Source organism: Lygodium microphyllum, chromosome 19 (assembly GCF_053477565.2).
Source record: "Lygodium microphyllum isolate KBCC chromosome 19, Lygodium_microphyllum_v1.1.10, whole genome shotgun sequence".
Classification (NCBI taxonomy): Eukaryota; Viridiplantae; Streptophyta; class Polypodiopsida; order Schizaeales; family Lygodiaceae; genus Lygodium; species Lygodium microphyllum.
In genome coordinates, this window is record NC_141153.1 from 32,245,095 (window position 1) to 32,317,183 (window position 72,089).

The 72,089-nt window shown below is 41.2% G+C and overlaps 1 protein-coding gene across 1 annotated transcript; it reads right to left on the bottom strand.

Moving 5' to 3' along the window:
• Nucleotides 1–32,565: 32,565 nt before the first annotated feature.
• On the bottom strand, nt 32,566–36,899 carry LOC148019714 (uncharacterized). The gene is made up of 6 exons (XM_087699860.1): nt 36,532–36,899; nt 36,116–36,291; nt 35,504–35,944; nt 34,861–35,148; nt 34,636–34,764; nt 32,566–34,347 (listed from the first exon to the last, which is right to left on the bottom strand). The coding sequence occupies exons 2-6, from the start codon at nt 36,272–36,274 to the stop codon at nt 32,821–32,823; spliced, it is 2,544 nt and encodes an 847-aa protein (XP_087555986.1). The 5' UTR covers nt 36,275–36,291; nt 36,532–36,899; the 3' UTR covers nt 32,566–32,820.
• Nucleotides 36,900–72,089: the final 35,190 nt, after the last annotated feature.

The window sequence follows — 72,089 nt, forward strand, 5'->3', positions numbered from 1 at the left end:
GGTGGCGCTCTACGACAGCAGGTAAGTCTTCGTTTTCTTTTCTTTCATTTTTTTCTTCAAACCTTTTTAATTTTGAAACCTTAATCTCTTCCTTTTGCCTTTCCTAGCCCCTTTTAATCTTTAGCCCCTAACCCTTGTTCTCATATGCAGGGTCAAGGTTGAAGAATTTTAAGATCCTCAGGTTCTCGTGTAGGACGAAGCTTCGGAATCCGTGCCTTTTGAGAGATGAAACTCCAAAGTAGTGCTTACCATGCGTACGGAAAAGGGAAAAATGACATTTTTGATTCGAGGCATTACACAAGCCGGTTGGTCCAAGCTCATTAGGTCCTTCTACCCACTATTTCAACACTTGTCATAGTGTTAGGTTCTACCTAAGCAACTCTCCTAGAGGTAGAGTCACAAGAGCTAATATCAATGTTGTGAGTAGATTGCTAACCACTTACTTTTCATCGGGCTCTATGCTCTTTTGCTAGTGATTTCGGAGGGTCTTGCCTGCCTATGACATCTAGGCTTTGTCTATGTGGTGCTACATGGGATGGGGATGTGTCTCTCGATATTTCCCTTGTAGACGGGACTGGTGTGCTCATGCTAGAGAGCTAATCAATCTCATCTTCAATGATGGGTTCAACATCCTTTAGGTTCTCTTAGGCTTCTCTTACCCACTTCTTGACCTTATCTACTACTCCCAATTAGTGCCTCAGATCAGGATACTCCCCAATCTTAACATTCCCCTTTTCTATCGTCTTAAGAGCAGATGTTTTGGCTTTTGCATTCGTGACTTGCTTCCCCTTGAAATATGGTGGTATTATCTGTCTTGAGTGTAACCTTTTCCTCAATCATTTTTCTCCTTCTCGTATACCTCTTCTTCCCTATTGAAGTTGCGTCAAGGTTTCCAGGTTTGGGTAGTGAGATATTGGCATGCTTAGTTTGTCGGGTCATGAAATTCAACACAATTAATGTGACCTCACCATCAAGTATCTCAACTCCGAATAGCCCCAATGGTATAGATGACATGTTTACCAAACTACTTGAGGTTTTCTACCTAGAATACTTGACATACAAGTGTGTAATCCTATACTCTAGATATCTCAGGTTGGCTCTGTCTCTATTGGCTTGCTCCCTTTCAAGGCAGCAAGATGAGATATGCCCTTGGGTGACTAGCATGTGATGGGTCCTTGGTTCTATCCTTCTAGACCTATACCTCTTCTCTTGACTAGCGTCATCATTGGCATTGGTTTGAAATCTATCAAGATGGGGTTACCCTCCTTATCATATGAGACGTATGGGTTTATGTATAGTTCGTCCTCATTCAGTTTCTCTACATAATGTATTGGAGTATCTCTTAGTGGATGGGTCATAATGGGTCTAGGTGGTCTGGGTATCCCTATAAGGTTGGTGTCCATCCTAGGGGTGGCTGGCTTTGAGTAGTTGGATGTTGGGATAGCTAATGGAGCTTCCCTTCCAAAGTTCAATGGCCTATTCCCTAGGTAATATGATTGATTATATGGTTGCGGGTATGGGAATCGTCTCAAGAATCTGGAATGGGTCCCTACCATAGTTTAGCATATGGTCTCGATCTAGGATCCAAGCACTCGCTTGGAAGGTGATTTCCTCTGTAATGCACGTGAGGCCACATGGGCCTTATCATCATCTCTTGAAGCTTAGCCAACTTCAGCTTCATATCTGCCAACTCCTAGTTGTCGCCGATACTCTTTCCCTTGTCTTGTGTACTTTGGTTGGATCTTTTGCCAATGGCTGTAGCTCTCTCTAAGGATCTAGAGGTAGTGCTATCTCGAGTTGTGGCTCTCGAGCTTCTCGAATCTCTCCTAAGTAGGTCATCCACACATATGGCTTCTTCAAAGACTTTAGCTAACACATCCCTTTGCAAGTTTGAGTTGCCCACTAAGGCCTTGTAAAGCTCTTCACTTTGGATTCCATTTATGAATACAATGGAGACCGCTCACTTGTTAGGTCATTCTACCATTGGGATTCTCTCAAAGAGGCTCTGCACATGAGTAACATAGTCTTGGATATCCTCTTTGTCCCTTTGGGGTTGACATTCATCAACCTGATAATGAAGTTGTTGGAATACCTTGCCTCAAAGAATCTCTTGATGAATAGATCCTTAAGGTTATATAAAGCTATTATGTTCGGCATTATCTAGGCTAGTATACCACATTTGTCCTTTGTCTGTTAGGTAAAGTCTGAAAGCTTGTGCACATTGAGCAAGGTTCATGAGGCTATTCACCTTGCATACTTGCTCAAACTGCTCTATGAAGCTATATGGGTCATTGTTAGGCTGTGAGTTGCTTAGCATTTACATATATCTTAGTTTGGCTCTTAGAGTTCGGGGTGATTCCTAGCCTCGAGAGCAACATAGTTGCTAGGGTTGCTCTACAAATGTATTACCTAAGAGTTGCTTCGTAAAAAGCTTGCTCTGCATAAGATTTGCCTCTAGTGCTCTCCCCCTCTCTCAAAATTTGGTTTTGCCCTAGTTCTATTGGTGAGGGCCAAGGTGCATTGGACCTCACGTATTTGGTCTTGCCCTAGTTTTGTTGGTGAGGGACAAGGTGCATTGGACCTCACGCATTTCTATAGCTTATCTCGGCTTTTGAGCTCACTACTCTTGGTTGTAGGTAGCTGTGCTTTTCTTGCCAACTTTCTCTCTTCCTCGAGATCGGTTATAATCTCCTTGGCTGGTCTACCATGGTGCACCATTTTGGTTCACAGGTCATACTAGTTTACAAGCTGTTGTATATCAGTTGGGAGTTCTTCCATAAGCCAAGTTCATCATCTCCTAGGTTGGTGCTAGCTCTTGATATATCAATGGTTTCCTAAGCAACTAGGGTATTAATCAGGTTGATCAGATTGGATAAAGTTGCATCCCTAATTGTGTCAGTTTTCCCTAAGCGGCTCGATTACTCAAGCCTCTCAACCTTCAATGATTGGTCTTCTTGGTCACTCTTTTGGCATTTGGGGGTCTCCTCCTACTAGTGGCTTTGTTGACTTATGTTATCTTGTGTGAGTTTCTTGTTATTGAAAGAAATCCTCAACATTACATGCACTCAGACACTTGAGTGGTGCTTATCAATGTGCATGATACAATATCAAGCTTTCTACTTTTCTGGTGCACTCCAAGTGTTTTAAGTGGTGCGGTGTGTGAGTTCAATAGAAGCAATGCAGATCACACTCTTTTCAATCAGTTTTAGCTAATTACAACTTCTTCGTACAAGTGATGGCCACTCTTGATGGTCTATTCTGGTCTCTAGTACATTCTAGATGCGTGGTCTGAGAGATAGTAGGTTCCATTAGCTAATTTGGGTCTCTAGAATGATAAGAAACTAATGGTCAATGATCACAATTGTTTTTAGACCATTAGGTCGTGATTCTTGAGTTTGTCAGCTCTATAAGCCATTTTATGCATCTGGAGGCCTATGGCGATGTTTCCTAGCTTGGACTCAAGCTCTGTTAGCACTACAACATATAGACCCAATAGCGACATTTAAAGCGACGAAATTATTCATGGAAAAAATTACCCCTGTCATCACTATTTGCGTCGCTATTAGTGATGCGATCGATTCATCACTATTAGCATCGCTATAAGCGTCGCTATTAGCGTCTCTATTTGTGTTGCTATTAGCATCGCTTATTTCCGACACAAATAACGACGGTTACAGAGGGGAAAAAAATTAGGTGGCAGGGCATGCAGGCCTACTATCCTTCTAGCTATATGCACTAAATATTCTTGCATAATTCATTTGCCAATGTCACCTACACCTAATGTCTAAAAATTATGTATCAGATTTTTTAAAAAAAACTGAATCCTTTGATTGCAAAAGCTAGATATACTTAATTCGAAAATGTATTTTGCAAGGAGCTTTTTCATCACTTGCTTAGGCCCGAGAAGAAAAAGAGCTTGTGATTGCAAAAGCTAGATATAATCAATTTAAAAATGTATTGCTCAATGAGCTTTTTTATCACTTGTTAGGCCCAAGAAGAAGAGCTTCACTTCAAGCTTTCATTATAGTCAGGACCCTGAGATATGAATAAGTCCCATTGATCATCTACTCACTCCAGCTTATTCCAAACTTGTTCAAGTCTTTTTGGGGGAGCATTTGGACATCTATAAGAGTTATACCATGGTGTTGGAGCCAGAAACACTTATATAGGGAGTGGTAGTATCTTTAAGCTCTACTTCTTCCTTTTTGTTTTTACCTATGTCTAAGTCATCTTCTTTCTTGTCTTCACCCTCAATGTCAATGGATGGAGGTGTTTTAAGATCAAAAGAATCAAGCTCATCCTCCCCCTTCTCAAACTCCATTTCTTGAGCTTAGACTAGTTGTTGTACTCCAAGTAGATCCCTGAAACAAACGAATCAAGCTCATCCTCCCCCTTCTCAAACTCCATTTCTTGAGCTCAGACTAGTTGCTGTACTCTAGGTAGATCCCTGAAACAAACGGATTTATCTTTACCAAGTGATTTGGTAAAGATATCGGCTACCTGGTCTTCTGTCTTCACATGAAGTAGATCAATCTATCCTGCAAGTACCATTTCTCTGATGAAATTGTAATGAATCTATATGTGTTTGGATCTAGCATGATAGATGGGGTTGCTAGCTAGCATCGATATACACCTTAGGTTGTGTACATAACCCTCACGCCACTCCATATATACCTCTTCAAGCAAGTCACCATTCAGGAATGCATTTTTGACATCCATTTTTCATAATTTTCAGTCCTTAGAAGCCGCTAATGCAATGACTATTCTCACCATTTCCATCTTGGCAACCGAGCTAAAAGTCCCCTCATAATCTAGGCTGTATTGATGTGCATATCCCTTTGCAACGAGCTGGGCTTTATACCTTTCCAACTAACCATCTGACTTGCATTTCTCTTTAAATCCATTTTCTTAAAGACATCGAGTTCCTCATCCTTGTACTTCCGAATGTACAGCCATGTGTATCCGTTGAAATAATCTATCCAACCGACAATAGATTCTTGTAAATTTTGTTCTGCCACATCTGTCCAATCGACAATAGATTCTTGGTAATAGAAGGTACATGTAGTACATCATGTAGGCTCTTCTTTCTATTGTCATAGCTGTAGCAGTCTACCTTCCTACCGGTGGGTTGTCTAGAACTCGTACTCAAAATCTTTCCATCCCTTTTAGCTCCAAGTCTTGCATCAACAAAAAGAAAGAGAGAAGTAAAGAAAAGAGAAAAACAAAGAGAGAAGAGATAATGCACTTACCTTAAAGCTTGAAGAAGAATCCTTTCACATATCTCTCCTTCTTCTTCTCCTTCATGGGTTCCCTCCTTCTTCTTTGCAATTGTCCCCTCTCTTTTTGTGGTGGATTGGCGGTGGCAGTGACCTCTCTCTCTCTCTCTCTCAATCTCCCTTGCGCATGTTGATCTCTCTCACTTCTTCTCTCTATACACTCTTCATCAACAAAAAGAAAGAGAGAAGTAAAGAAAAGAGAAAAACAAAGAGAGAAGAGATCAAAGCTTGAAGAAGAATCCCTTCGCACTTCTCTCCTTCTTCTTCTTCTCTTTCAAGGGTTTCCTTCTTTTTCTTTGTAGTTGTCCCCTCTCTTTTTGTGGTGGATTGGCAGTTGCAGCGACCTCTCTCTCTCTCTCTCTCTCTCTCTCTCTCTCTCTCTCTCTCTCTCTCTCTCTCTCTCTTGTGCACGTTGATCTCTCTCACTTCTTCTCTCTATACGCTCTTCATCAACAAAAAGAAAGAGAGAAGTAAAGAAAAGAGAAAAACAAAGAGAGAAGAGATAATGCACTTACCTCAAAGCTTGAAAAATAATCCTTTCGTGTTTCTCTCCTTCTTCTTCTTCTCCTTCACGGGTTCCCTCCTTCTTCTTTGCAGTTCTCCTCTCTTTTTGTGGTGGATTGGCAATGGCAGTGACCTCTCTCTCTCTCTCTCTCTCTCTCTCTCTCTCTCTCTCTCTCTCTCTCTCTCTCTCTCTCTCTCTCTCTCTCTCTCTCTCTCTCTCTCTTAATTTCCCTTGTGCACGTTGATCTTTCTTACTTCTTCCCTCTATACACTCTTCATCAACAAAAAGAAAGAGATAAGTAAAGAAAAGGGAAAAAAAAGAGAGAAGAGATAATGCACTTACCTCAAAGCTTGAAGAAGAATCCCTTCGTACTTCTCTCATTTTTTTTCTCCTTCGGGAATTCCTTCCTTCTCCTTTACACTTGTCTTCTCCCTCTTTGTGGATGGCGGCAGTGGTGATGGCCTCTCTCTCTCTCTCTCTCTCTCTCGTTTACAAACCTGTAAAATGCCATGCTCGGGTTTTGACACTTTTTTATAAAGCCCCTCTCTCTCCCGTTTTTTATTTCTCTCCATCACTCTCTTCCTTCCCCTCCCTTCTTCTCTCTATTTCTCTCCCTCCTTCCCTCCCCACTCTCACTCTTCTCCCTCTTTGTGGATGGCGGCAGTGGTGGCGGCCTCTCTCTCTCTCTCTCTCTCTCTCTCTCTCTCTCTCTCTCTCTCTCTCTCTCTCGTTTACAAACCTGTAAAATGCCATGCTCAGGTTTTGACACTTTTTTATGAAGCCCCTTTCTCTCCATCTCTCTCTTCCTTTCCCTCCCTTCTTCTCTCTATTTCTCTCTCTCCTTCCCTCCCCACTCTCACTCAACTCATCTCATTGCAAGGACTATCAAAGATAAAAAATAAAAAGCTTAAGAAATAAAGATATTGAAAGAAATGTCACCCCACCTCTCTTTATCTCTCTCTCCCCCCTGTCCTTTTACTTTTCTTTATTAACCTTCTCTCACATTCTCTCATTGTTTTCCTATTTCTCTCTCCCTCTCTCTCACTCTCTATTTTTTCTCTCTATCTCTCTTTCTTCCTCTCTCTCTTCTTTTCACTCTCCTTCCTCTCTTTACCTCACCTTCTTTTCTACCTCCTCCTCCTCTCCTCCTTCCCTCTCCCTCTCTCTATTTCTCTCCCCCTCTCTTTCTCTCTCTATTTCCCTTTCTTTATTTCCTCTCTCTTTGTTTCTCCCCCCTCTCTCTCTCTCGTTGTTTCTCTCACTTATCCTCTCTCCCTCCCTTCATCTCTCATTTCTCTCTTCCTCTTTCCCTTTGTTTCCTTTCTCTCCCTCTTTCTCTCTTTCTCTCCCTTCATTCTTCTCCCTCCCTCTCTTTCCATGTATCTCTTTGCAAAGAAAAACAAAAAAAGAAAACAAGAGAACACAAAAATAAAGCAAGAAGAGGCAATGTACCTACCTGAAAGGCCTGAAGATAAAACCCTTTGTACCTTCTTTTTCCACCTTCTCTCCCTTCTCCCTTGCACACTTCCACCACAACAAAAACAAGTCATAGATGCGCATGTTAGACGTGCAAAGTCGGATGCCTCTATCATTGCATCTATATGTGCTTGTAAAAGAGCGTGTAAATAGACACGAATTTTGCGTCTATATATTTGCGCAGATAGACGCGAATATAGACGCGTAATTATTAAACCACCTGAAATTGGACTTAATATAATAAAAAACCAGAGTTAATAATTATTTTTGCATTGCTCTCTAATGAATGGCAATTCCTCCAATTGACAAGCCTATTATACTTAATTAGTGGCAAGTGACACAAACCTTATTATACAATTAGTAGCAAGCATTGCATGTACCTCGTAATTTCTCTACTTGAAGAAGATAAAAAATACTTCCTTTTTATTATGGAAAATTCAATTTAGCTTTAAACTTGACTATTGATGTAACGTGTCCACCTATTCACTTGTAGGATACGTCTTAGCAGCCCATCGGGAAGAGAGTCTAGAAAACACCGCCCGGCACTCCCATGGAATGTCACAGGGTTTGCGATCTAGGTCCTCCCGAGTCTGCCCGAAGTGGAAGCATTCCAACCATTCCCACTTAGGATCGACCTAAATCGGGGTTTTCTTAATGGTCAACTTCCTAGAACAGTAGCTAGCGTCGAACTCTAGGTGAACTACTTTACGCAGAAACGTTAGGGTCGAAGCAAATTCATGCTGCACTTGGTTCAAGGAGAATGGAAAACAAAAGGGATGCAAAGCTCGACTTCTCTACCCATAAGGCATAGTCCCATTCCGTTCCCCTAAAACAGCATAAGTCAGGATTCTAGTATCCTAGATTCTAGGTCAATGTTCCTTGCTCTTCAATTTCCTTCGAGAAAAGTTCCCTGCTGTCGATTTCGTTTGAGAAAAGTTTCCGGCCAACCGGGACCACCCATCCGTAGGACGGGTGGACCCATGACCACATCCACCACACTTTCCTCATGGTTGCTTTAGTTGTCTAATTACCTACCACATTTAGTTGGACACGCATAAAACAGCTTCCTTAATTAGCCAATTAGTCACTGGTTCCTTCACGTAATCTTAGCACTTGACATAGCAAATAGTGTCAAACAAGTTCCTTTTCAACAAGTTATCTTATTAATCAGTCTTTGGAATACATCATAATAATCCAACACATAGGCTAATCCATAATCCACCCGAAGGCAATCCAGCAATCCACAGGGATTACTAATCCAAGATTCTGCCCATAGACTAGTATCTGGGCCTCGAGATCCAATCCCGAGTCACCTCAGCCTCTTGTGTAGGGCACGGAAGGCAAGGGATTTATGGCCAGAGCCCCCCTGGCACCCAAGCGTCCTCCTACTCCAAGTAGCGCCTAACAGAGAGACCTCTCGTGGCAGTTCGGTCCAAGTTCCCGGCGCGGCTAACAACCCCCTTAGTTAGGGTCAGGCAGACAGTCGGGGGTAACTGATGATGCCTCTCCCTTTAGGCCTTCAACTTGAAGCATTAATTATCTTTCCATCCTTAGTTCATTGAGCAAAGCAATACAAACAGTGCTCTTAACTTATACAAACACAAACAATCCAGTGGTCGTTTTATTTGGCCAACTGCTAAGGAGTGAATCCTTTTTCTTCGAATGCGTCCAGCATCCGATCCGGGATCAATTGCGACTGGCAAGATCCCCAAGGTTTTGTTTGTTTACCCTTTTATCCTTAGGTTAGGGTCATACGCTGTCAACCCAAATTAACCAACACCTTAGGTTTCTTAAGTTAAGACAGTAAATCTTGGCGACCATGTCACTCTAACTTGATTGATCCTTTGCTTACTAAGCAATGCATAACTTCCCTTAACCTAGCAAATCAGCCCAAGAAGGGTGATGTAACAGGATGACTACTCATCCTCTTGCAAGTTAGACTTGCGCTAGAGCATACCAACCTTTTTCCAAGGAGTGGCAAATCTATCCTGTGATAAAACCACAAAGCCATGCAACGTTGCAACTTGTTGTGCAAGTGTCGCACCTAACTCATGGGGTCATTTCACCCATCAATGGCGTTTCTTGGTCAAGGAATTTGTTTAGTCAAGATGTAGGGTTTGGGAGGTCTTCTTACCCAACCCAACGTTGACCTTGCTTGGCCAATAATGTTTGGGCCTGGGGTTTCCAAACTCACTCGGATGTCGTTCGATCCTTAGGGTAAAATCCTAGATCATTATTGCATGGGCGTTCACTTAACCTAACCATTCCGTGAATGTGGGTAGGATCCTTTAGGTTTGAGGGTCTCGACTTGGCGTCCAAGTGCGATACTAGGCAGAATTTCTAACGTGCTAAACCCTAGCTAGCATTTTGAGGTGTTCATTGTACTAACTAGCTATGCTTATACAAATCCCTTGAGGGTTATATCCTTATAAGTGGTCTAATCAAATCGGTCTACTTGTCTTGCGACAAGAAACGATCTCATCTTAGAGATGCTAAACTTATTCTAAAGGTGTAAATAGTTGCAAGACATCACATTACGTGTAAATATGTGATTCGTTACCTCTATGTACTATAAGGTTTGCAATAACCCTTTTCTTTTCTTGCTAAAGTCATGGCAAATGACAATTCGGAGAATAACTTGCATAAAGCCTACAAGAATTTATATCAAGGAACTATGCCTACAACCTTTTGTTTAATGCAATTGAATTTCAGACTTTAATATGATATGCAACCTTCCCTAGATGCAACTCCGATAAATGAAGTTCATGCATCACAAATATGTGACATGCAACCTTTTCTAGATACAACTTCAATGAATGAAGTTCATGCATGACAAATATGTACCATGCAATCTTAATCCATTCTACAAGCGTCTTTGTATGCAACATGCAATGTCCATGGTTTCATTTTCATGCCGTGCAACGGATGATAATAATTTTCTCATGCGAGTCATAACAAGGAAGTTATTGCCTAAATGTAATATATGCTTATTCTTTCCACGGAAAATCAAAGATGCACTTAACAATTTCATCTTTTAACCCTAAGCAATATGTGTTTAGGCTTGTAACTTTCGAAATGCACAAAGAAGGCAACATGCAACTAAGCTCGTAAGACGGAAAAGTAATTTATGTTCACAACTTTGGAAATGCAAGCAACCCAATTGCATGACATGCACCAACCCTTGTCCATCATTCAAGGAGATAATTTCTCAAATGTACTTTTTATCTTTACTACATGAATTAACGACAAGCGTAAATACATTCTTCCTATGGAGTTAAGCGTGCTTAAAGCATTTCTTTTATGTGGAATTAAACTCGTGGAACTTGGGCTTGAGGGCTCGTGGGAATGTCCACGCGTATGCTCGGGGAAGAGACCTTCGTGCATGTGCCTTGCGACTTTGGCTTTGGAGCCATCGTAGACGTAGAGGATTTGGACTTCGTGGTTTGTCCTTGCCCTTTACACGATCTCTAAATTCCTTCCAAGCTTTGGCGAACAACCTCAACTTCCGTTTATTTCTCCCTTACACAGGAATACCCCTTTACAAGGTGTAGGTTTTTAAGACCCCAGGAAAGCTCGTGGAAACGGAGCATATGGGAGCCTTATCCTTAGAAGCTTCCAAGGAACCTTCTAAGAAGCTTCTGCTTTACAGCAGAATTGACGTGGAAGGGGGAGGTCAATGATTGGAGAGAGGAGATGACGATGAAAAAAGGGGGGGTTGATTATGATGAAATGGCGGTGGTATGGGCGGCAGCCTGGAGAACTAGGGCATGGTAGGGTGGCAATTTCTGTGGGCTGCAGTACGGCGTCAGCATGATGCTCTTCCTTCTCTCTCTTTGTACCTCCCTCTACCCACGCTTAAGGGTGGTTTTATAGTGCTAAGGGGGGGAGAGGTAGCCACATATGTGGCTGGTGCATGCCTCCCCCCTCATGCATCCTACACACCACACTTCCTCTCTCCACTTAACTCACACCCCACACACTCCTTCTCCCCCTGCTATGCATCGATTGAGGGGAGGGGTAATTATTTAAAAAAATTTACCTTAATCTTACCCATTATCCAAATTGCCCATTTTTCCAAGAGGGGTGTTCTCACGTGACTTTGCAGTTTTTAAAGCCCCGGCCTCATTTGCACAATGCAGATGGGCTCATTATTACACTGTGGGGTAAGGATTTAGCTGCCAATATTTACAATGTGGGAGATAACTTTGCATAGCTTTTGCACAGGCATGCGATGATCAAAGCTCTTTAATATTTCTAGTGGAAATATTACAATTGATTCTTGTGTATGCACATGTGCATATGATATTTCCCATAGAATTAAGAATACACATTGAATCATTAAGTGAATTAAGTATGTTACAGTGAATGATCCATCTCATCTTCAATGAGATCAGCCCTTGCTAAGCTATCTACTTCTAGGTCTATGTTGCCAAGAGGTAACGAAACAAATAAGTCTATCCTACTATCAGATGTATTGCTATATTGCTCAATAACTTCATCATCATCAACCACATTATTATCCTCTTCTGCGTTTCCTTGAACATCCTCGTGAGGATCATCTTGTACTATATCACACATATCATCCATTATGGTGTCATCATGTACATCATCATTAATTGTTGGATTGTTATCTGCTATCTCTATGTCGGTAATATTACCATATATTGGTATTGAATGATTAGATATAGGGATGACATACCACCATCGATTATTGCTTACCATTGGATGATACACAACCTGTATTTGAAAAACAAAAGCAAGAAACTTAAATACTTATTATATTGTGTATATGTATCACATGTATACATATAAAAAATTTAGCTTTTACATATATACTTGCTCGCATTGTTGAGATAGTATCGAACATATCAATTTATTATATAAAATATAACTAGAAACAAATTAATTGATAGTATGTCTCGCCTTTGATAAGCAACCTCATGCGTATTCCCACTCTTCTTGAGATATATTAATTTCCTCCTCTTTTTCCATTCTCTCCATTTCCTCATGTAACCAATCTATATCAATATGACGTGGGAGCGCATTTAGATGATCTGGAAATGAGACATTACATCCATATCTGGTGCGAAATGCTTGTCTTTTGCTTTTTCTTCTTGCCCTTGCTTCATTATATAGTGCCATCCATTTGCTCATTACATCACTATTGAGCACACAAAAACTATTTAACTTACGAAGTTCTTCTTTTGTTAGCAATTTACTCATTCCTTTTCCTTGATGTATTATAGAGGTCATCCTCAAGTCTTCATCGTCTTTCCATAGTCATGCTTGAGAGGGGTCCACTTCAGCAAGATATTCAGAGATATAAGCAAGGGATGATTGCACTAACCAACCCTCAGCCATGCTTCCCTCAGGCCGTGCTTTTTGCCTCACAAAATCTTTCAAGGTTTTCATAAAGTGCTCAAGAAAAAACATCCACCTTGCATGAACTGCCCCACAAAGTGCGATCTCATCAATCAAATGTACGAGTAAATGTAATTGAGTAGTCAAAATGGAGCAAGGAAAAATTTCCTCCACCAAACAAATCACCTCAACAGATAATACTTGAGCATCTTGCAATGTATTTGGATCAAATTCCTTCGTGCTTTCCAGGAATCAAAAGGGACAACATTACATGTCCCTTTTTAATTGCCATGGATGGAGGAATATTATAGTTCACCAATACCACTGGCCATACACTGTATGATGTGCTTTTGATGCCAAATGGATTGATTCCATGTATACCTAAACCAAAACTCAAATTTCTTGGCTCTTCTTTGAAAACGGGCCACAAATTGTCTATATGTTGCTATGCCGGTGTGTCTGCAGGGATCCTCCATTTTCCATCACTTGAACGATGACTAGCATGCCATGACATGAGCTTTTCAATAGACTTACACTTGAATATAAGTTGAATACGTGGAGTAATCAGAAAATATCGCAAAACCTTACGAGGCACATCCATTGACTTCATCTCCACTTCGTATCACCACAAACAGGACACTCTCGTGCGAACTCATTGACACAATCATTGACACATGCATGGATCTTGACATAATCGAGGCCTCCCAGAGATGTCAAGTAATGTCTTACTTGCTCTCTCTTAGTTGGTGATTTGTTTCCTTTTGGAAGCATTTGTGATAATAACCTACATATATTTTTAAAAGTGAGTTAAAAAACCACCAACATATATTTGTGTCTGATTTCAAAATAGAACAATTAATATTACGATTCATAAGCCAAACTGAATTGATACCTACTTCAATAACGCATTCAAATCGACATTACTCCATCCATAAATTGTTTGCAAGTTAAGTATCTCGAGGGACGCACGAAGAACGGAGTACATACAACCTTCATACAACGGAGTAGATGACGCTACGTATAGTGGGTCATCTGGCTTCGTAGAGTGACCTTCTCCCCAAACTGGTTGCAAAAATAGATCGTGTACCATGTTGTCCAAAATCTCGTCCTCTACAACTTGATGGGGCATTTCATGAGGGCTACTATCATGGTCGTCAGTCTCCACTCTTCTTGAAGACTCTGCCTCCTCATGTCGACATTTTGTGGCTTCTCGATACCCAAGAGGGAGCATCTGAGGATGTGGAACCGCATCCTGCTCAACCACAAAAGGGAGTTACATGTACATTGATATATATTTCAAACATAGACTAGCAATCTTAGTGTTAAAAACAATGAATACCGGTGATTTTTCTCAGTCCCATTCTCCATATATGCTAAGGTGTGATATTGCAACTCGACGTGCTCGAAAAATACACCCTCGATAACGATCACACATGCATTTAATTTTTCATCGTAGCCATGCATCTCGATTATGAAGACGTAATGTTTCATCCTCACTTGAGGATGTGCTTGTTGACTCATCAGCATGCACCATACTAGGTGATGACGACGACATGATAAACCTAATTCATGACAACATCAAATTTATTATTAATATGTTTACATAAAAACTTCAAGGCATATTAATTATTCTAAGATATTCAATTTTAAATACACAAAAATTATCATAAATACATAAAATATTATGATAAAAACTTACTATTAAAATATATCTTAAATACAAAAACTAATTATGATAAAAATCCAAGCGCGCTAAATGCGCGTCTATGCCTACGTCTATCTACGCGTCTACTAATGCGTTTACGTAAAATTAGACGCACATATACACGCAGAAATAGACGCAATCGTCAAAATTCAAAAGATATAAGCGATTTTTTTTCAAACTACGCCTTTCTTGCATTTTTTGTGCATTCTGGAGCTCGAGTTCAGTCGACATGCAGTCTATCTCCACTAGTCTCTTCATGACTCACCTCCTCATGAGTCGCCTCTTCTTTCACTTCAAAGAGACAAGAAAGAAAATAAGACAGCTAAAGAGAAGAAAGTCAAGGAGAGGAAGAAAGAGAGAACAAAAGAGAGGAGAACAAGAGGCAAACAGAGGAGACAACAAGCAACAAGCATCAAGGGAGAACAACTCACTAAGGAGAGGAAGAAAGGGAAGGAAGCAGCGCCACCACCCGTCCACACCAAAGACCCAAGGTGAGTCCTCTCTCTCTCTCTCTATCTCTCTCTCTCTCTCTCTCTCTCTCTCTCTCTCTCTCTCTCTCTCTCTCTCTCTCTCTCTCTCTTTCTGTATTAGGATCTTTCTTTCTATGAATTTGAAGCTTTTATATCACAAAAAAATCATGGCGCCTATCGACTTAGCGCATTTGACAACGCGTGTAGATTCTAGAGGAGACGCAGATATAGACGTGCAGCTGTGTTTACTGTTATCATGTTTGTAGTCGCGTCTCTAAGCGCGTTTATTCTGAATGATAGACACGGTTATACACATGCCATGCTAAGTTTTTTCCATGGTGGACCGCGTCTCTGAGCGCATCTATTTTGCATACTAGACACGAGAATACACACGCTCTGCTCAGAAAACAAAGGCTTTGACTTCAGGGAAGCGTCTGAGAGCGAGTTTATTCTGCATCTCAGACGTGAATATACATGTGCCAACTCTGATTTAAAAAACAAGCTTTTATTTTTGGAATTGTACAAACATGTTACACAATAGTACAGTTTACACAATATTGTAGTTTAGCAAATTTATCTTATTCATGTGTTTTGTTTGCAGATGTCGCATCCTGGTTCATCTACCAATGACCCAGATTTGGAGTGCATGAATGATACATTAGTCTTGTTTAGTAGAGGGGTCAATGCTTTTTTTGGAGGTTTTCCTAGTAAGAAAGACTTCATGGGAGAGATGACTAGACACCTTGGCCGCTCTCCCATAGCAGATGAGATATTCAACGTCATGTCTGGAACGCCTGTGATGTCTTTACCTGGCACTTCTTTCCAAACACCAAATGTCCAAACCCCATTGCAGGTACTCCACGTGTAGCGCCTGTACACGCATCGACTGAAGCACAAGCATCAACCGACGCACGTGCATTTGCAGAAGCACGTGCATCCAGCGACGCAAAGGGTAGTCAATAGAGAGGGAGGAGGGAGAGTCGAGGGGGAGGACGAGGCTTGTGTGGGGGTTGCCTAGGAGGTGGCGAGCAATCACCCTCACCAGAAGATCACGTGGAGGAGCCTATACGCTAGTACTATAGAGTTATAGATACTGGTGGCATCTTCCATGATGATGAAGGAAGGGATGTAATGGCGTACATGAGGAGCGTCATGCATGCAACGTATAAAGATTGTTTCATTTACTTCAAAAATCAGAAAAGCGGCTTGTGGCAGGAGGTGTTGAGGGCAGTCCATAGGAGGTACCCAAATCCTGAGGGTCAGCGATTCTTGAATGATTGGGGACGAACAAAAGTGAGGGATTTACTTCACAACAAAAGATCCCACCTCATGACACGCCCAGGGACTCACTGCGAAGACAGGAAGAGGGGTGTGGAGCCTATAGCGAACCACCTATGTGCCACCGCATAGAGTGGAAGAAAGCAGCAGAGAAAGTGAAGAGTCGCCAGCACGCAGAGGCGCGATGCATCTAAATGGAAACCATGGGATCGCATTACGGATCGAGCGGCAGAGTGTCGTGGGAGGCAGAGTTTGTAAGTATATTTTGATTTCTAGTTTTTTAAAATTTATATTTCTTTCAATTCTTTATATAATTTGTTTTAATATATTGTGTCTTATAATTGTTTGTATATATCATAATTTTTTTGCAAACTACTATCATTGGTAGGATACCTACTCCTAGAGAGGTAGGTTACCATCGAGGCTATAACCGCGTAGCCACATGGCTTCACTTCTATGAGGAGAGTCTCATCACTGAGGAGCAATACAACCGGGCTATGAGGATTCGACAGCCAGAGAAGCTATGTTTTTCTTACTTTCCTATTAAAAGTATAGCTAATTATAAATTTTTCTCCACCATGTATACGTAAGAAACCTTGATCTTTTGTGTGTGTAGGCAAACCCCAATGTGGAGCATAGCGAGGAGGGGGATAGCAATGGTAGTAGCCATGGTGGTGCTAGCGAAGATGTTTCTTCTTTAGATTCGTAGAGGAGCACCATACCTCCTCTATGGCCTTGTTTTCTTATATATCTATTATCCATCTTTGAGCCTATTGCTTGCGGCCACGCTTTAGGTCGCAAGCACTTAAACTCCCCATGTAAATGCTTTTTATCTATAATGAATACATGGACTTTTGTTTTCAATTCTCGTGCTTTCAAATCCATTGTGTTTTTTCCAAATGCACAATTTGATGTATGGGAGGGGGGGAAAAAAGCCAGAGAGCAACCACATGCTCTCTGGGTTTTTTTTTCCAATTTTGTTTTGCGCGTCTATCTGCGCATCTAAATTGCAGAAAACGCGCGTTTATAAGCACGTCTAAAATGCAGACTACATGTACTCATACACGCGCTACATAATTCAAATTTTAAAAATAAATTATATATATATATATTTTTAAAGATTTTTTGTTTTGCATTTGCATCTATGGGCGCTTGTAAAAGCGCGTCTATGGGCGTGTCTATATGCCTGTCTAATTTGCCATGTGAATGCCTTGGTAGATGCACAAAAGAAATTAAATAAATAACATTTTTGGTTTTTTTATGCGCTTTTATTCACGCGTGTATATGCGCATCTATTAAGCGTCTATTTCTGCGTGTAAATTTCTCCATACATGTGACTATAGACGCAAGTTTATAGATGCACAAATAGACGGGCGGGTAGACGCGCCCATAAGATTTTCTCTCAATTCAAAAATCGCGTCTAAAAGTGCGTCTAAGAGGCCTTTTTGTTGTAGTGATAGACGCGAAATGGTACACGCACATTTAGACAAGCTTATAGACATGCCCGTAAGATTTTCTCTCAATTCAAAAATCGCGTCTAAGAGCGCATCTAAGAGGCCTTTTTGTTGTAGTGCTCTCTTTCTTCTTCGTGTATAGCGGTAGCAACGGTGACAATGGTGATGAGCTCCCTCTCTCTCTCTCTCTCTCTCTCTCTCTCTCTCTCTCTCTCTCTCTCTCTCTCTATCTCTATCTCTCTCCCTCTCAAAGCTTTAATCTCTCCCACTCTCTCTTTCATTCTTTCTCGTAAATGTTACACTCAGGTTTTCAAAACTTTTTCCTCAGACCGGCATCGCTATATGGGTTGCTATTAGCGTCGCTATTTTCATCGCTATTTGCATCACTAAAAGCATCGCTATTAGCGTCGCTATTAGAATTAGCGACGCTAATAGCGATGCATATAGTGACGTTTTTAGCGACACCACTTTTTTGCGTCGCAAATGGTTATCGCTATTGCCCCATTCCCTTGTAGTGTAACCCTAGGATGGGTTTGATATGTCAGAATTGCTATTTTGTAAACTTGTCCAAGTGGCAGTATTCGAGTTGCAAACTCAAATGTTCGAGTCATCCCAGTTGTGTGCTCGTTTAGGTGTAATGTCTTGATTGTCCGAGGCCGCATGCATGGCTGTTTGAGGTCAAATCATCTGAGTCTACGTGGTCTGACGCTTGGTTGTTTGAGGCCAAATGAGGTCCAAGGTTTGAGTCCGAGTCTCGAACTCAGATGATTTTATTAGTCTGAGTGGACTATAACTTGGACTGTCTACTGAATCAAGTGAGGCCATTCGAGGCCATAGATAGCATCTGAGTGTAGCGAAGACGAAGGTCCCGAACAACGAAAAATATATTTAATGCTTCATTGCCTACTCTAACATTGCAACTTGAGTCCTGACTATAATCAACAAGTATTAAATGATACTCAGAGCACACCTTAGGGCTCGAGGATGCAAGAATATGATTCAATAAGGAAATCTCTGCTCCTGCCCCCTGTAGCGCTCTCTCTCTCTATCTCTCTCTCTCTCTCTCCCTCTCTCTCTCACAAGATCTCTCTAAACAGAATACACACAAATGAGCTCTCTATCTCTCTTCTTGGCCTCTTAAACCCCTTTTCTCTTGCTCACTCACTGCTCCCTTCTCTCTCTTTGTTCCCTTACACTACAAAAAAAAGGCCTCTTAGATGCACTTTTAGACGTGATTTTTGAATTGAGAGAAAATCTTACGGGCACGTCTACAAGCCCATCTATTTGTGCATCTACCATTTCGCGTCTATAGTTGCATGTATGAGGAAATCCACACTCACCAATAGGACGCACTTTAGACGCACATATACACGCGTGAATACAAGCGCATACGAAAACCAAAATCATTATTTATTTAATTTCTTTTGTGTGTCTACAAGCGTGTTTACATGGAAAATTAGACGTGCACATAGACACGTTCATAGGCGCGCTTTTACATGCGACAGTAGACGCGAACGCAAAACCAAAAAACTATTTTTCTTAAATATATTTAATTTCTTTTTATTAATTTGAATTATATAGCGCCTGTATGGGCGCGTGAATTCTGCATTTTAGACGCACAAATAGACGCAAAGCACAGAATTGAAAAAAAAAAGTAACCACATGCTCTCTGGTTTTTTTTTTCCCCTCCCATACATCAAATTGTGCATTTGGGAAAAACGCAATGGATCTGAAGGCACGAGAATTAAAAAGAAAAATCCATTTATTCATTATATATAAAACGCATTTACATGGGGAGTTTAAGTGCTTGCAACCTAAAGCGTGGTCGCAAGCAGTAGGCTCAAAGATGGATAATAGATAAACAAGGAAACAAGGCCATAGAGGAGGTATGGTGCTCCTCTACGAATCTGAAGAAGAAACATCTTCGCTAGCACCACCATGGCTTCTAGCATCATTATCCCCCTCCTCGCTATGCTCCACATTGGGGTTCGCCTACACACACAAAAGATCAAGGTTGCTTACATACAATTGCAAAGAAAAAGTTATAATTAGCTATACTTTTAATAGAAAAGTAAGAAAAACATACCTCCTCTGGCTGTCGAATCCTCATAGCCCACTTGTATTGCTTCTCAGTGATGAGACCCTCCTCATAGAAGTGAAGCCATGTGGTTGTGCTATTATGGCCTCGATGGTAACCTACCTCTCTAGGAGTAGGTATCCTACCAATGACAGTAGTCTGCAAAACAATTATGATATATACAAACAATTATGAGACACAATGTATTAGAACAACTTATATAAAGAATTGAAAGAAATATAATTTTTAAAAAACTAGAAATCAAAATATACTTACAAACTCTACCTCCCACGACTCTCTACCGCCCGATCTGTAATGCGACGATCCCATGGTTTCCATTTGGATGCGTCACGCCTCTGCGTGCTGGCGGCTCTTCACTTTCTCTGCTGCTTTCTTCTTGGCTTTCTTCCACTGTGGCACATAGGTGGTTCGTTATAGGCTCCACGCCCCTCCTCCTGTCTCCGCAGTGACTCCCTGGCACATGTCATGAGGTGGGATCTTTTGTTGTGAAGCAAATCCCTCACTTTTGTGCGTCCCCAATCATCCAAGAATTGCTGATCCTCAGGATTTGGGTACCTCCTATGGACTGCCCTCAACACCTCCTGCCACAAGCCACTTTTCTGATTCTTGAAGTAAACGAAGCAATCTTTATACATCGCATTCACGACGCTCCTCATGTACGCCATTACATCCCTTCCTTCATCATCATGGAAGATGCTACCAGTATCTGTAACTCTATAGTACTGGCATACAGGCTCCTCTACGTGATCTTCTGGTGAGGGTGATCGCTCGCTACCTCCTAGGCAATCCCCACACAAGCCTTGTCCTCCCCCTCGACTCTCCCTTCACCCTCTTTGTCGACTACCCTCTGCCTCACTAGATGCATATGCTTCTGCAAATGCATGTGCGTCGGCTGACGCTTGTTCTTCAACCAATGCATGTACAGGCACTGCACGTGGAGTACCTGCAATTGGAGTTTGGACATTTGGTGTTTGGGAAGCAGTGCCAGGAAAAGACGTCAGAGGCATTCCAGACATGACGCTGAACACTTTCCTTACTAGGAAAACCTCCAAAAAAAGCATTGACTCCTCTACTGAACAAGCTCAATGTATCATTCATGCGATCCAAATCTGGGTCATTGCTAGATAAACCAGGATGCGACATCTGCAAACAAAACACAAGAATAAGACAAATTTGCTAAACTGCAATATTGTGTAAACTGTACTATTGTGTAACATATTCATACAATTCTAGAAATAAAAAATTATTTTTTTATCGGAGCTGGCGCGTGTATCATCGTGTCTGAGATGTAGAATAGACACGCTCTTAGACGCTTCCCTAAAGTCAAACCTTCTGGTCAGAGTGCATGTATATTCGCGTCTGAGATGCAGAATAGATGCACTCTCAGACGCGTCCCAGAAGTCAAAGCTTCTGGGTGAGCGCGTGTATGTTCGCGTCTGAAATGCAGAATAGACGCGTCTCTGAAGTCAAAGCTTCTGGGCATAGCGCGTGTCTTCTTGCGTCTAAGATGCAGAATATACGCGCTTGGAGATGCGACTGCAGACACGATGACATCAAACATAGCTACGCGTCTATGTCTGCGTCTACACTGAAATCTATACGCGCTGTCAAATGCGCTAAGTCAGCTGCTCTCAATCCGACAACCGCCATCCATGATTTATTTGTGATATAAGAACTTCAATCATAGATCCTAATATATATATATAGAGAGAGAGAGAGAGAGAGAGAGGACTCACCTTGGGTCTTTGGTGTGGACGGGCTTCCTTCCCCTTCTTCCTCTCCTTGGTGAGTTGTTATCCCTTAATGCTTGTTGCTTGTTGTCTCCTCTCTTTGCTTCTTGTTCCTCTTGTTCTCCTCTCTTTTGTTCTCTCTTTCTTCCTCTCCTTGGCTTTCTTCTTTCCCCTCTTGTCTCTTTGAAGTGAAAGAAAAGGTGAGTCATGAGGAGGTGAGTCATGAAGAGACTAGTGGAGGTAGACTGCATGTCGGCTGAACTCGAGCTTCAAAACGCGCAAAAAACACAGGAAAGGCGTAGTTTGAAAAGAAATGATTCAAGTATCTTTTGAATTTTGACTTTTGCTTCTATTTTTGCGTGTATATGCGTGTCTACGTTTACATAAACGCGCTCATAGACGTGGATTTAGACACGCAGATAGACGCAGATTTAGACGCATCGTTAGATGCACATATATACTCGCATTTAGCATGCTTGCGTTTTTATCATGAGTTTTTGTATTTAAGATAAGTTTTGATAGCAAGTTCTTATCATAAGTTTTTATGTATTTATGATAATTTTTGTGTATTTAAAATTGAGATCTTGGAATAATTAATACACCTTGAAGTTTTTATGTAAACATATGAATAAAAAATTTGATGTTGTCATGAATTAGGTTTAATCATGTCGTCGTCGTCGTCGTCACCTAGTGCGATGCATGCTAATGAGTCAACGAGCCTCAAGTGAGGATGAAACATTACGTCTTCATAATCGAGATTCATGGCTACGACGAAAAATTAAATGCATGTGTGATCATTGTCAAGGGTGTATTTTTCGAGCATGTCGAGTTGTAATGTCACACCTCAGTATGTATGGAGAATGGGACCGAGAAAAATCACTGGTATTCATTGTTTTTAACACTAAGATTGTTAGTCTATGTTTGAAATATATATCAACGCACATGTAACTCCCTTTTGTGGTTGAGCAGGATGCGGTGCCACATCCTCAGATGCTTCCTCCCGGGCATCGAGAGGCTGCAAAACGTCGATGCGAGGAGGCAGAGTCTTTAAGAAGAGTAGAGACTAACGACCATGATAGTAGCCCTCATGAAATGCCCCATCAAGTTGTAGAGGATGAGATTTTGGACAACATGGTACACGATCTATTTTCGCAACCGGTTCGGGGAGAAGGTCACTCTATGAAGCCAGATGACCCACTATACGTAGCACCATCTACTCCGTTGTATGAAGATTATACGTACTCCGTTCTTCGTGCGTCCCTCGAGATACTTAACTTGCAAACAATTTATGAATGGAGTAATGTCAGTTTGAATGCATTATTGAAGTAGGTATCAATTTAGTTTGGCTTATGAATCATAATATTAATTGTTCTATTTTGAAATCAGACACAAATATATGTTGGTGGTTTTTTAACTCACTTTTAAAAATATATGTAGGTTATTATCACACATGCTTCCAAAACTAAGAGAGAGAAAGCAAACTAAGAGAGAGAAAGCAAGACATTACTTGATATCTCTGGGAGGCCTCAATTATGTCAAGATCCATGCATGTGTCAATGATTGTGTCTTATTTCGTGGGATTCATGAGTTCGCACGAGAGTGTCATGTTTATGACGAATCAAGATATGAAGTGGAGATGAAGTCAATGGATGTGCCTCATAAGGTTTTGCGATATTTTCTGATTGTTCCACGTATTCAACTTATGTTCAAGTATAAGTCTATTGGAAAGCTCATATCATGGCATGCTAGTCATCGTTCAAGTGATGGAAAATGGAGAATCCTTGCAGACACACCGGCATGGCAACATATAGACAATTTGTGGCCCGTTTTCAAAGAAGAGCCAAGAAATTTGAGATTTGGTTTAGGTATGGATGGAATCAATCCATTTGGCATCAAAAACACATCATACAGTGTATGGCCAATGGTATTGGTAAACTATAATATTCCTCCATCCATGGCAATTAAAAAGGGACATGTAATGTTGTCCCTTCTGATTCTTAGAAAGAACAAGGTAAAAAACATGGACATTTACTTAGAGCCTTTGATTGAAGAGTTAGAAATATTATGGGAAGGTATTGAGGTGCAAGATACAAGCGCATCTGCATCCTCTAGAGATTTCACGTTGAAGGCCATGTTGTTGTGGACCATACATGACTTTCCAAGATACGGAGAGTGTTCATGTACATGTATATAACTCTATATTTGAAATTCAAGACTTGAATCAACTGTATGTTATTAATTCACTTGTTTGTTCAAGTTTAACCACATCAAGATATCATGCATGTCCTATTTGCGGTCCCTCTCTAGTTTCCTCTAGGCCGGCACGTTTAAAGAAGGTTATTTGTTTCGTTATCTCTTGGTAACATAGACCTAGAAGTAGATAGTTTAGCAAGGGATGATCTCATTGAAGATGAGATGGATCATTCATTGTAACATACTTAATTCGCTTAATGATTCAATGTATATTCTTAATTCTATGGAAAATGTCATACGCACATGTGCATACTCAAGAATCAATAGTCAAGTTTAAAACTAAATTGAATTTTTCATGATAAAAACCGAAGTATTTTTTATCATCTTCAAGTAGAGAAATCATGAGATACATGTAATGCTTGCTATTAATTGTATAATAAGGTTTGTGTCACTTGCCGCTAATTACTTATATCAGGCTTGTCAACTGGAGGAACTACCATTCATTAGAGAGCAATGCAAAAATAATTATTAACTCTAGTTTTTTTATTATATTAAGTCCAATTTCAGGTGGTTAAATAATTATGCGTCTGCAAACGCGTCTATATTCGCGTCTATCTGCGCGGATATATAGACAAAAAATTTGTGTCTATTTACATACTCTTTTACACACGAATATAGACACAATGATAGATGCACCCGACTTTGCGCATCTAACATGCATGTCTATGCCTTGTTTCTGTTGTGGTGTTAATGCATTTAAGCCCTTTTTCTCCTTGTTTTATCGTGTTTTAATAGCAGTAACTCTACTCTTTGTTTCCCTTATTTTCATTGTTTCTTCCTACCTTAATGCATCCCAAACACAAAGTAAACACCTACACTACTCCAACCTACTCACCTAAGTCCTTAAAATCAAAAAACTTAGTTGCAAAGTAGACCAAATGCCCTCCAACTCCCTATCTCCCTACCTATCCCAAGCACCAGTTTGGGGGCAAACCATACTTCAATGCTCGATTCAAAGCATATTGCAAACACTCGATGCTTGAATCTTTGGTCCCGATAACGGAAGAAAAATGTGAAAACTCATGCTCAACTGCCAAGATCCACGGGCTGCTTATTGTTTCAAGAATTTCAAGCCAAGTGCAATGGATACCTCTCACATAGCCATGTGTACTCTCATACCTACGAGTTTAGTGAGCTTATCTTCATGCTCGATCAAGTTGGCTTCTCCCACGAGCTCTCCGATAGCTCCATGATCCAAGGTGCAAGCTCAATCCTCTGTTGAGATATCGAGCTCCACTCGTGATACGCCAGGGTGACCGTTGTATATTTATGTCACCGACTTGTCAGTTGCAGACGCGGTTGGTACACCGCCCATGAATAATAGCTACATGATAGCTATCCTTATCTACTCTAGTTCGTGGCTCAGTTAGTATGCCACCTTAGTTAGTTGAGTTTGGTTTGAGACCCATATATAGGGTTCTTCTATTTCTTTGTACTTGAGTTCTTTTGGCTTACACAACTAAGAAGAGGAAAACTGTTTTCAGCCTCCACCCTTGTGTGTCTTCCCCCATTGTGCAAGCAAGAAAGCTTCAAGCGAGACTCCTTCCTTCTCTCCCACAATCTTGACATGGTATCAGAGCCTTGTTCGTGGTAAGGAGCTCAAGAAAGCAAGCCAAGCTCGCGGTGGTCTGGTAAGAGGAGCAGTGTTGCTTTCATTTCCTGTTTTGGGAGCAGATCTCTGCAGGTAGCACAGCCGGAAATTGCAGGAGTGCATTGTCTCAGGTTGAGACGCCCTTCGCGGTGAAGCAAGAGGGCAGTATATGCTGCGGGAGAGGGCTTTAGCCCTTGGCGACCTTGTTTTTTTGATTTGAGGCCATTTCGGGGCCTGTTTTGCAGACGGAAGTTTTCTGCACACACTCAAGAAAAGGCTCAGTTTTATGCTGTGCGACCACTGTTCTACAGGTCGGTGAAAAGTTACTGTAGAAATTGCATCGTATGCTTATGCGCAGAGACATTGGGAGTTTCAGAATCATCCTTGGTTCCTGTTTATGCAAAATCGTCACTAGGAAGTGACTGTGTGGTCAAATACCACTTTCGCCAGTTTTGCAGATTTGCCCTTGTGAGGGTGAAGCTGTGTTTTTTGCAGTGACAGAATTTCTTGCAGTATTCTGTAATGGCGTCTGATTCTCTTTCACAGATTGTCACTGAAAAGCTTGACAAGAACAACTTCCAGGCATGGAAGTTTAGAATGACGAATTTCCTTATGGGAAAAGGATATTGGGAATTTGTTGCAGGAAATGAAGAAGAACCAGTTCTTCCTGATGTTCCCAATCAACAACAAATGCAGGCATTTAAAACATGGCATGAGAGAGCCAGGAAAGTTATGTATTGGCTGTCTATCAGTATTTCAGACTCTATGATTGTGCATATTCAGGATGCAAGTACGCCAAAGGAGGCATGGGATACTTTGTCAAAAATGTATAGCACAAATACGCAAGCCAGGAAAATGCAGCTCAAGCAAGAGTTGCATAATGTGCAAAGAGAAAGTATGAGCATCAACGACTACCACATGAAGGTGAAGAAGATTGCAGATGCACTTGCTTCCATTGGGTCGCCAGTGGAAGATGATGATTTAGTTTCCGTGACCTTGAATGGTCTAGGAAAGGATTATGCACAGTTTCGAACATCCATTTCCGTTCGTGAAAGATTTCCTGACTTTGAGGAGTTAATTGCTCTTCTAATTTCTGAGGAGCAGAGAAATGGTGGTGCATCTTCTTCAGGAGGAACTTCAAAAGAAGCTGTCTTCTACTCAAATGCTGGAAGAGGTAGAGGCAGAGGTAGAGGAGGCCGATTTGGAGGCCGTGGCAGAAATCAGAATATGCAGCAAACTCAAGAAAACCAGTCCTATGGAGGAGGACGTGGTAACTCTAGAGGCAGGGGGAGCCAAAGAGGTCGTGGTGGATGGCAAAGAGGCCAAAATGCAAACAGTAATGTTGAATGCTACTACTGTGGTAAAATGGGTCATATGGCTAAAGACTGCTATAAAAAGCAGAATGACATCATGAATGGAAAACTGCAACAAGGGAATTATGCATCTTCTAGTAGACAGGGTGATGACAGAAATGAGCACTTGTTTATGGTGCAGCACATGAACAATTCTATGACAAGTGCAGAAGAAAGCAATGATGTATGGTATGTTGACTCAGGTGCATCAAACCACATGACAGGTCATGCAGAATGGATGGAGGATGCAAGGAAAATGGAAAAACCAGGATTTGTGGAGACTGGTGATGATACTGCACATCCTATTGTGCAGATTGGAAAAATTCCCTTGTCTATGCAGGGTGGGAAAAAGAAATACCTGTCCGATGTATTTCATGTCCCGAATATCACCAAGAATCTGGTTTCAGTTGGTCAAATGGTTGAACAGGGCTTGCAGGTCAGATTTAATCCTCATGGATGCTTTGTTAAGGATATGAAAAATAAAGGTCGCTTGATAGCAAAAGGAAAGAAGAAGGGCAGAATGTTTACATTGGATGCAGACATGTCTGAATTGAGTGCAGCAATGTTTGCACATGGGACCGGTGTAGTTGCAGATATTGATATCTGGCATAAACGCATTGGTCATGTTAATGTACAGCGACTAAAATCAATGCAGGCCCAAAATATTGTTGCAGGATTGCCCAAATTCAAGGTTGCAGAAATGCATAAGGTATGTGAAGCCTGTCAGTTTGGAAAACAGGCAAGGAAACCATTTCCTAGACATGTTCAAGAGAGTGAGAAGCCATTGGAATTAATTCACTCTGATGTGTGGACAACTAAAGCTGCATCTCTTGGAGGCTGTCATTATTTTGTCAGTTTTATTGACGACTATAGCAGAAAAGTTTGGGTGTATTTTATGAAAAAGAAAAGTGAAGTTTTTGGGCATTTCAAAACTCTTAAAGCTATGGTTGAAAAAGAAACAGGCTTGCAGATAAAATGCCTAAGGTCAGATGGAGGGGGAGAGTACCTCTCAAATGAGTTTGCAAAGTTCTTGCAGGAGCATGGCATAAAGCAGCAATATTCATGCAGTTATACCCCACAACAAAATGGAATTGCAGAAAGGAAAAACAGGCATATTGGAGAGGTATCTCGTGCCATGCTCAATGAAAAAGACTTGCCAGATTTTTATTGGGCTGAAGCAGTTGCTACAGCAGTCTACATAATGAACAGGACTCCCACTGCAGCAATACATGGAATGACTCCAGAGGAGAGGTATACTGGTAGGAAACCAGATATTTCTCATTTGAAAATTTTTGGTTGCATTGCCTATGTACATGTGCCAGATGAGCTGAGATCCAAGTTGGATCCAAAAGCTGAGAAGTGCATCTTTATTGGTTACTCTCTGCAGCAAAAAGGGTATAGATGCTATAACCCTTCTGCTCGTAAGTTTACAGTGAGCAGAGATGTTGTTTTTGATGAGATGAGTAGCTGGTATAAACCAGTAAATGTGATTGATGATGAAGATGCACAAAATGGTAATGCTACACAGAATTCACAGCAGCAGTCACAAAATATTAGTGGACCTGGAGCGTCCTCTAGCAGTGGTTCACATTCTTCGCCATGGACAGGCAGATTGAGATCAGGAGAATCTTCTCAAAGCAATGCAGATAGTGGTATGCAGGTATCACGAAAAGGAAAAGAGAAGGTTGATCAGCCCATGTTTGATGTGAATGCAGGTCACTCTTATGTGGATGGTGAATCCAGTGGCTCAGAACAGAGCATTGATGATGAGTTGGGTATTCCTTCTATTGTTACACCTGGAGTAAGGAAGACCAGGGATGTTTTGAGAGCACCTGGGAGTGAACCTACTTTGCGCAGGTCTACAAGAGCTAGGTATCCTGTGGATAGGCTGAAATATGATGGATTTACAGCCATTCACTATGCATATATGGTCAAAGTGATACAGGAACCAGAACCCACATCTTTTGAGCAAGCCATGGGAAAAGAAAAATGGGAGAAAGCCATGGATGAAGAAATGGATGCCTTGGAAGCAAATGCTACATGGGAGTTAGTACCTTTGCCTAAAGGTAAGAATGCAATTGGCTGTAAGTGGGTTTATAAGGTGAAGCACAATGCTGATAGTTCTGTGAACAGATACAAGGCAAGATTAGTAGTCAAGGGGTATGCACAAACATATGGCATTGACTATGAAGAAACATTTAGTCCGGTTGCAAGGATGGCAACCGTAAGAGCAGTCATTGCTATGGCTGCATCAAAGGGATGGTCTTTACATCAGATGGATGTAAAGAATGCCTTCTTGCATGGTGATTTGCAAGAAGAGGTCTATATGGAGCAGCCACCAGGTTATGTGCATGCTGTTCATCCTGAGTTTGTTTGCAGGTTGAAAAAAGCCTTGTATGGCTTGAAGCAAGCACCTAGAGCATGGTCTGACAAGATAGGACAGTATCTTGTCACTATTGGCTTTCAGATTTCCAAGGCAGATTTCTCACTTTATGTGAGAAAAACAGAGAAAGGTATTATGCTACTTGTCATTTATGTTGATGATTTGATTATGACAGGTGACAGTGTTGAAGATATCCTTCATGTGAAAATGCTATTGAAGCAGAAGTTTGAGATGAAGGATTTGGGAGAGCTGCGTTATTTCTTGGGCATTGAGGTGATTAGATCACCAAGTGGGATACAGCTCTTGCAGAGGCAGTATGGATTGGACATGCTGTCCAAATATGGGATGACAGGCTGTAAGCCTATTTCAGTTCCTTTGGAGCAAAATGTGAAGCTGAGCACAGATGCAGGTGAGCTTCTAGAAGACCCTACTATGTACAGACGCATAGTAGGAAGTTTGATTTATATGACTATTACCAGGCCAGATTTGAGCTATGCTGTTGGATTGGTAAGTCAGTTTATGCAGGCTCCAAGGAAACCACATTTGGATGCGGCTAGACGCATACTTAGGTATGTGAAGTCCACATTGCAGTATGGACTATTTTATGAGACTGGGGTTCAGATACAGTTGCATGGATACACTGATGCTGATTGGGCTGGTAGTATTTCTGATAGACGATCTACCAGTGGATATGTATTCTCTTTTGGGAGTGCTGCAGTCACTTGGAGCAGCAAGAAACAGCCTACAGTTGCCTTGTCGAGCACAGAGGCTGAGTACAGGGGTGCAGCAATGGCTGCATGTGAGGTAGCTTGGTTGCATAAGCTACTTTATGATATGCATCAGTCTACAGATGGGCCAGTTGTCATTTATTGTGACAACATGAGTAGTATACACTTGGCAAATAACCCAGTCTATCATGCTAGAACAAAGCACATTGAGGTGCATTATCACTATGTGCGAGAGAGGGTTTTACTAGGTCTTATTGATCTAGTTTATGTCAGCACAGAGGATCAGGTAGCTGATATATTCACGAAGGCATTGGGCGCAGAGAAGCTGCGCAAGTTCAGAGACCTGCTTGGTGTGCAGGAATTGGGATTGAGCTCGAGGGGGAGTGTTGAGATATCGAGCTCCACTCGTGATACGCCAGGGTGACCGTTGTATATTTATGTCACCGACTTGTCAGTTGCAGACGCGGTTGGTACACCGCCCATGAATAATAGCTACATGATAGCTATCCTTATCTACTCTAGTTCGTGGCTCAGTTAGTATGCCACCTTAGTTAGTTGAGTTTGGTTTGAGATCCATATATAGGGTTCTTCTATTTCTTTGTACTTGAGTTCTTTTGGCTTACACAACTAAGAAGAGGAAAACTGTTTTCAGCCTCCACCCTTGTGTGTCTTCCCCCATTGTGCAAGCAAGAAAGCTTCAAGCGAGACTCCTTCCTTCTCTCCCACAATCTTGACATCCTCAAGCTCCAAGCACCAAGCTCGATTGTCGCAAGCGAGAAGAAGAAGAAGATGGAGAGCTTCTCCACCACGGTCTCTCACCCTCACACATTCACTCCCTCATACTCACTCTCTCAAGCACAAGCACAAGTAAGAAGAAGAAGAAGAAGAAGAGAGCTAGTTTTGGCAACACATAAGAATGAGCTTCTTTATTCACTTTTTACCTTTTATACATGCACTACCTCCTCCTTGGGTACCATCCCTTTTTTACATGACCGGCTATTTTAGCCTAGATTCTCTTTCCCCATTTCCTTCCTATTTACATTGTTTCTTCACCCATGACCATTCACATTTACAAATTGTATAGGAGGGAGCTCAATGCTCTTTTACAAAAATTTTAGGGTGGGCTTTTATATTTAGAATGTGAATTTTCTCTTTTGTCCTCGCCCTAGACTTTTAAAGTTGCTCTTATGCTTTTGGCTTTTTCTTCCTATTTTTTCATTGGGCCACCTTTTTTTGCTTTGCTGTGCATCTTTCGATTTTCATTCACTTTTTTTTTGCTTTCTTTGCACCAGGGTTAAGAACTAGATAAGGAGGGTTGGAGGAGACTAGAGGAGGAGACCATTTTCTATCCAGAAAGATGGTACTAGTAGAGGGAGGTGGTGAGAACATGATTGGAGATAAGAGTTGTGCATGATCTTGGTGGTGGTGGCTACAAAACTTGCTTAGAGAATTTTTTTAAACTCTATAGTTTTGTTGCTAATGCTTTATTAGCCTTTGTGTTGTTTATCGTGCTAATGTGATTCTAACAATGCTAGTTTATGTTCTTTGATGCAGCCTTCCACATGTTGAGATCCCACTAGACTAGAAACAACATATGAAAGTAAAGATTGGTATGAACACCCTTATCAATAAGCTCTATATGCGTGGTGGTCCATATATCATATCTCATTTGATATTGTAGCAAATTTATAGTTCTCATTATGTCTTGTATAAATTTATAATATATCTTGTAGGCTGCTAGGGTTTGGCTACTTGGAGCACCCTTGTCTTTTTATGCCTTGTGCTCTGTCTTATCCCCTCAACTATGTAAGGCCTTATGGCTTGCACCTTTGTTTTTTTCCTTTGTGCCATCATTACTTATGATGATGATTATATTGATTTATTGAGCGAGACTTTTATCTATATGTGTGGATATATTTGAAAATGGCACTTGAATGAGTGCCAAAATTATTGAATTAGTCTTATATAAGGGGAAATTTTTTTAGGTAGCTACTAGTTGCAAAATTGCATCCCTATTTTTGATGAAATTTCATAACTAGTAACTCCCTCATTTTTTGATAAGGTAAATCCACACCTATAGTCACATCTAAAGGCAGTGTTAAATTGCAAGCTTGACATACTTATAAACATGGGACATTTCTACACATTTTTCTCTTCTTTTAAGAAAACACATCTATTTGCCCACCTATAGCCTTGTTTCATCATATTGTAAGAAGATATTAGAATGCAAGAGCATAATCAAGAAGTGAGACTAAGAAATGCCTAGAATTTTTGCACCTATAAGTGTCCACTCTTAATTGCAAAAAACATTATCCTTAACACTACTTTCTAGGCCACCTATACATGCCTTATCCACCATCAATTAAAATTAGTGTTTTAATTGGAAACATAACAAGGTTGGCCTTTGTTTTTAATTGGAGCATAAGCATTCAATGTTATATTATGTGGCATTGTTTGCGCCAAAAATTATATGTGAATATTCATATTAATTACTAGTATAATACTCATTCACATCAATGCAACATGTGGGGTGTACATACTAGATATCTCATGTTCACATGGTGAATGTATGCAAGATGTGGTAAAATAAATACTCTTTATATTAAACAAGCTCAACAAGTTCAATACCTAGTGGAATAAAAGTTTCAAGAGGCAAGCACATTTGGTAGAACAAGTTCTAGTCTTAAATATTAGAGGACGCTAGTGTTTAGGTGTGCGCATGATCTTCATTTAATAACCTTCAACCTTGAGATTCATCAAGATTTAGATGCTCGATAACCTTATGTGAGAGAGCTTGCCCAAAGACTTGCAAAATCCATAACAAGCTAAACATTCGAAGATCATCGGCCCATCATGCTTGAGACAATTCCCAATGGAGTGTGATAATGCGCTCAATGAATCAATATAAACAAAAAGTGCATGATCGGTGTCTTGCAATATATTAGCGTAGGAGTAAGGAACCAATTGGGACTTATAAGGTGCTGAGGGGCTGCTAATTGTGACGTACAAGGTGTTAAATATTTATGGGTGGAGGGGAGATTAAAGGAGCCAATATGAACGTGGTATATTGCACATGACTCATGAGGCTCTCGATTGGTATGAGTGGAGATCGAGGACCATGGATGGGAAGATAAGAAATAAGGTTGACTTACTAAGGTAGCTATACAAATTCCATCTCCACCAGAGGATTGGAGGTGGCAGAAGAAGAGAAACCTCTGCTGCTCTTGGCTGCGACATGGGAAGAGATAAGGCGCTGATGATTATGATCTGAGTTAGCGATGCGAGACTTAATGAGATTGTTATTGGCATGGTTGCTGCTGGCGATGTATGCTGGCGGGACGGTAGCTGCAGTAATATTGTGAATGCTGGAGATGGAGTTTCTTCTCTTCGGGGGAGGGGAGACGCCATTCATAACACTAGCATTGCTCAGATGATTATTGGCCTTCGGGCTGGTCAAATGCAACGACGGCGACTTGGCGGCGGGCGTTGACTGTCCACCTGGGCTGAGGCTCCTCGTGGCGGCGCTTGATTGGCTGCCGCCCGGGGCCGCCGCCGCCGCCGCCCTCGCCTTGGCCTTGGCGGAATGCGTGGATTGCATGTAGCTTGGCAGTTGCACTACTGTCACATTGGCACTGTCGCCATAATTATGCGCTGCCCTAGCATGATCAATGTCGTTGATGACAAGCCCAGGCTCCGAGTGGTGCGACTGCTGCTCAATCAGCGATTGCCTGTTGCTTAACGTCGCCATCGCCTTCCAGTGATTAAAACTGGCTTTCCCTGGAGTGCCGTGATTATAATTAGCGCCCTTATTAGGAGGAGTGCTCGGTGGTGTCGCTGCAGTAGCTGCACTCGTGATCATCAAATCGTTCTGCTTCACAGCTGCTTCATCATTGATGCTGTCATTATGATCATAGTTACGACCTAATCCTGCCTTGCGCTGATCTCCATGATGATCATTGACCGCGTCATTAGCAGCTAGCTGCGACATCCCTCGGCTTCTGAGGCTCGTCTGATCTTGGCCAGAGCTAATAATACATGGCAGCTGCTTCTTGATGATATTATTGCAGCCTGTCGCCTGCCTATGAGACGTGGGAGATCTCTGCACGCAGTTAGCGGCAGGCTTATTAATCCTAGGATTAGTATTAGCTGCTGGGGAAGAGGGATTAACGACCGGATTAGTGGCATCATTAGAGAAGTTGGATGTTGATCGGATGGGAGAAGCATTTTTGTGCGAATGGAGGTGGATGGCCGATGCAGGCTGATCATTTAATTGCGAGAGCAAGGAATCGATGTTGTTGAGCATGATCTCAGGAATGGACAAGGTCCGCTTCTTGATGTAGACTGTGTGGTCGGCCTGATGATCCTTAATGAACATATTCTTATCCACGTGATATTGCTGATGATGGTAGGGAGAGAATTTTGATTCATCAGTTATGTCATGATGGTGATGATGATGATCGGCGGGCTTAATGTGATTGTTAATATTGATGGTGTTGGCCGTTGCGTCCATCACATTCATGACACTCACGTGCTCCCTGGCAAGCCCTGGATTAAAAGAGCCTCTCTGCCATGGCTTTGCAGCCATCCATCGCTCCAGCCAGCTCCATCCCCATTGATTATCCTTGTCGCCATTGCTGTCGCAATCTATCACAAAGGGCGTGCTCCCCTTTGGCACACATCTTCTCAGCTGCATTCATTCATCACCACACATACAGCAGATCAGATGTAGTCTACTTCTGATTGTAATTGTAAGTCATAGCATAAGATATATGCTGTTACCAACATCATTACAGATAACCTATTTAATCACCACACGAGTTGCAAATTAAATTATAGCTCAGCAGACCTATTGCCAAAAAGCAATAGCTTATCATCAACACCAATTGCAACATCAGACATATATCATCTACACACTGGTTAAGGGTGCCCCTAGTAGATGTTATACACTTTATTCAACATCAACTTGTCCACTTGCCTGTTCAGAAAATGCATACGCAAGCGCCCTCTCACGTCTCATCGCAGCCACTTGCCTGTACTGTATCTTTGCTTGCAGCTGCTCAGTGGTTGCTGGGCTGCAGTCCCATTCATGTTGTGGGTCGATTACCTTGGGCATTGCAAAAAATGATGTTAACATACTCAACCAATATGTTTCCTACATAGCCAACCCTGAATCCATGAACTAATTGCATAGGGCCCTTACCATTGATGGCTTTGCAGGACTTGTTGCTGTTGCTGCAGCAGCTGCTTGCTGCTGTTGTTGATCATGCTGTTGCTGTAGCTGTCTGTTGACCCGAGCGGTGTGAAGCCGTCGCTGCACCGCCTGGCCTTGCTCAGAAATGCGAACCTGATGGGCACGGATGCGTGCCTGGACCCGCACCAGCGCGTGAACGCACCTCAATGTGGCAGCGGCCTGCTTCCGTACCCTCCGCCCGCGGGCCAATGCTTGCAGCCTCACCAGCCCTTTCAGCGCACGGAATGCACGCCTGGCCTGTAGAGAGAGCTAAATATACTTAGACCTGCAGCTGCCTTAGAATTTAGTATTGCGACCCAGTTAAGTAGGTCCATTCAAATTTTTTAGGAAGGGTGAGCATTTTCATACTTCTTGATGACTCTGGTCATGATGAGTGTCAAAACTTGAGCATATCTTGACATTAGCATACTTCAACACAATTCTGAAGCTTAATCACTTTCTGAATTCAGTCAGTCAAATCAACCAGTGATGGAAGGAGTCACATAAAGAAACAGTGATCATATCAATCAGAATCAAACAGCGATGCATTGACAAAAGCTACAGTTACACCTCATAATTTGATGCATATTGAAAGCATTGACCAAAAGTTTACCAGGTAACCTCGAAAAGCTGTCTGTATCCTTGTTGCTGCCCAGTCTAGCCTGTCGGGATCTAGAAACACTATTGATTTGTCCAACGTCTTGTCAACAGTTAGGTTTTCTTCTCTTCTAATAACTCCCGCACCGTTGATTTCCTCATCTCTTGTAACTGCTGTATTCTTCAAGCTATCACTCTTTAATTTAGCTAAAGGCAGCTTTTCATCTATGATGATGCAACTTATATCAGTGTAACAGTCAGCTACAGCTGCTCCTCTGGACTTAGTATAAAGATCACTGCATCCTAGGTTTACTTCATCTGGCAGCTCTTCATTAAAAGCCACATATTGCTGCTGCTCCCTTTCTGCTGCACCAGACTGCATCACCAGCACCATATCTGACGATCGATTGATGGAGGCCGACTTCCCAAAACTCCTCCACCTTCTCTTCTCCTTTTTCTGTGTTATTGGTCATGATTAAAGATAAGCACTTGATGTTAGCTGTTGCAGTCATGATTTGAGAAAGGAAACTGATGTCAAATGCAAGAGCAAAATCAGAACCACAGTTCATTATTTTCATACATGTACTCAATTCATCTACAACGAATCAATGATCTGAGTTTCTCTCACCACTTCTAATGGCTTATAATCCCCATCATCCATGCCAGGGTAATTACATGTCAATCTTGCATTGCCATGATTCAAAGAGCCTGACTTCTCCTTCTGAGAGGATTTCAATCCTCTCACACTGTCGAGAAACGCTTTGATCAGTTTGCTGGACTTCCCCATGTTCAACTCGTAGAGCTCTGCATAACCAGCAATAAAGCATCGTGTGATCATGTCATTCATGGGTTATAACGGTTTCAGCTAATAGAGACAACACTAATGATAAGACGCAATGGAGGATTGAGGAGACATCTGAGTTAAAGTCACAATGACATATACAAGAGAGCTGACTGTCTATTAGACCATGCGGCTAATTAAAATATTGAGAGTGAGAAGAATATGTTGGCATTTTTGGGCAGGTATAAGTGAGATAACTGTACCTCTGTAGGGTGTCTTTGCCAGCTAGTGAGACCCTATGGTATCCATCGTTACACGTGAGATGCATACAAGGGATGCATCTGCGGCTATGGCGAGATCAGTAGAGGCATGTGGATAAAAGAAGGCACTTGAATGGAAGGTGAGAAGAGCAAATCTAGAGAGGGGGCAGCCAGGGGAGGGAATGATTCACCATAAGGAACAAGACGGGGGGGGGGGGGGGGGGACCTCTTCTCATGATCAGGGCATCATCTATGAGATGATGTCCATTGTCTCTGTCTGGCAAGCGGGAGCGCACACATACACGCACAGACTGGTTCTCTTTCTTTCTCTCTCTCTCTCTCTCTCTCTCTCTCTCTCTCTCTCTCTCTCTCGTGCGTGACTCGTGAGTGAGAGACTTATGAGAGAGAGTGTATGTCTCTGTTGTATGTTGCCTGGTGTTAGCTCAGCTGGAAAGTGCACAGAGAGAGAGAGAGCGCGGGGGGGCGGGGCAGGCGAGACAGGGCAGGCGATCGACCTTTGTCTCGCAAGTCAACATTTAATGTTATCAAATTTCCAGTCTGGACAGAAAAGCGGCTGATTTTGATGTCAACCCCAGTGTCGACAAATTGGTGAGACGCACGCCACCCCCCAATTATCACAACCACACAGAGAGCGCTGCGCCACGACGGAGTCACGGAGTGCCGCGCATGCCACATGCTGCGCTGTGCTGCCTCAGGCCGGCGCGCGACAAAATTGACCATACGTTTTGTCATCGTTTTACTGTACGTAACAGTACTGTTAAACAGCCCTCGAAGGAGGGGGGGGGGGCCGGGGGGGGAGGAGGGAGGGTGAGTGGAGTTTCACCATAGTAGTTTTCCCCTTATCAATACGACATTAAAAGCGGCTGTTCAGAGACTGCAGCTACTGCCCTTGATGGAGTGCTCATGAGCCCGGACTGTCTCATCCCCGCGGGCTCGGCCACACAGGATTAGTGATCCATAGTAGATCCCATGTTGCGCCATGATCCTACCTCCTCCTCTCTTCATTTTTCCTTTGCGGCATCGAGAGTCAATGGTCGAACGTTCCCAAAGTCAAAAGTAAACTTTCAATATAGTTACCATGGCACCGCTAAGGACCCATCTTCGTCCCAAAGACATCAACTTTGGGCTGCGATAGCACCACGGGAGAGAATTTTACACCAAGGTGTTGTAATCACAAGGACCTGCCAAGGTAAGGACACATGTAGGTGTACAAAGGACTAGCAAAGGTGAAGGGAATATAAATAGAATTGCATTAAAACTTTGAAATAGCCAAGATAAAACTTTCGATCCCATCACATTCCTGCCACACGTTAATGCATTCGAGCTGTGAACTGGGCACTGTGGCTAGGTTAGAACTTTAAACCCATGAGATTCCTCCACAAATACCATTGACAAACATACTGGTCCATTTTGTGTACATAAGCACTTTCAAGACGAAAACATTACATTTCATGAAGAATAAATATAATGAGATTAAGTACAACCATTTCATAGCCAATGTTAAGTTTCTTTATCGAAGTTAAGAAATAGTTAGGGAATAAATTAAGAGCGATTTTTAACATTACTGCTACTTTTTGGGTGAAGCGCTCAATTTTTCATCTTAGATACTTTAAAAATAGCACTTGTGTACAGAAAAATGTGTATTCTAAGCCAAAATTTCATCCTCAAATTCATAATATAAGAATGTTAAGGGAAGATTGTGTCCCATTTTCCAAACTCTCGGTCTTTGATCAACAAAAGGTTCACCTATTACAATCAATAACTCATAAGAGTCTCTTAGTTTTCACCACGCTAACAATTTATGTTTAAAGGTCCTTTAAAATTTGCTCCATTACACAATCTTTCTAATATTTAGTTTAATTACAAGGGCAATTGATTTGCTACGTGAGTTATATCAAACTAAACTAGTTAGCATACCTATTGCTTTGCTTAGGTCCAATCCTAATTATGATCCTATTGTAGAGTGAATGGATTTACGAGGGATCCTTTCATTTTTTATGTCATCTAGATTGATATGAATTTATACATATACAAGTAGTGGGTGTATACATATGAATGTCCTCAAGTAATACTAAGTTTTTTGTGTATGTCATATATGCATGTATCTATATCTCACGTGTATAATGTATGCTTTTGGAGATTGATGACCGCTTGCAAGTTATCTACATTAGCGTGTACATGTGCAAAATGTATACATGTCCATAGGTATATAACTGGAAGATGTTTATAATTGGGTATGTGTATGCATGTATGTGTTTCTCATATGTGTGCATTACAAAAAAATTTAAATTATGCAATAAGGGTCACAAGAACAATTTGGTTATGTGATGTAACTATTTGATTAACTAGATGTATAATAAGGAGTTCCAAAGCTTACGAATTACAATATTCATATCCATTGAGGTGCATAAGCATTTGTCATTGCTAGAGAAAGATTTTGTAAGATGGATGACCTTCATGATATATTGATTTGCATCTCATCTAAACTATATATTAAGGAAAAGGCCTCATCATGCAGCAACATGACAAGGAGGGAGAGTGGATGTAGAGCACCCTATTGTGCATTAACTAAAGAGGAGAGAACACACATGCACACACACATACATAGAGTGTTTATATTAAAACATGAATATATTTTAATATGAAATCTACTTAAAGTGTTTTAGTAATATTAACGTTAGTATTGTAATAAATGTTCAATGTGACACCTTTTTCAACATTTATGCTAAAACATTCCATAATAGTATTCAAACATTTTATAGTAACTATTTGATACCTAACCTTGTTTTAGACATTAATATTTCATTATGTATATAGATGTTTAACTTTATTTAGCTTTCATGAGCTTTACTATTAAATTTTTTAATTACACCTTATATAAATAATATTTAAAATGTTATATAATGAGCATTAACTTTTTTACATTAAAAATTTGTAATAAAATCTAAAAATAAAAAATGATTTTATCAAACTTAATAATGAACCTTAATATTGAAAAGTACATGACTGATATGCAAAGATTAATCAATGAACATGTACTCTACAACATATTGAAGGTAACATTTTTTGGACATATACATATGAAACAATTCAGGTAACTTAAAAGTAAATAATATATATCTTAAAAGTAAATAATATATATAAGTTACAAGGCAACTAGTTCAGAGATTATAAAATGTTTGTATTACAAAAGAATATTGTGTTGATGAGGCTGAGATGAGGCTTTGCTCATTAGTATTTGAAGGTACATCCCATTGCTATTTAAAAGGCCCACCTCATTTTGAACACTTTTAGGAAAGTCTTGGGTGAGCTTACCAAGGAATGCCTTGGACATTTGTTTTTAGTAGCCCTCAATTTAGCTTTCTATTTATTTAGTAGCCCTTAGATTAGCTCTTTTTGAGGAGCTTATCCACCCAATTCAGTTGTTCTCATTACTATTTCATACACATTTGTTGTGATAGATATAAAGATGATTCCTTATTGTTTGATATTGCCTTCTCACCTTCAACAAAATGCTCAGAGAAAACCATGGTGAATCAACATGCTAACAATTCAAAAACTTCAAGAGTGATGTATCTTTTTGATTTTTTGATTTGTGGAAAGCTTATTCTCTTAGAAACTATTTTGGGCACACCCCCCTAATTTCATTCAAAGAGCACAATGGTAGATCCTTGTGCATGCTATCATGATGTGTGTTTATAAGATGGAATAGACCATCTTTTTCCAATGCTTTAGACCTAGTATCCATTATTCGACATGATTCTCTAGGTCAATGTGGTCATCTGGAGGGTCAGCTTATGACTGTATTGAAGTGTAATGTTTGTAACTTAATAGACACCCTAATATTTGCAAGGATCTTCTGGGATCCTCTCTATTCACAACTACACTAGAGATCATTCTTTAGATTTCTACAAAAAGTTGCTCACTAGGAGTTTCATATGACTTGCCTAGTAACAAAAGCTTTGGTATAATGTTGCTAATTGAGTATAATTTATGTTTTGCATTAAATGGAGAGAGATTTGGCACTACCATTACATACTTGTAGTGTTCCATCCACTTGTTGGTTTATTGGTTGAGGAAGATAGATAACTTATGTTGTTAAGTGCTTTTGCAAAATCGAAAAAACCACTAAGGTAGCATGGGGTAGGTTACTCTCAGGACCTTGTTTGCACATATGGTTATAGTTTTCCTAGTTTGATAACCGAATAAAACTTGAGCTCTTCATAGGTTACATTTGGAATTGGGGGTGCATCTATAGAGCATGTAAGATACCATGTGAGTTTCAAGAAAGAAAGGGTATTTTACTTAGTAAAATTTATAGAATTATATTTACATAAGGCATCTTTTAATAACAATTTTAAAAAAATCTATAAGTTTACTAAAGTAAAAGGGGTCTTTTTATGGCCTTATAGCATGTAAAGAAAGGGTATTTCTCTTAATACCCTTTGATCCTACATTATATAGATAATTTCTTATAGGTGCACCCTTGGAGGCTTGGACCTAATTTTTTCTTTGATTTGATAATTCATGTAACTTTGTTGGCTAAGACTTTATGCCAATATAGATTAACATAAGCTGGTAGATCAAGCAAGCAAGCAATAATAAGAAGAGGTGAGCTTTTTTGAATCTAGCATATGCACAATAATGGAACAAGGACCATAAGCAATTCACTACAGTTGTATTTCTAATCGCTGCACTAGGGACTTCATACACCCCTACTTCTTAAACACATTCATACCACAAGAGATGAAGCACATAATCTACCTTTTTGTATGCAATGCATGACATGAGGCCCACTAAGGCTATACTCACCAAAACTTAGTGCCACTCTTGTCATGCATACACACTCTGGTTAATCTTCCACTCAATAGGAATCTTAGGGAGAGAAAGGAGGTTAGGTAAGCCAAGGGACATAAAGGACTACAGTAACTTGAGTTTTTGGACAATTTATAACCTCTTGAGTGTTTGTGAGTGGGGCATGGAGCAAAGTTTCATCTTTGCACTGATGAGTAAGGTCTTGAGTATAAAGGATGTAAAATCAATTAATGAACCCTATGTGTATACTTATGCAAGGAGCATCAAGTATGAAATTGACAAAATATATCGCAATGCATGTATCTTTTCTTTGTGAACATTGTGTGTCCAATATGCACAGCATGATTTCAAATTGCATTTTTCTTCCAAGAATGATGTGTTTGGGCACATGGTACATCATTGGTAAAACATGTTTACATATAAATGTAGAAGGGTAAAAAAGGAGTGTGCCTCGAGTTGGCACTAGTATAAGGAAATGGGTTTTGTTTCCAATTATTTGAAAGTTGTGAGGATGCAGTACAAGGGAACGGGGCAATAGAGATGGCAATTTGCAATGAAAAATAGCGGCATCCCTATTTGCCTCACAAATAGCGATGTCGGTATGAGAAACAAAGGGCAAAAAACCCAAGTGTGAAATTTTTCGCAAATATTTTCGCGAGAGAGAGTGAGAGAGATCGTTATCTTGAGAGGGAGAGGGAGAGGATGAGGGAAAGAGAGAGAAGGAGAGCTCCTCATCACCGCCACTATATGTGAATAAGAGGGAGATGTGCACAAGGGAGGAAGAAGGGACATCACGAAGAGGAGACAGGAAATAATTCATCCTCGAGCCTTTCAGGTAGGTACATTGCCTCTTCTTCTTTTTTGTGTACTTTTTTTACTTTTTTCTTTGTAATGAGATGCATTGAAAGAGATAGAGAGAAAGAGAGGAAAGGAGAGAGGGAGAAGAAGGAAGGAAGAGAAAGAGAGACTGAGAGAGAGAAAAGGTAACAAAGAAAGAGAGGAAGAGAGAAACAAGATATGAAGGGAGAGGAAGAGAGAAAGGGGGGAAGGGTAACAAAGAGAGAGAGGAAGAGAGAAATGAGATATAAAGGGAGGGAGAGAGAAGAATGAGTAAGAGAAACAATGAGCGGGGAGAAAAACAATGAGAGAGGCAACAAAGAAAGAGAAAGAGAGGGAGAAATAGAGGGGGGAGAGAAAGAGGGATGGAGAGTGAAGGAAGAGGTAGAAAAAAGGGTGAGGTAAAGAAAGGAAATAGTGTGAAAAGAAAAGAGAGAGAGAGGGAAAGAAAAATGGACGAAAAGAGGGAGAAAAATAGAGATACAGAGATCAACAAATAGAGAAGGAGAGATAGGGAGAGAGAAATACAGAAACAATGAGAGAATTGGAGAGAATGGAATGATAGAAAAATAAAGGGGGAGGGGGAAGAGAGACACAAAGAGAGATGGTGGGGAGAGAGGGTCTTTCAATGTCGTTGTTTTATAGTTTTTATTTTCAATCTTTGATTTTGATTGTAACGAGATGTGTTGAGTGAGAGTGGAGAGGAAAAGAGAGAAATAAATAGAGAGAAGAAGGGAGGGAAAGGAAAAGAGAGAAGAAGTGAGAGTGGGGAGGGAATATGGGGGAGAGAAAGAAACAATGAGAGAGAGAGGGGGGAGGAGAGAAACAAAGAAGGATGAAGGGATGCAAATAAAAAAAGGGAAAGAGAGAGAGAAAGAGGGGTAGGGAGAGAAATAGAGAGGGGGACAGATAAAGACAGAGACATGGAGAGAAAAGAAATGGACAAAGAGAGATACAGGGAGGCAAACAAATAAGGGGTTAGGGAGAGAAAGAGGAGTAGAGATTAAAATGAAGGAAGATTATCAATGAGAAGACAAAAAACATATTGTTTGCCGTAATATAGACCAAATGGAGAACGATGATCATGAGGCATATCTTAATCAATATGTTCCATGTCCTTACACTCACAATGCAAGTTGGGAATTGGCCGAAAGTGTCGATTGTCCATAGAACGCGTATGATGCTTTGACAAGTTTCAATCAGAGATCATTGACCAAGTAGTCTCAGACATTGAGTGAATGGTAAGAAAAGTGTATACCAATCATGCTTTACATTCACAAAGTAATTGAATATCATATACAAAATATTAGACGCGTCCGTGAAATTTGTACAAAGAGGTGATGCTTCATCCTAAGGAATGCACATATTGTGGCCTGTTAGAAGAGTTTGTCGGCGTGTGATGGATGGAGTGCCTGAGCTGATACACCAATTGGAGGGAACGCCGCAAACTACATCCTCAATACCAGAGGAGACATTGTGCCTTTTGGACCTTTCTCCAATCTTGGAGCCTAAGATGGAGGCAATGATCGATGCATTAATTCCCATGAATGCTGAGTCATCTGATCCATTGAGAGAGGAAGCGTCCATACCATTATATGATGGGTGTCGAGTATCTCACCTAAAGATGCTACTTGCACTCCTAAGTTTGCAGGCAAACTACAAGTGGAGCGATGTAAGTGTGACCAAGTTGTTTAGGTACATTCTATGCTCGGTTGATTTTTTTGACTCTATTATAAAAAATACTTCTTGTGCTCTTCAAGGCTGCTTCTATTTTTTTTTCAAGTTGCTAAAGTATCATATATTACCACTTGAAAACACAATGCGTGAGTCCGGTGTGATGATGCATGATTGGTGTTACAAAAGCCTGGCATGACTACAACAACATCCATGCATGTGTCAATGATTGTGTGCTATTTCAAGGAGACTACAAGACTATGGAGACATGTCTGAAGTTAGTGCAGTGCTCATGGGTATCGATAAGACTTGCAAATGGGAAAACCATATCTCATAAGGTTCTTAGATACTTTTCACTTGTACCGTGTATACGTCACATATTTTATACGTCAAGCATGTCTAGCTTGACAATATGGCATACGCTTAATAGATCCACAAATGGCGTCCAATTAATATCAGCAGATTCACATGCATGGAGCCACATTGACTCCACCTTTTCAAGCTTTGCATGAGAGCCAAGGAATCTTTGGCTCGGTCTTGCTATGGATGACGTGAATCCATTTGGTCTCTGCTCAACTTCTTATAGTGTGTGGCATGTAGTCCTTGTTAACTACAACATCCCGCCATGGCTTTTTATAAGAAAGGACACTTAATCCTTAGCTTGCTCATTCATAGGTGCTACCAAGTCAAGAACATGAATATCTATCTCCGTCCATTAGTTGATGAGCTCAAGATTTTTCGGGAAGAGGGGGTCGTTGCTGCGGAAGACATGAGAAAATATGATGGTCAATGGTCTACTAATATATGAGCCATTCTCATGTGGACCATGCATGAATTTTTGGGATTCGAGGAGTGCTCGGGTAAGTGGGCTTTCATTCTTATTGGTGATATTTAAGATAGCTCATTCAAGTTTGTGTTGACTAGATAGGGGTGTTGTGACAGGTCTGGTTACATTAAGTTATCATGCATGTCCTTTGTGTGGGCCACCGTTAGACTCCTGAAGGTCACAAACCATGAAGAAGATGGTATATCAAGGGCACGCCACTATCTTACTAGAGGATCATGAACTGAGGGAAGGTTTTATTGGAAAACCTCCAACACGAATGAATGTCCAAAGTGGATACAAGTTGAAAATGGTCCACGAGGAGTCACATCTAAGTGGAATGCATTGGTTCTTAGTTTTCTACAAGTTATCCTATTGGACCCACTTACAGATCAACCATTTGTTGGATCCCATGCATATTTTCAAGAATGTGAGCAACTTATTATATGACCATATCACACGAAAGAGGGACATTGTAGGGGTACGAATAGATTTGAAGGAGGTAGACAAGATGGAGGCGCTTTGGCCATAGTCCAACAACTAAGGGTCACTTCCAACTACCTCATGCTTCTTGGGTATTTTCCACTAAAGAAGAGCGCATTGTGAAGAAAATTATTAGGTCTATGCACACCCCAATGGGTATGATACGTTTCCTTAGGTTTGCGCTTTCTAAAGACGACCATCCTATCAAGGCTGAAACCCCATGATTGGCATAAGATATACCAGATTTGTCCTAAAATTGCAAGTAGTCTCAATATTTCACTATTTAGTGTCTGATCAATGTTTGTAATGCTTCTCCATTTTTGACATTTTGTACTACCAATCACAATTGCAAAGTGCCTCATTCCAGGAATACATGAGGCTATTTATAGGTTGTCGAATTTAGTGTAATGGAACTCATAGAATGAGATCAAGACATCCCCTATTGAATCCATAGGGGCGGGGAGTAGTGGAGACGGTCTATCTCTTTGAGAAGTATCTACCCATGAGCATGCTCACAATACAAACTCACCTCCTAGTACATCTCGTAGATGAAGTAGTGATTGCGGGACCCATCCATAGAGGATCGATGTTCTTCTTAGAGTGCTTCATGAAAACCCTAAAGGGCTTTATGCAACAATGAGCTTGGCCAGAATGTAGCATGGCTAAAGGTTGGCCAGTGTCGGAGGAATCAGTACATATTTTAGAGTGGCTACCAACGGTGAATTTAGACAACAGTATGCTATGGTAACTTAAGGACGATGATAGACTAACCGGAGATGTGGTGGTTGAAAATGGAGTAGAAAAAAGGATGGATACTATCATGGAGGAGAAAGTAAATCGTTTTTGTATGTTACATCATGCATCCATGAAGTTGCTCGCTAGATACGAGTAGACCAAAAAAGACCGAGAAGAAGTGCAATCAGAATTTTGGCATAGTACACACCATTGATTGATTTGAGGGCATGGAGGAGGTGCTATGGTTTGTGTCTATGCAGTGGTTACATGGACCTTTGATTGCAACTTCACACGAAGGGATAGAGGTCTCTATCGAGGAGTGGGAATTCTTGAGGGGATGTAGTCCGAAGGTGACCACATGCTTTTGGAGAGCTTTGGGTACACGAGTAAGGCAAATAGGGGTGTTGTCACTCATTTTTTCAAGATCTGTATGTTCTCTACCCTTTCGAGCTTGATTAGAGGCTACCTTAGAGCCTTAATAGGCACCCCATTAGTGCCCCCTACATTCCCCATTCCCACAATAGCAGGTCATGGCATGTTTTGACTCTAGGCAGCCAGAGTGATGCTACCAAACTGTGTTTATTTGCTAGCAATTTCTAGCCAGCCCATCCTTTGGCTCTCCATGCTTCTTGGTAGCTCAAAAATGATCATTACTACATTTGGATGCTTAGTTCTCATGCTAAGCATTGATCTGGTCATTGGAGGTGATTGCCATTAATTTGGTGGTTGGAAATTTTAGACAGAAGGCTAGAAAACAGGGTGGGACATACTCTCAGTGTTTAAATACTTATGGATTATGCTTATGCGGTGGCTACTCAATGCCTATTGATGCCAAATGGTTGGGGATGTATGCCTCTTGTTTTGACATGCTTATTGATGCATATTGATGCTAAATGGTTGGGGATGTATGCCTCTTTTTTGGACATGCTTTTGGGACATTTTGAGTCCAATCTTTTGCTCAGTTTGTAGAGAAATCGGTGGCTGTAATTGATAGGTTGAAATCTGAAATTTTACGAGCATCTCATGTCTTGACTTTGACAATGGTCATTGGCCATGTCTACTTGATACCAAAACAATGTGGGATGTTATGTCCATGGTTAGAGACCATTTTGGGTTGGTTTTAGCAAAGATTGTACTCAATTTAGTTGTCATTTTGGCCACTACAAATAACAAGGACTGAATGTAAACTTGATAGTGTATTTTGCTTTATTTATTGGTCCCAGACTTGATTTTGGGTGTTTCAAATGATGTCTTGATGTCTATCTTGGATGCCACATACCTAGAAATGGTTTTGGAGATGTCTTGTGCTTGATCTAGAGGTTAAAATCTTGCTCTTAGCTATAAGAAATTTGCAAACAACAATGTCATATCTGCAAGTGGCTTTTGACATAGCTATATGTTTTCAGTGAAGCTTCTAGGCAAGCTTTTGGTATTGATATAAAGTGATATGCTTGTGCAGTGATTGAATACATGACATGCCTCATTTATGAGCTGAAAATATATCATTTTCTGCAAACATTTTCTACTATATATAGTGAATAGTAGAGACCTTTTGCAGGCAGATTGGTACCTACACTTGTCTAATGCTATTTTGGGGATGTCTACATGCATGCTACCTATCTGAAATATCATGGTCATGCTGAAATATGATCAGTAACTAGAACTGAAGGTCTGAAAGTACACTGCAAGTTAGTTTTCTACATCCCTTCTTGGTCACTTGTTTGACAAATTAGGCTTGTTCTCTTGCCATTTTGAGCTGCAAACATGGCTAGTAGCAGTGATAGTAGCAACTTACTACACATCAAGAAGCTTGAAGGGGCACATAACTTTGTGATTTGGCAAAAGCAGTGCTACAATGTCTTGGTGCAAAAGAAACAAGTGAAGCCTATCAAGATGAAGGGAATATGACTGGCTGACATAACACAAGACAACTGGGATGATATTGATAAGCTTGCTCATTAAACCATTGAAGTTTTAGTTTCCAATGCTTTGTTGTTTAGCATAAAGGGATTGGACTCTGCCTATGCTATGTGGATGAGACTTGAAGAGTTGTATGCTCATAAGAGTGCTACAAGTAAAGTTTATTGGTTGAAGAAGTTAATGGATCTTTGCATTGAAAGAGGGTACTGCCATGTTGCACGCCTTAATGAGTTTAATTTCATTTTTAGCTAGCTGGTTGCCTTGAAGTTCAATATTGATGATGAGTTCAATGCTACTTTCTTGTTATGTACTCTACCTAAAAGCTAGGATACTTTCAGGTTAACCATGAGCAACTCAAATGCTATGCTAATGTACTTTGATGTAGAAATTTATTTGCTTATGGAAGAGATGAATTGGTAGAACAATGCATTTAGCAAGTCTTCCAGTGCTTTGCATATTAGAGGCAGGTCTCAGTAAAAGGATAAATCTAAAAATAAAGGGCGGAGTAAATCTTGTGGGAAAGATGTAGAGTGCCATCATTGTGGCAAGAAGGGTCACTTCAAGTGTGAATGCTACAAATGGAAGAAAGACAAAGGAAAGGGTAAGAAGACAGATGATAGCAAGGATGAGAAGAAGGACAGTCAACCAACAAAGAAGAGCAGTGTCAAGGTAGAAGAAGTGAATGTAGTCAGTCATGAGAGTGACAGTGGTAATGATGTACTTTTTGTCTCTTCTTGCCTCAGTCCACATTCCTTGTAGCAGATACAGATGATTACATGCATAAATCTTGGACTCAGGTGTCTCATTTTATGTTACTCCTCACCACGAGTGGTTTTCTGATTACGATGGTGGGGGAAGACATGGTGTTGTCCACTTGGGGGACAACTATGCATATGATATTATAGGCATTGGCAATGTGCACCTACAATTTCAATATGGTTTAGTCTTTACTCTTCAGAATGTCAGGCATGTGCCCTAGCTCAAGAAGAGCTTGATTAGCACAAGGCAGCGAGATGATGATGATCTTTATACGACCTTTGGTGATGGGAAATGAAAGATTTATAAGAGATCTAGGGTTATTGCAAGAAGGTCAAAGAGTGTTACTTTGTGTCCGTTACATGTATCTAGTGTGCGTGACCATGTTGTTACCATAATCCAGCAGCCAAGTGTTTCTTTGTGGCATGGCTAGTTGGGACACATGAGTCAAACTGGAATGAAAATGCTTTCTCGTTTGGGTTATTTGCCTTGTTTGTGATAAATATTGATTTTGACCATTGTCATCATTGTGTCTATGGTAAGCATACTCATACTTCACATTAACATTCTCTTTCATTAAAATCTTCTCCTTTAAAGTTGGTACATTCAAATGTATGCTAGATGCCATGGTTCTCTCTAAGGGGAAATAAGTACTTTATCACCTTTGTGGATAATGCTACATGCAAATTTTGGGTGTATCCTATCCATCGTAAGGACAAGGCTTTGGATAAGTTCAAGAATTTTGTGACATTGGTTGAGAATATGACTGGTAAGACATTGAAATGTATTCACTTTGACAATGGTGGGGAATACATTTCCAATGCCTTTCAGGAAATTTGTGATAGTAAAGGGATAAAGAGGAAGCTCATTACCCCTCACAATCCACCCCAAAACAGAGTTGTAGAGTGTGTGAATCGGACAATTCAGGATAAGATCCATACTATGTTGTCTCATGCTACATTACCCCATGGCTTATGGGCAAAGGTTGTTATGACAGTAGTTCACTTGATTAATTGGTCACTCGAGTAGGTCTTTGGGGGGGGAGAGTCCTTGAGGAAGAGTGGTTGGGAAAGCCACCTTCATATGCTCACGTGAGAGTGTTTGGCTGCAAGGCTTTTGTACATGTCCGTAAGGAGGAACACAACAAACTTGAGCCAAAGTCTTGTAAAGGCATTTTCCTAGGATATGGTATGAGGGTGAAATGGGGTACAAGTTATGGAATCCCTAGAAAAGAAAAATAGTATATAACAATTATATAATCTTTCATGAAGATCACATGCATAAGTAGCCCAAAAAAACAAAAGAAGATCAAAAGGGTTGTTTTCACGAAAGATATACCGGTTGGATAGCAGAGTATGCCCACCAGTAGACAACAGTGAATACCTGTTGTAAATGACCCTAAAAATGCAGGAAATGATGCTGAAAATGGTCAGCAAGGTATTGCCCATGGTGCCCCACAATCTTAGCACAAAAATATGCAGTTTGGATAGCTAGAATGTGGTAGGACAGCGTGTTGAAATTTCAGGACAACAAGCTGTAAATGTAGATTTTTAGGCCCCACAAATGCTGAACCTTTGCTTTCATAGGTTGACCCATGTTCAAGGCCACCTAATAGGTTTGTTTCTGGTGCTCAGTATGCTAATGATTATGTCATGGTGATTGACTATGGTGAACTATCATGCTTCAAGGAAGCAATGACTACACAGGACAACAAAAAGTGGTTTAAGGCTATGCTATCAGAAATGGAATCTCTTGAAAGGAATGCTATGCGATTTGGTGCATCTACCTAAAGGAAAGAATATACATCCATGCAAGTGGGTTTATAATATGTAAGTCACTTTTGGTTCCTCGCCAAAATACAAAGTAGGACTGGTTGCAAAAGGATATAAGCAAGAACATGGGATTGATTTTGATGAAATCTTCTCTCTTGTAGTCAAGATAACTACTTTGAGAACTATCTTGGGCTTGATTGCAAAGCTGAAGATATGGAACTCATATGGATGGATGTAAAGACTGCTTTCTTACATGGTGATCTGCATGAGGACATATATATATAGCAGCTTGAGGGCTTTGTGGTAAAGGGCAAAGAGAAGATGGTATGTAAACTCAAGAGGAGTTTGTATGGGCAACAACACCTCGAGAATGGTACCACAAGTTTGATACATTTATCTAGTCTGAGGGCTTTCACAAGAGTCAAGTGGATTACTGCTTATACACCAACAACAAGGCAGTAGATGGCACCATGATTATCTTGGTCTTGTATGATTATCTTGGTCTTGCTTATACACCAACAACAAGGCAGTAGATGGCACCCTGATTATCTTGGTCTTGTATGTAGATGACATGCTGATTGTAAGTAGGGATGTTTATTACTTGGACTCTCTGAAGCAAAATCTACATGGCAACTTTGACATGAAGGATCTTGGTGATGCAAATCATAATCTTGGGATGCAGATACTCAGGGATAGACCAAAAGGGTTTCTCTATCTATAGTCCCAGTAGGAGTATGTATCCAAGGTTTTGCAACGTTTCAATATGGAGGGGGGAAAGCGATTGGGGTTCCATTGCCTCTATATGTGAAATTTAGTGGAGAGGACAACCCTACATTTGATGATGAGAAGGCTAAAATGGCTGAGATTCTGTATGCTTCAACTGTTGGTAGCTTGATGTATGTTATGGTTGCTACAGGGTCTAACATTGCCTTTGCAGTGGAAGTGGTTAGTAGGTACGAGGTAGGTACATGGCAAATCCTAGCAAGAAGCATTAGGAAACAGTGAAAGGTATCATGAGATACCTCAACGGCACAAAGGATTTATGCATCTTCTATGGAAAGGACAAAGCATTTGTCGTTGGTTTTATGATGCAAACTATGTTGGACATTTGGATTGCAAGAAGTCTACTTCAAGCTATGTATTTATCTTCACGGGGGATCAGTCTCTTGGATATCTAGGTTGTAGAAGTGTATTGATTTGTCTACTACAGAGGTAAAGTATGTGGTTGCCACCACTGATGCATGCAAAGAGGCTTATGGCTTTCATGTTTAGTTGGAGAGCTTGGTATTACTACAAAGGTTCTTGTCTTCCACTATGATAATCATAGTGCTATCATGTTAGCATGGAAACTTGTCTTTTATGCAAAGACAAAGCACATACGAGTGAAGGATCATTTCATTAGGAAAGTAGTTGACAACAAGAGCATTGAGCTAGTCAATGTACATACTGATAATAACCCCACAGACTTTCTCATTAAGGGTCTTCTAGCAAAGTGGTTTTGTCCATTGCTCGTCCATTACTGAGATGATGGGGATTGGAGAGGTATAGGTTTTCAGCTTTGTACATACTTAGACTTAGCTAATTCTTTTCCTCTACCTTTGGACACATTGCCTTTAGGGGGAAGGTTGTTGGGAATAAAGGGCCATTGTATCTACGCACCCTTTGAGGTTGTACCTTTATTGATATACCTATCTAGAAAAACCTGAGTGATACTATATTTTTTGTACCCACAAACTATGTCTTTGTCTCTCTCCCTCTCTCCCTACATCATTGTATCCATTGAAGCTTCGCACTCCATCAATCAACTCACTTCACATCCCATCTTGTTAGTGGTTTATGAAGGCTGCAAAGAAATTGAAGAAGATTAAGTTTTTAGGTTACTTGTGATTCCAATGGGTTTTGGGGTTACACTCGAACAAAGATGGAAATGGGTTTTAAACAAAGTCAAAAAGAACTTAGATTCATTAGGATTGAAAATACTTCAAAAAAGGCTCTCATAAGAGAATGATTAAGTTGCTAACTAGTTGAGGATTTGGAAGAATGAAACCTTCAGACTTAGTTGCTCTAATGTGATTAATGAGAGAATATTTGGTTCATTGAAGGGGTTAGTCATTAATTATCATTGTCTTTTAATCCATGTTAGGTTCACCTTTTCTATCATTTTTTCTTTAGAGCTTGAGAGATTTTGTATTTCTGATATATTTTCACCAAAATTGCATTCTTTTGCTCTTGCGACTTCTTTCCACACACCATTCTATTTCTCCATTCTTTTATTTGTGCTTTCTTTCTATCAGTGTGAGATTATTTTGTGGTTGATTTTCTAAAATGTTTAGCAATACCTCTTCAAATAACACAAGCAAGTACAAACTTATCATTTAGCTAGATCTAATTTATACATCTGAGAGAAGTACATATCATTGAGTACTGATAGATGAGATAGAGGCAAACAAATTGCATATAGATATGTGGGTGGATGGAGAAGGTTACAACAATATGTTTGGCTATTATATAAGATTATGCCCTTCATCTTACACATTCCAAGGACCCTTCTACAAGTAAAACTCCTCCTTTTTTTCAATATTCATAACTACATATGATATGTTGGAGAAGTTTATGATAAGATATTTGGCTACTATATAAGATTATGCCCCGCATCTTACACATACATGGCTCAAATACACGAAATAAAAGAAGCATTATTAACTATACAAATAAATATTTCCAAACTCTCAAATAAGATTGATGTTTTTAAAAATGCTAATAGGTCATTACAAGACAAGCTAACATGCTTGAAAGAAACTCTAATAGGATTTTGAGAGAGAAAGAGACCACCAAAAAATATAACCAACTTGTATAACAGAGTAAAGAAAAGGAGACTAAATCTTACGGGAAGAAATATGTATTTAACATATCAAGCATTAATATTTGAGAAAGTGAGGAGATGATCAATCTTTTAAAGGGAATGATGAATAAGAAAGATATTTTGAGAATTCTTAAGTCACTTGAAAATGTGGATTTGAGAGGCCCAACTCTTAAAGAATCGGTAAAGGACTTAAAAGGGAAGGTAAAACAAATGAAGTTGTAGAGACATGTAATACTATGGGTATTAGTCAGTGGGTATTAGCTAGAAAGGTTATCACGCTATATCTAGATTATGGTCTTAAATGTAATAGAATAAGTGCATTTAGATTACCTCGAGCCCTTGCAATATCAGTTTGCAAGGACGGAAATGAATCGTAAGATTCCACATATTTTTGGGGAGTACATTCACATCGAAGGGTCTATGCCCTATGAGAAGTAGAAAAAATATATATTTTTCAATACGATGTCTTTAACAATATATTGATTGATCTAAGAAGAGTGCAGATTGCAACAGTCCAAATGTATAAACTCATGATAGAAGAATGTCATTATCTTTTAAAGTTTGTCTTGAAGTTAGATGAAGCACAGATTCAAAAAGTATACAAGATGGAAAGAGTTAGCATTTACATCATGAATAGGGTATTAGGTGAGGATCAATCACTAGTGCATAAGCTCCAGTTTGAGATGGAGATGGAGATCTGGTGGATTGGTGCAACTCAAGTACCAATTGAGAATCATCAAACATTGAAAGGGTTGTTCACTCATATAGATATTTCAAACATTATTGAGTCTCAAAGTGAAGCAAAGATGTTGGTAGTTGATGGGGTTGGTAATTTTACCATGAAATGGCATATGAGCATCGACTTAAAAACTATCCAATGTATTCTTGGAATATGCAATGGAAAAAATTCAAGAAATCCTTGTATTCATTTTATGAAAAGTTTTGGGTCTAAATATTGGAGTTGTTTGCGATCAACAAGAAGAGACCCAACTAGATACTCTATAGATTTGACTGGACGAATCTCAGCGTCTGACTGGACGAATCTGCCTCTCCCGTCAAACTCGGGTGGCTTAATCTGTTTGAGGAGGAACTTCTTCTCCTGGATCACAGTCGTACTTGCTGTAGGGGGCGAATTTGGAACTTGTTCCTGGGGTTGCGCCTGAGTAGAAAGTTCTTAACGTTATTACATGATAATTGACATTAGCTTATCCTTAGTTCAACTATTTCGTAACTCATGAAGCTATTTAACTTTTTTTTGCAACAACCTTGATGCACAATCGGATAGTGATAAAAAGAAGTCCTTATTTATATTTATATAGCGTAGCCCCATACAACATCTCGAGTGAGGATAGTCCAATCATTACATTTAGTTTGGGGAGAACAACATAGTATTGGATTTGTCTACAGGAACTGTGTAATAGTAGGGTTTTGGGTCATGTATCTTTAGGAATCGATAATTCATCGGAAGTTCGGGATATCCTTTCCGCTGGAACCCATACTTCCCATGGCGGCCCAATACCTTAATTCTATCAGCTGGAATTACACGGGTTACTTCCTCATAAACATATGAGTTTAATTCAACTCTACGACCTCGAATATGCAAAGTTGAATTCACGTGAGCTTCCACAAAAATGAACAGCTTCACGACTTTCAAATCTTCCAACCACTTGATCCTCTTCAGGTTGGTTTGTAGATAAGCGAACCGGTGGGCAGCTATGTAATAGATTCCTGAAGACCCAGTCCATCTTCGCTCTATATATAGAGGTGATGGGTTATAAATCTGTTCCAAGATGTTCATCATTTCAATTCTCTGCCTATAATGCGGAGAATGCATCGCAGTCATGAACATGATCCGGAACACCAAAAACTTGTTCCACGCCTCGTAATTCTGCAAGACAGTATCAAAGATGAGAAAATGTTTGGACAGGAACAATTTCTTTACCTCACTTCTAATGAAATCTTATGAAAACAATTCCATTATAAGTCGGCTCTGATACCAACTGTAACGTGTCCACTAGAATCCTCTAGGACACGTCTTAGCAGTCCATCGGAAAGGTTGTCTAGAAAACTCCACCCGGCACTCCCACGGAATGTTGCGGGTTTTGCAATCTAGGACTTTCCGCGTCTGCCACGTAACGGAAGCGTCCTGGCCGCTCCCACTAGGATCGACTGGAATTGTTTGGTCATTGTACTAACAGCGACTAGCGTCAGACCTGATCGAACTACTTTACGCAGAAGCGCCAGGTCTGAAGCGGATTCATGCTGCACTTGGTTCAAGGAGAATGGGAAACGAGAGGGATGCAAGGCTCGACCTCTCTGCCAAAAGGCATAGTCCCATTCCGTTCCCCTAAAACAGCATGAATCGGGTAATCGGTAATTCCAAGTCATCGTTCTCACTACCTGTTCCGATGATGTTGATCATCCTTCTGTTCGTCGAGGACTTTGAGAAAAGTTCCCGGCTAACCGGGACCACCCATCCATAGGACGGACCCATGGTCCATCCTCCGCACTTTCCTCGGTTTGTTTTAGTTATGTAATTACCTACCACATTAGTTTGACATATACAAACAGCTTCTTTGAATTAACCCTGTTATGCACCGGTTCCTTCACGTAATCTTATCACAGGACATAAAGAAAACAATGCCAAACAACTTCTTTATTATCATTTTATCATTTTATCTTTGAAATACAAGGAGTTCCGCCCGTAGGCATATTCATAATCCGCCCGAAGGCTATCCAGTAATCCACCAGGGATCACTAATCCAAGTTTCCGCCCGTAGACTAGTATGCGGGCCTCGAGATCCAATCTCGAGTCACGTTAGTCTCTTGTGCAGGGCCGGGAAGGCGAGGGATTTACAACCAGAGCCCCCCCTGGCACCCAAGCGTCCTCCTGCTCCAAGTAGAACTCAACGGAGAGACCTCTCGCGGCGGGTTCGGTCCACGTTCCCGGCGCGGCTAACAACCCCCTTGGTTAGGGTTAGGCAGGCAGTCGGGGGTAACTGAAGCTGCCTCTCCCTTCAGGCTTCAACCTGAAGTATTAGATATGTTTTCCTCCTTTAGTTCATTGAGCAAACATTGCAAACAGTGCTTTCTAAACTGTTACAAGCACAATCAATTTTCAGTGGTCGTTTAGCTGGCAAACTGTTAAGGAGTGACTCCTTTCCTCCGAATGCAACCCGCATTCGATCCGGAATCAATTGCAACTTGGTAAGATTCCTATCATTCTTGGGTTAGGGTCATACCCTACCAATGCTTAAGGTTTTGTTGTGGCAGGATCCAGCAACCATGTCACTTTATTTTATTGTCGGGTCATTCGCAAATACCTAACTTTCTTTTTCCTTGGCAATTATTCCCCAAGAAAAGTGAGTAACAGGATGATTACTCATCCTCTTGTAAATTAACTTGCCAACCTCATTTCGAGAGATGACAAAACTCTCTTGTGGACAAATCTCAAGTCTATACAATGTTGCAGCTTTTTGCACATGTATTGCATCTAATTCCACGGGATCATTCCATTGCTTAGTGTTTTCCGTTCACGGAATTTACCCCAGCCGAGTAACAGGGTTTTAGGGTATCCTCCAAATCATTCCTAATTAGGTTAACCCATGGTTCTAGAAATATGCAACTCTGTCGGAGTTTCATCATGATCCTTAGGATAAAACCTTAGATCATTTCATACATGAACATCCAATTGCTTCGACATTTTGTGAACGTGTGTAGGATCTTTAGATTCACGGTTTTTGTCTAAAGCTAGGTCGAATTATTATTGCACTAAATCCTAGTTAGCACTTGGAATACCTATCATACCGACGGAGCCATACCCCTATGAGTCCCTTGTGGTTTAGGTTACTTAGACACTTCAATTATACCTATCTTGCGACGAGGATGATCCTTCTAAAGGTAATAAACTAAATCTAACAGAGAGCAATAGATACAATTCCACCAATACGCGTAAACATGCGATTGATTGCCTCTACGTATCACATGGTTCATGATAACTTTATCTTTCCTTGGTAAGGTAAAATGCTTGCCAATCTGTACGCTAACTTTCCTAGGTCCTGCTAGGATTTACCAATTAATCATGCCTACTACTTTGTAGTCTATACTTTCGAATCCTATGCTTTGACGAACCATGCAATCTTTCCTAAATGCGGTTTCTAATGAATGACGATATCGCATGATGACTATGCAATATGCAACATTCTCCTAGCTACGAAGTAGTTAATGAAACTATACAAAGCTAGTGTTAACTTATTCCATCTTACATGCTATTTGCAAGACCATACGTTCATTTTAGTATTCTATTATTTCTTTCCGGATAATACCCTATGGTGCTAACCTTTTCCTATGAAATCATTGCGAGAAGTATGTTGCCTAATGTGCGGCACACACTTATTCCTACCATGTCTATGACGAAAGAGAATGCATTTATAAATTCCATTTCTTTGCCTAATTTTAGACTCATTACTTTGATAATGCACCAAAAAAAAACTACATGCCACTAGCCTTCTAAGGTGGATAACTCGTTCAAATTCATGATATTTTTCAATCTTGCCTAATGATCAAGAGATGCTTTATCACATGTATTTCTTTCCAATTTCCGTATGCATTAAAATTAAACATAAAAATGCAATTTCCTCTATGAGCTAAGCGCGTCCAATCATGCGAGAATAACTCGAAAGAACCTGGACTTGTGGGCTCGGGGAGATGTCCACTTGTACATTCGGAGATGAGCCTTCCGCGGTCGCACCTTGTGATCTTTTTGGGGCCATCGTAGTCGTAAATTCGACTTCCGATTTGCCTTTGTGGTCTACGGAGTGACGGCCCTCGGAATGCGGCCTTCCGACCTCTGCCTTTATCCTTGTATGCGGGAGATTTCCCTTTCGGGATGGTGCTTGCGGCAAAGGCTTTAGGAGTCTTTCAAGAAAACTCGAATCGGCACGGAATTTAATCTCGGACGGCTTGCGGCTTTAAAATCTTCTTGCGAAATCCTTTTCGATGGGTCTTGCGGGGGTCTTTATGGCTTCACCGTCCCCTCTTCAAAGTCCCGGGAAGGGTATGAAGAGATCTTCTTGGAAATGGGGTGGGAAGGGCTTTTGGGACAGGTGGTGGGAAGGGGCTTAAGGAGGCCCCCCCCTTAGAAGCTTCTAAAGAAGCTTCTAAAGAAGCTTCTGCTTCCACAGGACCATGTGGGGGAAGGGGGGATCGTGATCCACGTGGCGGGCGGACTGGGCGCAGACGACTAGTGGCTGGGCGGATCAGGGCGGTAGCGATGGCGGCTCGTGGCGTGGCTGGCGGACCAGCAGCTGGCGGACTGGCGACCTCCTCCTTCTCGGCGACCAGCACGGCGACCTCACCTCCCTCTCCTCCACGGCCGACTAGCTCTCTCTCTCCCACAGCTTCTCCCTTTCTCCCTCTCTCACAGGCCTCCCCTCTCTAGCACACCCCCTTGATGGGGGGTGTTTATATAGGAATGGGGGTGGGGAAGAGGGTCTCCACACACGTGGAGAACTTCCCTCATGCAGTCCCTCACTTGGCCATCCCCCCCTCCACACTCCCTCTCCTCCAGCCATGCATCGGCTGGGGGAAGAGATAATAGTAAAAAAAATTTGCCTTAATTTATCCTATTGCCCTTCCCAAGCGGTCGTTCCCTTGCGGTTATACGGTCTTCAACCTCGGCTTTTAATTATCGACGTGGAGACCTCGTGAATGGTATGGTTTAAGTTACTAATAACTTGCGAAGTAGGGAATACCTTTGCACAGGGTTTACACCGCGTGCGGACAGTTAATATTTACGGTACGGAGTGTGCGGAAATATTACATTCTCTCCCCCTTAGAAGAATCGAGATGTCCTCATCTCGAGATAAACTGGGGATATTGAAGATTGAGAGAGCTTTCGTCCATCCAGGTAGCATCCTCTTCGGGGTAATCTTTCCACTGGACGAGGCATTCTCTCAAGGTTCTAGATCTCAACTGTCTCTCCCTAACATCTAAAATCTTTTCCGGCCTTAGTTCAAGGATTCCTTGACTAGGCATTACAATTTGTTGGTCATCAAGTACATGATTTGGGTTGGGTACATACTTTTTTAAGAGACTAATATGGAATACATTGTGAACTTTTAGGTTATCAGGAAGTTGCAATTTATAAGCATTGGGTCCTAGGCATTTGAGGATTTTATATGGTCCACAATACCTTGGACTTAGCTTCTTGCATTTACCTAGAGATAAAGAACTCTTTTTCGGCTGTACTCGAATGAAGATCATGTCTCCTTCTCCGAAGATCCGCTCTTGGTGCTTCAAATCTGCATATGCCTTTTGTCTATCTTTGGCTGCTTGTATGTCTTGTCTTATTGACCTTATTTGGTCATCCATGTCCTCCAACATTTGTCTTGAAGCTTCCACTCTCAGGGTAGGATCAGAAAAATTTAGGGGACTTCGACAATCATGACCATACAATGCCTGAAAGGGAGTCATTTGAATGCTCTGCTGGTAAGAAGCATTGTAAGCAAATTCTACTAACGGCAAGTATTGAATCCATCTCTTTGGCTCTCGACAGCAGTAAGCCCTAAGCATATCCTCAATGATTTGATTTACTCGCTCTGTTTGTCCATCTGTTTGGGGATGGTAGGCAGTGCTAAAACAGAGTTGAGTCCCAATAGCTTCAAAGATAGCTCTCCAGAAGTGAGAAGTGAAAAGAGAATCTCTATCGCTAATGATCCTTCTAGGTAAACCATGTAGCTTGAATATTTCTTTGATAAACACTCTTGCGATATCGGAGGCTTTATAGTTTGTCTTTACTGGAATCAGGTGTGCAACCTTAGTAAGCATGTCAACTACAACCATAATGGAGTTGTACCCTCCTTGGACTTGGGGTAAGCCCACCACAAAATCCATACTGATGAATTCCCATTTCATTTGGGGAATGTCAAGTGGTTGCAATTTTCCTGGCATCATGACATGTTCAGCCTTGATACGTTGGCAAGACAAACATTCGGTGACATATTTGAGGACGTCACCTTTGAGCCTCTCCCAATGATAGCTCTTCCTGACTGCATTGAGAGTTTTTGCATAGCCAGGATGTCCTGCGAAAGGGGAGTCATGAGCTTCCCACAATATCTTCTGCTTAAGTGACTGGCTTGCTGGTATACATAGCCTTGTTCTGTAATAAACAAGTCCATTGTCAATAGAAAATTCATGATACTTGGCCTGTAACTTCGGATTCTGATCCTTGGTAGATATTTCTTTTATCATTGCTTGGTAGGCTAAGTCATGGCATGCTTCCTCTCTAGCTAGTTCGAGTATAGGGTTGCTTGGCATAGACACCTTTGTAGCCAGAGATCTGGCCGTTGATGGATTCTGCAAGATTAGGGAGTTTAGGAATGCCTTGCAACTGAGTGCATCGGCAACTACATTCTCCTTCCCTGGTCGATACTTGATTTCAAAATCATATTCCTCCAATACTTCAATCCATCGGCGTTGCCTCATGTTGAGCTCGTTCTGGGTAAAAATCCATTTGAGACTCTTATGATCGGTTACTAGAGTGAACTTGTTGCCCAACAGGTAGTGTCTCCAAAGCTTTAGAGCATGGATGACAGCTAGTAAGTCCAGGTCATGTGTGGCATAATTCTTTTCGTGACTCTTCAATTTCCTTGAAGAATACGCTACTGGATGACCTTCCTGCATAAGAACACACCCCAAGGCAAGAATACTGGCATCAGTTACTACCTCGAACTCCTTATTGAGGTCAGGAAGTTTCAGAATAGGTGCCGATACCAAACATTGCTTCAATTGGTCGAAGCTATTTTGCTCGGGAGTTGACCATGTAATAGAAGTCTGCTTCTTTAGTAAGTCGGTAAGAGGTGCTGCAATCAAAGCATAGTTTTTGATAAAGATCCTATACCATCCTGTCAAGCCAAGAAAACTACGTATCTCTTTGACAGATACTGGTATTGGCCATTCAAGCACATCTCTGACTTTGGCTGGATCTACTGATATTCCTTCTGATGATACTATGAATCCTAGATATTCAATCTGACGTTTGAAGAATGCACACTTCTTCATTTTTGCATACAGCTTATGAGACCTCATTGTCTCCAAAACAATCCGTAGTTGAGGTTCATGATCTTCTTCCTGTTTAGAATAGACTAAAATGTCGTCGAAGAAGACAAGCACAAAATCATCAAGATATGGCCTAAAAATATCCTGCATTAATCTATTGAAAGTGGCAGGTGCATTTGTAAGTCCGAATGACATAACCAAGAATTCAAAGTGCCCATATCTTGTATTGAAGGCCGTTTTTGGAATATCCTCATCCTTGATCCTGATTTGATAGTAGCCTGACCTGAGATCAATTTTTGGAGAAGATCTTTGCACCTTGAAGGCGATCAAGAAGCTCATCTATTCTAGGAATAGGGTACTTGTTCTTGACTGTTGATTGATTCAACCCACGGTAATCAATACATAGTCGAAGTGTCCCATCTTTCTTTTTCTGGAATAGGACTGGAGCTCCCCATGGTGAATTGCTAGGCCGGATGTAGCCCTGATCTAACAGTTGCTTGAGTTGTTCCTTCAACTCAATAGCTTCCGGAATAGACATTCTATAAGGTCTCTTTGCAATTGGCGCAGCTCCAGGTATTAGCCTTATTTCATGATCAACTTCTCTTGGAGGTGGAAGTTCAGTTAATTCCTCAGGGAATACGTCATCATATTCTTTCAGCCAAGAGGGTCCCTCATGAGACTCTTGCTTTTGATCCAACTTGTTAAGTTTGATCAAATAAACGGGTAATCCTTTCCTAACCCCTTTTATGATCCGCGATACCTTGGCTAATTGGATTCTCGGCACTCCTGCCTCACCTTGAGTCGTAACAAACTCTCTGTCAGAGTTTCGAAAGGAAACTTGACCTTTTCCACAGTGGATGTGGGCGTCATTGGGCTTAAGCCAATCCATCCCGAGTAGACACTCATGGATGCCTAAGTTCATGACTCTGAATTTGACTGAGGTTTTCTTTCCTCCCAGATAGAACTCCTCCTTAGCAGTTTGCCTAGCACAAGTTACCTCACGACCGTTTGCCAATTCCACAAGTAGGATAGGTGCTTCTACTGTGGCTATTCCTAATCTCTTAGCACACGCTGGTGAGATAAAGGAATGCGTACTGCCACAATCAATCAAGGTTTTGAAACTTTTACCTTGATAGTCCGACGGCGTTTGAATTACTGAGAACTGGCGATTCGGGCCCTTCCTGTGTAAAGCGGCATGGACTGTTGCTCTTTCGAATTCCGCTTCCATAGTCGGGTCTTCCTCTTCCTCCGCATTACATCTTTGCCTAGTGGTAATGCAGGCAGCTCTTCCTCTACCACGGGTGGCGGCTCCCTGCCCGTGGCCAGCACCTTGACGGTGTCCCTCGCTAAGCTTGGGACATTCCCTTCTGAAGTGACCGAGTTCATTGCAGTGGAAACATCGGATGTTTCGGCCATTACCGTGAGTAGGAACAAAGTTGTTGACGATATTTGTCCTTGCTTTCTTCCTTTGTCCCTATTGTGGCCTTGAACTCTCTTAACCTGAGGTCTGAATGCTCCTCTGCTTGGGTTGCTATAAGCCCAATTCTTAATACTCCTTGGTTTAGCTTGTACTTCCTGAATTATAGGTGCTGCTCGAATGAGTGCATCCTGAAGATCTGATGGTCTCATAGATTCGAGACGGGTATTTACAGGTGGATTTAAGCCTGCGCAAAATTTGGACACCTGCTGTGTCGTGTCCATTTGTTGCGCATACTTCAAGAGTGAGACAAACTTAGAGTAGTATGCGTCAAGCGTGAGTCCTAACTGTTTTAGCTCATAGAACTCATTCATTTTCTGAGTACGATATGCGGGCGGCAAATATCTCCCTTGCACGGCTTGCTTTAACTCCTCCCAGGTAACGGACCCCTCTGAAATCCCTTGATCCCTGCACCATTGTTTCCACCATAGTCTGGCTTCACCAGTGAGTTTTAATTTGGCGAGCATGGCCTGATTGGTAGGTGCAGTGCCAGCGGCTTCGAAGTAGTCCTCTATAGATTCAATCCAAATCTCAGCATCTGACTGGACGAATCTGCCTCTCCCGTCAAACTCGGGTGGCTTAATCTGTTTGAGGAGGAACTTCTTCTCCTGGATCACAGTCGTACTTGCTGTAGGGGGCGAATTTGGAACTTGTTCCTGGGGTTGCGCCTGAGTAGAAAGTTCTTAACGTTATTACATGATAATTGACATTAGCTTATCCTTAGTTCAACTATTTCGTAACTCATGAAGCTATTTAACTTTTTTTTGCAACAACCTTGATGCACAATCGGATAGTGATAAAAAGAAGTCCTTATTTATATTTATATAGCGTAGCCCCATACAACATCTCGAGTGAGGATAGTCCAATCATTACATTTAGTTTGGGGAGAACAACATAGTATTGGATTTGTCTACAGGAACTGTGTAATAGTAGGGTTTTGGGTCATGTATCTTTAGGAATCGATAATTCATCGGAAGTTCGGGATATCCTTTCCGCTGGAACCCATACTTCCCATGGCGGCCCAATACCTTAATTCTATCAGCTGGAATTACACGGGTTACTTCCTCATAAACATATGAGTTTAATTCAACTCTACGACCTCGAATATGCAAAGTTGAATTCACGTGAGCTTCCACAAAAATGAACAGCTTCACGACTTTCAAATCTTCCAACCACTTGATCCTCTTCAGGTTGGTTTGTAGATAAGCGAACCGGTGGGCAGCTATGTAATAGATTCCTGAAGACCCAGTCCATCTTCGCTCTATATATAGAGGTGATGGGTTATAAATCTGTTCCAAGATGTTCATCATTTCAATTCTCTGCCTATAATGCGGAGAATGCATCGCAGTCATGAACATGATCCGGAACACCAAAAACTTGTTCCACGCCTCGTAATTCTGCAAGACAGTATCAAAGATGAGAAAATGTTTGGACAGGAACAATTTCTTTACCTCACTTCTAATGAAATCTTATGAAAACAATTCCATTGTAAGTCGGCTCTGATACCAACTGTAACGTGTCTACTAGAATCCTCTAGGACACGTCTTAGCAGTCCATCGGAAAGGTTGTCTAGAAAACTCCACCCGGCACTCCCACGGAATGTTGCGGGTTTTGCAATCTAGGACTTTCCGCGTCTGCCACGTAACGGAAGCGTCCTGGCCGCTCCCACTAGGATCGACTGGAATTGTTTGGTCATTGTACTAACAGCGACTAGCGTCAGACCTGATCGAACTACTTTACGCAGAAGCGCCAGGTCTGAAGCGGATTCATGCTGCACTTGGTTCAAGGAGAATGGGAAACGAGAGGGATGCAAGGCTCGACCTCTCTGCCAAAAGGCATAGTCCCATTCCGTTCCCCTAAAACAGCGTGAATCGGGTAATCGGTAATTCCAAGTCATCGTTCTCACTACCTGTTCCGGTGATGTTGATCATCCTTCTGTTCGTCGAGGACTTTGAGAAAAGTTCCCGGCTAACCGGGACCACCCATCCATAGGACGGACCCATGGTCCATCCTCCGCACTTTCCTCGGTTTGTTTTAGTTATGTAATTACCTACCACATTAGTTTGACATATACAAACAGCTTCTTTGAATTAACCCTGTTATGCACCGGTTCCTTCACGTAATCTTATCACAGGACATAAAGAAAACAATGCCAAACAACTTCTTTATTATCATTTTATCCTTTTATCTTTGAAATACAAGGAGTTCCGCCCGTAGGCATATTCATAATCCGCCCGAAGGCTATCCAGTAATCCACCAGGGATCACTAATCCAAGTTTCCGCCCGTAGACTAGTATGCGAGCCTCGAGATCCAATCTCGATTCACGTTAGTCTCTTGTGCAGGGCCGGGAAGGCGAGGGATTTACAGCCAGAGCCCCCCCTGGCACCCAAGCGTCCTCCTGCTCCAAGTAGAACTCAACGGAGAGACCTCTCGCGGCGGGTTCGGTCCACGTTCCCGGCGCGGCTAACAACCCCCTTGGTTAGGGTTAGGCAGGCAGTCGGGGGTAACTGAAGCTGCCTCTCCCTTCAGGCTTCAACCTGAAGTATTAGATATGTTTTCCTCCTTTAGTTCATTGAGCAAACATTGCAAACAGTGCTTTCTAAACTGTTACAAGCACAATCAATTTTCAATGGTCGTTTAGCTGGCAAACTGTTAAGGAGTGACTCCTTTCCTCCGAATGCAACCCGCATTCGATCCGGAATCAATTGCAACTTGGTAAGATTCCTATCATTCTTGGGTTAGGGTCATACCCTACCAATGCTTAAGGTTTTGTTGTGGCAGGATCCAGCGACCATGTCACTTTAGTTTATTGTCGGGTCATTCGTAAATACCTAACTTTCCTTTTCCTTGGCAATTATTCCCCAAGAAAAGTGAGTAACAGGATGATTACTCATCCTCTTGTAAATTAACTTGCCAACCTCATTTCGAGAGATGACAAAACTCTCTTGTGGACAAATCTCAAGTCTATACAATGTTGCAGCTTTTTGCACATGTATTGCATCTAATTCCACGGGATCATTCCATTGCTTAGTGTTTTCCGTTCACGGAATTTACCCCAGCCGAGTAACAGGGTTTTAGGGTATCCTCCAAATCATTCCTAATTAGGTTAACCCATGGTTCTAGAAATATGCAACTCCGTCGGAGTTTCATCATGATCCTTAGGATAAAACCTTAGATCATTTCATACATGAACATCCAATTGCTTCGACATTTTGTGAACGTGTGTAGGATCTTTAGATTCACGGTTTTTGTCTAAAGCTAGGTCGAATTATTATTGCACTAAATCCTAGTTAGCACTTGGAATACCTATCATACCGACGGAGCCATACCCCTATGAGTCCCTTGTGGTTTAGGTTACTTAGACACTTCAATTATACCTATCTTGCGACGAGGATGATCCTTCTAAAGGTAATAAACTAAATCTAACGGAGAGCAATAGATACAATTCCACCAATACGCGTAAACATGCGATTGATTGCCTCTACGTATCACATGGTTCATGATAACTTTATCTTTCCTTGGTAAGGTAAAATGCTTGCCAATCTGTACGCTAACTTTCCTAGGTCCTGCTAGGATTTACCAATTAATCATGCCTACTACTTTGTAGTCTATACTTTCGAATCCTATGCTTTGACGAACCATGCAATCTTTCCTAAATGCGGTTTCTAATGAATGACGATATCGCATGATGACTATGCAATATGCAACATTCTCCTAGCTACGAAGTAGTTAATGAAACTATACAAAGCTAGTGTTAACTTATTCCATCTTACATGCTATTTGCAAGACCATACGTTCATTTTAGTATTCTATTATTTCTTTCCGGATAATACCCTATGGTGCTAACCTTTTCCTATGAAATCATTGCGAGAAGTATGTTGCCTAATGTGCGGCACACACTTATTCCTACCATGTCTATGACGAAAGAGAATGCATTTATAAATTCCATTTCTTTGCCTAATTTTAGACTCATTACTTTGATAATGCACCAAAAAAAAACTACATGCCACTAGCCTTCTAAGGTGGATAACTCGTTCAAATTCATGATATTTTTCAATCTTGCCTAATGATCAAGAGATGCTTTATCACATGTATTTCTTTCCAATTTCCGTATGCATTAAAATTAAACATAAAAATGCAATTTCCTCTATGAGCTAAGCGTGTCCAATCATGAGAGAATAACTCAAAAGAACCTGGACTTGTGGGCTCGGGGAGATGTCCACTTGTACATTCGGAGATGAGCCTTCCGCGGTCGCACCTTGTGATCTTTTTGGGGCCATCATAGTCGTAAATTCGACTTCCGATTTGCCTTTGTGGTCTACGGAGTGACGGCCCTCGGAATGCGGCCTTCCGACCTCTGCCTTTATCCTTGTATGCGGGAGATTTCCCTTTCGGGATGGTGCTTGCGGCAAAGGCTTTAGGAGTCTTTCAAGAAAACTCGAATCGGCACGGAATTTAATCTCGGACGGCTTGCGGCTTTAAAATCTTCTTGCGAAAGCCTTTTCGATGGGTCTTGCGGGGGTCTTTATGGCTTCACCGTCCCCTCTTCAAAGTCCCGGGAAGGGTATGAAGAGATCTTCTTGGAAATGGGGTGGGAAGGGCTTTTGGGACAGGTGGTGGGAAGGGGCTTAAGGAGGCCCCCCCCTTAGAAGCTTCTAAAGAAGCTTCTGCTTCCACAGGACCACGTGGGGGAAGGGGGGATCGTGATCCACGTGGCGGGCAGACTGGGCGCAGACGACTAGTGGCTGGGCGGATCAGGGCGGCAGCGATGGCGGCTCGTGGCGTGGCTGGCGGACCAGCAGCTGGCGGACTGGCGACCTCCTCCTTCTCGGCGACCAGCACGGCGACCTCACCTCCCTCTCCTCCACGGCCGACTAGCTCTCTCTCTCCCACAGCTTCTCCCTTTCTCCCTCTCTCACAGGCCTCCCCTCTCTAGCACACCCCCTTGATGGGGTGTGTTTATATAGGAATGGGGGTGGGGAAGAGGGTCTCCACACACGTGGAGAACTTCCCTCATGCAGTCCCTCACTTGGCCATCCCCCCCTCCACACTCCCTCTCCTCCAGCCATGCATCGGCTGGGGGAAGGGATAATAGTAAAAAAAATTTGCCTTAATTTATCCTATTACCCTTCCCAAGCGGTCGTTCCCTTGCGGTTATACGGTCTTCAACCCCGGCTTTTAATTATCGACGTGGAGACCTCGTGAATGGTATGGTTTAAGTTACTAATAACTTGCGAAGTAGGGAATACCTTTGCACAGGGTTTACACCGCGTGCGGACAGTTAATATTTACGGTACGGAGTGTGCGGAAATATTACACATAGGTTCTTTGATCTATGCTAATAACTCTGCAAGTCATCTTGTCACTCAAAATATCTTTTTTTATAATTCATTGTATGTAGTAGAAAGCCAGAGATTGCAGCATGTCCCATTGCTGCCACTATCTAGTGGTGAATGGTTGATTGTTAGCTTGGAGTTGTCACGAGCATGTAAGTCCACCATAAAATTTGACATCAGTAGTGCTATGAAACCCACCACAAGCTCCAAAGATGTGCATCTTAGTTGGTTTATTCCATTCTCATTGTTTGCACATTTGTTTAGTTCATATGATGTTCTGAAGAAAACAAAGATTACTTATCAATGCAAGTGTCCATCCGAGGAATCGATGAGTCAGCTATTGGGTGAGTCTTGGCAAGTCAAAAGAACACATTTTGATGAGACGATTGAATGCAGTGTCAACCAATCTAATCTCACATTCAGGTAAATCTTTTTTAGTACTTTGAATGCCTAGATGAATTATTGTGTTATTCGCATTTACTTACCATTGTTTTTGTTTTTATTACGGGTATTTCATCACTAGACAAACTCTGTGCATTCACTTTCGATATAGAAGATGGCGACTTTTACGAGGGGAGTGGATCAGCTTGGATCAAGATACTCAAGATGAGACACATACAGCTCTCATAGATGTGGTTATCTTGTGGAATGGTCATAATCCTTTTGTAGCTAGCGCAGAGAGCCATTGGCCCATTTCTTTTTTGAGACAAGAAATCCAATTAATGTCCAATGATCCCCTCTACAACTTCTGTTTCAAGTTAGATAATAAAAAAGTTAGGATTCGTAGTGAGCAATCCATGACATGTAAACAATAAGCTTCTCCATATATCCTTGAGATAGCGGAATCCTTGTATTTTTTTTAAATAAAAAATGAATATAAAATTTTTTAAAACTTCTAAGTACTTTCAATTTAGATAATCTTAGTTTACTATGATCAAAGTGTGCGATAATACATACTATAATTAATCAAACGTGCTAGTTAAAATCATAATTAAATTGCAGGCTAGAGTTCTATAATCTATGCAATATTATCTTTGCATAATGATATATTGTAGCTCATCTCTTCTACCTATTTCTTAAAATTAAATACTAAATTGGATCCAAGGGATTTTGAAGGTCTTTCAGGTTTCTTTTCTTAAAAATTTTCTATATTTTCTGTAGTTGGACTTCAATATACTCAGCAATCCAAGTATATTCGAGGATATAATAATGTAGAATGAAGCATTTGTTTGTATGAGTAATTTTAACCGTTACTTTAAAGTATTGAAATAAAAAAACTAGGGTAAGAATTTTAATTTGAAACTTTAGGGTTAAAAAAGAACCTTTCTTTAAAACCCTAGATACATAAAAGGTATAACTTCAAACTCATTTTCACTTTCATTTTCTACTTCCCTACAATTGTGCTCTCCTCCCTTCTCTCTTTGTGTGTCATGGCTACCACTTCCACCTTCGCCTCATGGATTAGCTCCACACGCTATGCACACATAGGAGACTAGATATACCCTAGGTTCTGCACGACCTTGAGTCTAGAGAGCTCGCTTTTCACAATAGACCCTAGCTCTAGTATGCTGGCATCGTTTTGTGATGCGGCAAACCCTCTCACCTGCTCTATGCTGGACTCTACTCTCAGATGGGTCCCCATAGATGTTCTATATAGTTTACGTGCTGAATCAAGCCATGCAAAGGTAATAAATTGATCCCTCGTGCGTGTGGGATAGCATCTCCATGCCAGAGCAGTGCCTACCTCATCCTAGGACGATGCCACGATGGATCTCATCGAGCGCGATGCAACATTTGCCATATATGTTTTGTGCACTGAGGTGCAAGAGGACAATGAGGAAGACATCAACACACCCTCTCGGCCACAGCTAGAGTATTTCGAGAGGGAGCCTGAAGAGATCACACTCGATTCGAGAGTAGAGGCAACACAAAGCTTAGCCATTGTGCACTCACCTCCTTGCCCTATTGAGATGCCGACAAGTGATGAGCCACCCCTCGCTTCTCTCCATGCTATCATCATCGAGGGGGTGGAATATTTACTTATGAAAGATATACCAGAAATTTTGGAGCTAAGGGAAGAAGAGATATATTGTATCATGGTGTGTGATGCACCGGATGATTTTATATATTTTGATATACAAGATGCACCAGCACATGCTAATGAGGTGGCTGGATATGATGGCACGAGTCTCGATGATATCTCTACCATTATGAGCATCTAAGAGCAGATTGAGAATGCGATGCCATAGTATGAGATCTCAAATGAGGAGTTTGAGCAGTTGCAAGAAAGCATTTTCGGACCTCAACCCAACTACGTAGTACCCTCCCAAGAGAGAGACGAGGATGGCCCAGTTGTAGGAGCAAACCTAGATGCTCCATTACAGCAGCAGATAGATGATGTAGAGAAGGTAATGTTATCGAATTTGTGTCAAAATTTACCAATAGGGCCTCTAGGGCATCAGGAGTGTGCACATCAAATTTTGTCGGGATTCAGGCCCCCAGATGCACGCCTCCAACAAGGATAGCTCTGGGGGCCTGATCCCATCAAAATTTTGATGTGCACACTCCCAATGCCTAGAGGCCCTACTGGTAAATTTTGACGCAAATCTGATATATATATCTTTACCACACTCCATGCATAGTGAGTTTGACATAGTGAGTCTAACACTAAACTTGTGTGATACAAGACATTGTCTATATAGATGAAATTTCATCTAGACAAGGTGGTTGATCTAGTAGCCAAGGAAGGGTGCAAGAATCAGCATTGGAGTATATTGGGCTAGGTTGTGAGTGACATTTTTGTATTTCATAAGACATGCTCTCTGGCTTTTTCTGAGAACTTCTTGAAGTTGAGGGCACTAACGAAGGTTGGGCCCTTCAAGACCATCCCAACGAACTCTAGCTTGGAGAAAGCAGTGTTGGTTCGATGTTCAAACCTCCTCTACTTATTCTCTAGTACTAGGTTTGGGCCACATTTTTCCATGGTGGTCCGTGGCATGGTTGCTGGGGGGTTGAAGACCCCAATGTCATTAGGCAGGAATTACTAGGGCAAAATGTGCTACTGCCTATGCTCAAGAATAGCTATGACCATGGGGAGTCTAGCTCAAACAAGCCTAGGAGAGAGTAAATGTACTTAGTGGCAAATGATATCTCATCACCAATGTAATGTAATTTGTAATCTTCTCTTGAAGTAATGAAAATTGATATTTGTTGGATTTGCATACAATGTAGTTTGTCATACGTATCGTTTATTACTGTTTTTTACTTGAATATTACGTTTATTTATCAGATTTATATGCAACACGATTCGTACCCTAAATTTAATATGTAGTGCTTTATCGAGTTCGTACGCAACATGTATTTGTTCGAACGCATGTAACGATAACTCAAAGACATAAATAAAATAAATAACAAGTGAATAAACAAACACAAGACATGCCAAAAAAAATTGTATTTATATTCATAACATTTTACATGGGATTCATTAGAACTAGGGTTTTACAAAATCTCTTTGGAAGTTACATTTCGTATATGTTTTGGTAGTACACCCCTATCATTTTGTTGGTCTCCATGAGGACTATCCTTCCATCACCAGAAGAACCTCACTATCTGCAAATCCCTATCTGTGATGGTGATTCTTTTTGCATGTATTGTTGCATAGACCATGTCTCTGAATAACTCGATGACGTAAGCTTCGATGGCTTCTTGTAGTGCAAGGAGGGCTTGGGCAATCTAGCGATCGGGTTGTTGCAAGTGTGTTCCATCTAGGAAGTGCCTCCTACTGTTCTTAATGAGTATGCCATCCATAATCTCACACACTAACTTCTGGAATGGAGCCTTTGGTATCAAGAGGTACGTGGTCTTCTGGTAATGGTGGATCTCACGAAGAGTCATTGTGCTTAGCTTTAATCAATGCTTGCGATGCTGGCGTGGTGGTGGTGGTGGTAGTGGTGGTGGTGGTGGAGCTGGGGGAGGTGGCCTCTATATAGG

Excerpts from the sequence above, each read along its gene's own strand:
- LOC148019714 (XM_087699860.1), bottom strand. The coding sequence starts at position 36,274 with ATGGGGAAGTCCAGCAAACTGATCAAAGCGTTTCTCGACAGTGTGAGA. Across the intron at positions 35,149-35,503 it reads CAGCTTTTCGAGGTTACCTG|GCCAGGCGTGCATTCCGTGC; the intron begins GTAAACTTTTGG and ends CTCTCTCTACAG. Across the intron at positions 34,765-34,860 it reads GTCCTGCAAAGCCATCAATG|GTAATCGACCCACAACATGA; the intron begins GTAAGGGCCCTA and ends GCAATGCCCAAG.